The 61512-nt window shown below is 45.4% G+C and overlaps 1 protein-coding gene across 1 annotated transcript; it reads right to left on the reverse strand.

Annotated features, from left to right (window-relative positions):
* Positions 1–1319: 1319 nt before the first annotated feature.
* On the reverse strand, positions 1320–37676 carry LOC120059286 (ephrin type-A receptor 2-like). The gene is made up of 17 exons (XM_039008222.1): positions 37595–37676; positions 36163–36242; positions 33353–34004; positions 12097–12252; positions 11488–11847; positions 10134–10261; positions 9677–9845; positions 9402–9495; positions 8744–8799; positions 8529–8654; positions 6640–6825; positions 6416–6477; positions 6073–6282; positions 5746–5895; positions 4384–4577; positions 3780–3935; positions 1320–2349 (listed from the first exon to the last, which is right to left on the reverse strand). Exons 1-17 carry the CDS (start codon positions 37674–37676, stop codon positions 2241–2243), a joined length of 2970 nt encoding a protein of 989 aa, XP_038864150.1. The 3' UTR covers positions 1320–2240.
* Positions 37677–61512: the final 23836 nt, after the last annotated feature.

Here is a 61512-nt window from a genome sequence, read left to right on the forward strand (position 1 = left end):
GACATTCAGAGACTTGCCCCCGAAGCCACTCCTGCGTTGTCTTGGCTGTGTGCTTAGGGTTGTTGTCCTGGAGCAGGTTTTCATCAAAAGTCTCTGTACTCACTGGGTGACCAGTGAGATATACTTGCTGGAGCGCGTGCTACGGGTGGGTGCTGCTATGGTGACCAGTGAGCTGAGATAAGGCGGCTTTACCTAGCAGAGACTTGTAGATGACCTGGAGCCAGTGGGTTTGGCGACGAGTATGAAGCGAGGGCCAGCCAACGAGAGCATACAGGTCACAGTGGTGTGTAGTATATGGGGCTTTGGTAACAAAACGGATGGCACTGTGATAGACTATCTAATTTGTTGAGTAGAGTATTGGAGACTATTTTGTAAATGACATCGCCGAAGTCGAGGATCGGTAGGATGGTCAGTTTTACGAGGGTATGTTTGGCAGCATGAGTGAAGGATGCTTTTTTGCGAAATAGGAAGCCGATTCTAGATTTTATTTTGGATTGGAGATGTTTAATGTGAGTCTGGAAGGAGAGTTTACAGTCTAAACAGACACCTAGGTATTTGTAGTTGTCCACATATTCTAAGTCAGAACCGTCCAGAGTAGTGATGGGGCGGGCAGGTGCGGGCAGCAAACGGTTGAAGAGCATGCAATTAGTTTTACTTGCATTTAAGAGCAGTTGGAGGCCACGGAAGGAGAGTTGTATGGCATTGAAGCTCATCTGGAGGTTAGTTAACACAGTGTCCAAAGAAGGGCCAGAGGTATACAGAATGGTGTCGTCTGCGTAGAGGTGGATCAGAGAATCACCAGCAGCGAGAGCGACATCATTGATGTATACAGAGAAGAGAGTCGGCCCGAGAATTGAACCCTGTGGCACCCACATAGAGACTGCCCGAGGTCCGGACAACAGGCCCTCCGATTTGACACACTGAACTCTATCGGAGAAGTAGTTGGTGAACCAAGCGAGGCAGTAATTTGAGAAACCAAGGCTGTTGAGTCTGCCAATAAGAATGTTGTGATTGACAGAGTCGAAAGCCTTGGCCAGGTCGATGAATACGGCTGCACAGTAATGTCTCTTATCGATGGCGGTTATGATATCGTTTAGGACCTTGAGCATGGCTGAGGTGCACCCATGACCAGCTCTGAAACCAGATTGCATAGCGGAGAAGGGACGGTGAGATTCGAAATGGTCGGTAATCTGTTAACTTGGCTTTCAAAGACCTTAGAAAGGCAGGGTCTTATGAGACTCAAAATTTAACTCCGGTGCATCCTGTTTCCAAAGGGTTTTCGTTTTGTCATTATGGCGTATTGTGTGTAGATTGTTGTATATTTTTATCAATTTTAGAATAAGGCTGTAAAGTAACAAAATGTGGAAAAAGTCAAAGGGTCTGAATACTTTCCGAAGGCACTGTAAGTGATGTTCTTTGTTACAATCGATCAATACAAGCCTTTACAGCCCGTTAAACTGAACATGATGAGTACCTCATATCTTTTCACACTGTTTTTACATAAACTCAAATTCATATGATAGCTTAACATCTGAATCAAGCCCACATAAGGCATAACAGTAGCCAACAACAGCTCAACCTGGACTTTAAGACAATAACCTCAAGACTGGCATACACCAGTGCCCCATGTTAACCTATGGCCAGACCCTTTCAGGTCCACTCTCTGCTTCGAGTGCATTTTCATTAGTTTAGCAAGAGATTACGCCGACCAGAATGCATTTCACTCAGTGAATTGCAATGGCATCGGCAACACCAGACTCATTCCGAAAAGGACACAGCAGTCCACGTCACACAAAGATTCATATTGGTTGAACTAAGTATAAGTGGTTGTGTCACTTATTTTCATTTTCTCTTCTCAATATTGGGTGCTAGAGATGGAAGCATGCATCCCAAAAATATATAAAACAAAGATTGAGCAATGAACTGTATCTGTACAATGGAGATGGATAATACAAACTATATACAGTATAATATACACAGTCTAATTAATACATCTATTGCTGTATGAATTCAAAAATATTAGCAATCACTTAACAAGTCTGTTACAAATCTCCAAAAATGTACAATATGTCAGTCTCTTTTGGCTGGACCATGTTCCTACGACGTGTTCAGTTTGGTTCTGCCTGTCCAAAGCCGTTCCCGCAGCTCCGCTCCAGTCCAGTCCAACACAGAGTTCAAAATTCAGTCAGAGTGTTGCCCGCTTTAGTGCCGATTCAAATTCATGTACCACTAGTATTGAGTCACACTGCAAATACACTCAGGGTGCTGGTCTGGTCTTTCAAGCCCAGGATGCTATATGCAATTCTCTTCAGGTGGCCGGGCAGTCTTACGCCAATGTTCTTGATATCCCTGTGAAAAAGAAGACGAGAGCGATTGAGAGAGTCATTGGATAGCAACGGGGGAATTCACATCTTGACTTGGTTCAGATTCCTTTCATGTCACGTGTCAAACTCATTCCGCGGAGGGCTTAGTGTCTGCAGGTTTTCGCCTCATCCTTATACTTGATTGATGAATTAAGGTAATTAATTAGTAAGAAACTCCCCTCACTTGGTTGTCTAGGTATTAATTGAAAGGAAAAAACGAAACCCTGCAGACACTAGGCACTAGCAAAGCAAAGATAGCAACGTATTGAGAATAACCTCTAGAGACTAGCTGGGAGGGTGGAAGGACAATTTCACATTTTCAAGAAAGGGCAAACCCCTCACATGTCCACACGTGCCAGAATCTGGCAAAGGTGTCCCACATCTAAGTCACTCATTACCAGGTTTAATGACATTTTTAATTAGTTAATGAGGATTTTCCATCTCACCCATCAATCACTTCTCTGGCGAGCAGAGGGAGTGTCGTAAATAGTTCCTGGTTAGGTCGAGTGCAACCAGATGACAAGAGATCGAGCATGGGACCAAAAATCTCACCAGGGAATATATGACACACACTTCAAAGACGTTTCCCGTTTCCACACAGCGCTCATTTTCATGTGTTATGTCTGAAGACTATCTAACTCCCAGATACTGTAATTATTGAAAGACTGATATGATATTTCGGGACAGTGCCTTCGTCTGAATATCTTTTTGGGGTGTGTGTTGCCCTAAAGTCCTCTCCTCATCCACAACTGTTCTATGCTACATTTGCCTTAATTTCCCTTATCTCCACATTGCCCCTTCTACTCTAGTGGCTGTTCTCTCTTCTTCTCCTTCTCCTTTCCTTTTATGATACATAAGTCACGAGGGCCTTTGCCCTACACAGCCAGGACCAGTGTTCAGGCTGCTGCAGAAGTGCTGCCCTGGGCTGCTGGTGTGGGCAAAGGAGGGATGAGAGAAAGAATTGTAAAAAGGGAGGAAGAGAGGCGAGGGGGCAAACCACAAGCCACCACCAGGCCACCACAAATGAGCCTGGTCTTTCTTTCACTCCATAATTTCTTCCATCTCACTTGTTTTCTCGAGTTGTAGAAATGCCAGAGCTTATATTGTGCGTAAACTGTTCTCTGGCTTTTGAAAGCAACTTTTTCAAGAACAAAAACCCCAAATACTCTTCAGAAGTCACATCCATAACATGTTTTGGAAAACTAAGAAAGGGCCCAGCTTGGGAATCAGTTGTTCTCCATTGTGCAGATACTCTATACATATATATGTACTATTCTATTCCTATACTCTCAACCAATCTTAGATTATTTGCAATCAACAGTTTCTCAGATTAGATATTTTATGATGAATATCTCATCTAGCAACAGACAATGTCCCCCCAAAATAAAATTAAACGCTTAAAAAAACACTACTCACTCGTTCTTCATCTGCAGCACCTGGTCCATGGTGAACACTCCGGCACAGGTGAAGTTCTCGCTGTACTGGCTCATCTTGATGGACTCCAGCCACTCGGACACCGACTTGAAGGGTGAGCCGTCCGAACCACTGGTGCTGGGCAGGCGGATGGATACGCTGGAGTAGGGAAAGTAGAGAAGAGCGAGCAATAATCATCAACAGCCGACCGACAATGAAGACAAAGAAAAGGCTGTAATAACCCTGCGAGGAAACGGTGAGATAAAAAGCGTTTGGTGCAGCTATGGAGAAACTGATTAAGGAAGGAACCTGACAGCTCTTTGTTTTTTGTGGGGCGGCAGGTAGCCTAGCGGTTAAGAGCGTTGGGCCAGTAACTGAAAGGTCGCTGGTTCGAATCCCTGAGGTGAAAAATATGTTGACGTGCCCTTAAGCACGGCATTTAACCCTAATTGCTCCTGTAATTCACTATGACCAACATGTAAATGTGTTTAAAACATGTTCAGACAGCCACACTATCCTACCAAGAATTTAACAAAAATCAGCTTTTTTTTTACGCTCCACTCTGTTTTGCTGTTTAATTCCCTTCTAGAGATTAAAGAACTCTTACCGGGGGTCGAAATCTGCGATTGCCTTCAGGGACTCAGGGCTCCTGAGCAACTTGTCCAGCAGGCTGACAATGTCCGGGAAACGGGGCCTCTTCGAGCGTTCCTGCAGCCAGCACTGCAACATGAGCTGGTAGACGGTTGATGGGCAGTCCATGGGCGCCGGCAGCCTGAACGCCTCGTTGATGGCCTTCATTACCTGAAAATCAGAGGCTAGAGGTCACTTTGAGATCTCAGACTTGAAACGAGGCTCAATGAGATGTTATGGTAATTAGCACCAAAATTATTGTTCATTTGTTTCGTTCTGAACAGAACCACAATTTTTTTTCTTTCAACTGTTCCGTTCAGCAAAATAAATGTTCTGACTCGGTTCGAACCCCCCCCCCCCAAAATACTGGTTTATATCATTTCTTTCTGTTCTTTTTTAACCTGTGAAATCAGTTTTTTACATTTAGCTCATTAAATTACTTCACCAATCATTGCAGATAGAGCAGGCAAGCTAGTTGTTTACATGTGTGATGGACAGTGTAGCCTATGGCGCAGGATGCGACAGAAATTTTGCGGGTGGGATGAGAGCAAGAGGGTTGAGGAGGCTTGAAGCACTGGGCATCTTGTTATGACACGCATTATCTGAATTAGGTCCACAGAATTATACCTAGGAGGAGCGGCTTCTATGGAGGAATGTTGAATGTCCTTTGAGCTAGCTAGCTAACAAGCTTGAGCTAGCTAGCTAGCTGTGTGTGCAGAGCGGCACCAGAACTAAAAACACGTCTTACCCTTTTGTACATTGAAAAAGTTAAATCTCTCTCCCATCTTCTGAATCACGCTTGTAATGTCAGTACAGTAGCCTATGGTAATATCAGTACAGTAGCCTATGGTAACGTCAGTACAGTAGCCTATGGTAATATCAGTACAGTAGCCTATGGTAACGTCAGTACAGTAGCCTATGGTAATATCAGTACAGTAGCCTATGGTAATATCAGTACAGTAGCCTATGGTAATATCAGTACAGTAGCCTATGGTAACGTCAGTACAGTAGCCTATGCTTCAGACGTTGGAGGGCAGGTAGCCTAAACACGCACAAGGATTTTCAGCTTGCAGGCAGATCCTGGAATAAGTTTCTGAGTGACAGAGTGAGGGCTTTGCATAGGCACTTTGTTGCATTTTTTGTGGGACTAGAGCAAAATGCCTGGAACGTTAAAGAACGTTATTAACCGGTTCCCATGCTTTAAAAATAACGGTTCTGTACCGGAACAGTATGGATCACTTTCGTTTCCGTTCCTTGATAATGTTTGTTATTTTCCGGTTTTCGGTTCTGTTCCCTGAACTGGTTCCAACTCCTGGTTAGCATTAGAATTGTAGCATACCTCGCAGTTGCTCATGTCCCAATAGGGCCGCTCGCCAAAGGCCATGACCTCCCACATGACAATGCCGAAGCTCCACACGTCGCTGGCCGAGGTGAACTTCCTGTAGGCAATGGCCTCTGGGGCTGTCCAGCGGATGGGGATCTTACCACCCTGTTGGAGGGGAAACAAGTGGACAACACTCAGGTCAAAGACCAAAAAATACAGTTTTGCTCAATTCAATTAAAGTCCTCTGTGAGCAGTTTACACTGAAATACAGTGTTTACAAGGAAAATGCATAAGCAAGTGGCTAAGTAATGCCAACCATTCTAACGTCCAATGATAACTCACACTGGTGGTGTAGGTGCCCTCAGGGTCGTCCTCCAGCACTCGGGACAGGCCGAAGTCAGACACCTTACACTCCAGGTTGTTGTTGACCAGGATGTTGCGGGCAGCCAGATCACGGTGAACGTAGCTCATGTCAGAAAGATACTTCATGCCTGTGGCGATGCCACGCATCATGCCCACCAGCTGGAAGGAGGGCAACTCACCATCGTGATCCTGAGGAGGAAACACACATGGTTGCACACACATACTGTTAGAGAGATATCATGTGAAGTTTCTGTGGTAACTCAGTGGCAACGCATTGTCCTTCACTTATATAGGTAACTTGCATACGATGTACTGTACTCACCTTTAGGTACTTGTCCAGTGCTCCGTTCTCCATATACTCAGTCACAATCATGGCATGCTTGACTGGAATCAAAAAAGGGAATAAATAAATGTTAACTACTGCCCAAAACAGGCAGGAAATGTATACATATGAAATTAATATATAGACCAGGTAAGTGAATGTTTGACAGGAGTATACTGTTATAGGTACAGGTAGCGCCCAGTAGACTAACAGAGCCTTCTTACATTTGGTGACGACTCCCTCCAGGCGAATAATGTTCTGGTGGGAGAACTGTCCCATGATGCTTGCCTCTGAAAGGAAGTCCTGCCTCTGCTTCTCCGAGTACCCCGGCTTCAGCGTCTTAATGGCCACCGCCACCTCCTTCCGCCCTGGCGCTTTCAAAATACCGCGAAACACCTCTCCAAATTCCCCTAGAGGCGCAGAAGAAAACAGTTTTAAAACCCAAAGACAAGATTGAGCAATATTTCAAGCACTATCCTTTATATGGTTGTGGCTTGTAGTTAGGGCTGGGCGATATCGAAATAATTAAATTCGTTCAAATGTTTTTGTGCAGAATCCCTTTATTTGTTTAGCGTTTATGTCCAATTGTTCTCATGTTGTCTTTTTGGTCTCGTCTCCTTTGCTCTTTCTGTGCACCTTCCCATTTACCCCCCCCCCCCCCCCACACACACACACACACACAACCCCTGCCACTCACAACAACAAAGATGAGATATCACTTCATCCTCTCTGACAAGCGGTTTCAACTCACTATTTGCATTTAAGGTTTGGTCCAACTGAATCAATCACATGGACACAAACACACAGACACATTATTTTACTGTAATAGAGAAGTTAACCTTTCCAACAAAACCCTTTTAAGTCTCAACTCCTCAAATTGCACGCAGAACAGACACTACTAAAACAGGAGCATCAATTAACATTGATTCTGAAAAATTCAGTTTGTTGAGCGTGGCATTGCAGTATCGCATACCGCTAGCAGCATTTTAGCCAAAGACTTATACTAGCTGTCTAGTCTGTTTTATAAATGTGAAATAAGCATTAAACACAATTCTATAAGGAATTGGCAACTCGTTCTCTCGTATCTCATTCTGAGAAATAAGGTAGGCCACCTGATTCCAACATCTGAACAAAGTGAACAGGCTAGCATCCTCTTCAAACAGTTGGAGACGGAATGAATGGTGTGTCCAATACCAATTCAACTGTTCTACCTTGTTAGCTAGCAAATTGTACAACAAAACTTAGAGAAAACATACAAAAAAATGATATCGTGAATCGCCCATAAGTTTGAAAAAAAAAAAATAGATATGATTTTTAGGCCATATCGCCCAGCCCTACCTTTAGTGTCTCTCGAGGGTTATGGAAATTGTGTAAGGAGAAAGTAAACAAGTAAGCATCAGGAGCTGTTTTGCTCCGGGCCTTTCACAGAGGTGTGTTATTGTGGGATTGTGTAAGAAATATGTGTTTCTCTCCATGATTGGGAGTCCCATAGGGCGGCACACAATTGGCCCAGGGTCGTCTGGGTTTGGCTGGGGTAGGCCGTCATTGTAAATAAGAATTTGTTCTTAACTGACTTGCCTAGTTAAACAAAGGCTACATTAAACATTTTAATCTCTCATTGGTGGAGGCTTGTGGCCTGTGTGGGAGCATGGGAATCAGCTGTCACAGACGACAGAGCACGGTTGGGGAGGAGAAGGGGAGGTGGGGGTTGGGGGTTCAAAGGGCAGAATGGCAGATGTTGTCACACTGCAATAAAACTATCATTTGCAGAGTAGGAGTTTGGGCTCAAGGGGTTATAGCCTCTCAAATACTCATTTTTCTGCTTCAGTTACTTTTGTTTATCTTATTATTATTTAATGTGGATTCTGAGATAAAGCACTGGTCCCCGAAGCCAAGCAGAGTTGCCACACTGAATTATGTCTAAACATGCAAGTCGAAGACGCAATCCATCAATACCAATCTGAATGGTCTACCCACTATCACTCAAGAGCTCAAGCTGTAGCATTAACACAACAAAAAAAATTATAAACAGGGACTTAGGGGATGGAAAAACCCTTCAACACCTTCATCCTTAGCCCTTAAGCACATTGTTTTAACTTAGTTCTGAACTCACCAGCTCCAATGACTTTCTGCTTGGTCACGTGGCTGGGATGGATCTCACTGGCAAACTTGAGGATGGCTGTGTTGGGGTCCTCGTACGTGTGCGGATCCACATAAGTCTTCAGCGGCTTCAGTTGCTCTGGAGAAGAATATGAATAGATGGGCATTTGTGAAAGAAAGATAAAAATACGTAGAGAGAGAGAGGGGTACTTATTTTATTTTGTCTACCTGAGCTAGAGAAGTAAGTATCTTCTGGTTCTTGTCTTGTATGGGAGTTCCTTCTCCTGAATAACAGAAAAGAAATATCAGTAATTATCATCATCATCATCATCTCGCTCCAAAATTGAATGGTCCGTTTTTCTTTTTATCCTTCCATTTCCAGCTAGTTTCAAAAGACGCCTAGTCATTGGTGTGTGCTGCCTCGATTCACTGAGGGAAAGCTTTGATAAAGACTGGAGCCTGTCTGTTTTTCCTAAGCCGTGTCAAAGACAGATGGGCGGATCGACAGACAGACAGAGGTGTGCTGCTGTGCTGAAGGATTTGCTATAGTATGCCACAAGAAGAGCCAACCAGCTCTTATTCCAAAACAATGTGCCACTTGGGCCCGCTTCCATTCAAAGCCACTACTTGTTAGAGTATGCTCATTGAGCAATGACAAGCTGCACTCAATGACAATTCTCCCCTAGTGAGTGCTGGAAAACAGACAGAGATAGTAGCAAAAGGAAGGGGAGAGAGAGGTGGCTGAAAGGAATGGAGGAAAGGCCATTTGGAGAATTGGCAAAAGAAAAGAAGAATGAGAAAGGAAACCAGCGAAGGGGTGAGTGTTATGGAGGTGCTTAACAAAAGGGCGAGGGGCAGAGGGGGGGAAAAGGAGGTTGCTGCTAACCGTTTGCGTACGAGCAGGACGACCACCACAATGAACAACATGGCCGCTCCGCCAACTGCCGCTCCGAAGATGACCGCCGTGTTGCTCTGGGGCACTGTGGCACATCAATAACAAACCCTTAGACACAATGGTAACACACTGACACAAAAAAAATAAACACACACTGGTTCTTTCATTTCGAGGCCCTGTAGTATGGGGCTGTGTCCCAATCATCTCAAATAGCATCCTATCATTCTCCCTTCTCCTTATTAGCCTCATATGGCCATCGTCCTTACTATCAGGCAGGGTCTCAAATTCATCCTCCATGGATCCTCCAGGGCTGCCCTCGGGGCTCAGGGCCTTGACCCTGAATAGGTAGGCTGTGGCTGGGGACAATTCACTGATCTGCACAGAGCTCTTCTCCAGAATCAGAACAGTGTACGTGGTCACATCCAGATTGTCATCCTGGAAGAGTTGGAGAGGGGGGAGAGAATTGAAAGATGAGAAGTCATGATTGATTCACTGGGTTTCAGTAAGGACTCATAATAATAATAATGATTTTGTTATGCGATATTGCTCCCCTTATGTGGCGTTTATCTTCCATGAAACCCCGCTCATTTTCTTTCTCTTACTCTTTCTTTCCTTTGTGCACTATCACAACATTACATTTTTAAGTCCTTATGTATCAAAAGAAATACAATAGAACAGTGCAAAAATATGCACCCGCTAGTGGTGGCGTGGGTGGTACTGTACCTTCTTGCGGTAGCTGAGTTCGTAGCGGGTGGGCCGGGGCAGGGGCCTGCGGGGGGCTACAGCCCAGGACAGGGAAAGGCTGGTGGGGCTTCGCTCGACCAGACGCACGGACGTCACCTTGGGGGGGTCTAAAGAGAAGGAAGGAGGGGAGATGTCAACAATACCGAGACGTTGTGCAATATCCTTCATAGGTTCAACCAACCAAGAGCTTTTGAAATGGTTTCACTGCAATATGTGTGAGAGTATTTAGTTATCATGCTTGTATGAGAAGCCATAACTACATTTCAGATCCCATTTGATCATGCATAATTAAAAGGTTTCTACTACTTCTACTACCATTATTCCTAAGTACGGTGGCCAGTGTTGAGGGTAAAGTGTTACAAAAGTAACGTGTTACGTAATCAGATTACTTTATGAGTAACGGCGTAAAGTAACATGTTACTTTTTACAAACTGGGTAATATTATTAGTTATTTTTGTCAAAACCCATGATCCGATCTTGTCTCGTTTCCTCATTTAGTTCTCGAGCGAGCAGAGAAAGGCTATTTTGAGTAAAAGCATGACAGCTGTTGTCCATACAAATTTATAGAGGACGCACCTCTGATCTTTGTCCATAGAGGGCTTTCCCGTCAAGTGGCAAGTGGGCCCTCTATACATCTCTATGGGTCAGTGTATCTATAAATAGAACTGGCGGCTCGAGAGAAATATTTTGAATGAAAAGATTGGAAATCTGTACAAGTGTTTTGCTTAGAGTATACACCGAGGGTACAAAAATTTGAAACACCTTCCTAATATTGAGTTGCACCCCCTTTTGCCCTCAAAACAGACTTCATTCGTCCGGGCATGAACTTTACAAGGTGTCGAAAGGGTTCCACAGAGATGCTGGCCCATGTTGACTCCAATGCTTCTCACAGTTGTGTCAAGTTGGCTGGATGTCCTTTTGGTGGTAGACCATTCTTGATCGACATGGGAAACTCTTGAGTGTGAAAAACACAGCAACATTGCAGTTCTCAAAACGGTGTGCCTGGCACCTACTACCATAAACGATTCAAAAGGCACTTAAATATGTTGTCTTGCCCATTCACCCTCTGAATGGCACACATACACAATCCATGTGTCAATTGTCTTAAAAATCCTTCTTTAACCTGTCTCCTCCCCTTCATCTACACTGATTGAAGTGGGTTTAACAGGTGACAACAATAAGGGATCATAGCTTTCACCTGGATTCATAAAAGTAACGCAAAGTAATAATGCATTACTTTTTACACAAAGTAATACTGTAAAGTAAATGTAACGAGTAATACGTAATGTATTACTTTTTCAAGTAATGAATCCCAACACTGATGGTGACTCACCTGTGTAGTGCAGGGCAGTGGTCAATGTGCTTGTGGACGGGGGCCTGTTGGAGCGCGGTGCCCCCTGGCTGGCGAACAGCGACACTCCGCTGTGGGCCTCCACGGTGAAAGTGTAGTTGAGGTGGGGCTCCAGCTCGCTCACCGCCACCCAGGTGTGCATCAGGCCCAAGCTGGCTGGCTCGAGGCGCACCTTCTCCCCGCATGGCTGGCACGCGGCGCCGTCACAGCATCTGCACTCCACACTGTAGGTGATGTCACTGCGGCCACCCGTGTCCTCCGGCGGGCTCCATGACAGATGCAGCTTGCCCGCGGCCAGCTGGGTGGTCGTGGCGACCAGTTCTTGCGGCGCTGAGGGCAGGCCTAAGGCAACAGGAGCAGGAAAATGGATGCATAGTATGTTAGTTCACGATGTATGATTAATGTCATCATTATGTCAACGACTGTAGCATTCTGTGATTTTCTATTTAGTGTCATTATGTCATTATTTTGGTTAAGAGAGCACTATGAGAGCAATAAAAACTCTCATTAGTTGTCAGTGTGGGATCCACCAATGGTGACAGTGCACATTAAAGTCATTTTTCTAAAATGGCCTCCCTTCCTCCTCCTAACCTGAGCAGGGCCCTGTTGCCAGGTCGTCGGGAGCGCGGTAGAAGCCTTCTGCACATGGGCAGAGCAGCGCCCCAGAGCCCAGCAGCTGGGTGTTAGCAGGACACAGTTTGCACGCGTCGCTGGGCACGAAGGCTTTGAAGAAGCCTGGCTGACACTCTGAAAACACAACACACACAGGGGAGACTTTCATTAGGAACTGAGGGGAACTAGTTAAGAAACGGGAAATTAAAACACGGCAAGGAAAACATGGTGTGTATCCCAAATTGCACTTTACTCCTTATATGTTGTGTACTGCTTTTGACCAGAGCCCTATGACCCCTGGTGAAAAGTAGTGCACTATGAAGGGAATAGGGTGCCATTTGGATGAAAAAACAAAAGTGTTTATGTAGATGATTATTACAGTGTTTTCCTGCATCCAAGTGGGTGTTTGGTGCAGAAACAACAGCCATACTACTACTCTTTAAACCTTTAAACCATCCCCCTTTTCTCTCTCTCTAAACCAATACAACCAGTCTTCCCACATTTCCAGGACAGTAAGTCAGCCATCAATATTCCACGAGAAGAGGAGAGAAAACAGAGGAGTGCAAGCCAGAATCAAGTGGGGAAAGAAATCAGAAAGAGAGAAAATTAATAAGTGAAACCATTATGTGCATACTTGAGCCGTCTTTTAAAAAGACCCCTGTGCAAATATGAAACCGTATCGCTTAGATAAGATGTCTGCTGATTTCACACATGGGAGAATAGAGTGGGAGAGATACAGGTAAGCTCAAGCTGTGCACCAACAGTAGTTGGAATCAGAGTAAGACGGCGTGAAATCTCTGAGGGTCTCATGGAGGAAAGTGAAAATGAGAAGGCTGCTCTTAAATGCTCCAAAAACATTCCAATGGCTTCTGGTCATGTCTGTGCTCTATCCCCTTACATGATTACACACACACAGCGAGCAAATCTGACTTCAGAGGAAGGATTACTGTTCTCTTCACCTGTTTCCCCTGCTCTCTCGCACGCACACACTGTTTGCTTTGGTTCTTCTATTTCCAGGCCCTGCGATATGGGTCTGTATTCCAATTATCTCAAATAGCATCCTTTCTTCAGCCAGCTCTCTTTTCCTAGGTTGACTTCATTGCTTTATCAGACATGGGGGGGGGGGGGGGGGGGGGGCGAGAGAGCGAGAGAAATTGATTACAGGCAATGGAGGAATGACATGAGAAAGAAGGTGAAATATGTAAAGAATCAATGATATATGGTTCCAGTGTCTGCATCCCAAAGGCAACACCAGGGGCAAGTCAAGAAGGAAACCGATGTCTATTCTCAGAGAAATATCAGCTTTGATCAGTTACCGCCTTCGCTGAAGTTTACTTGGAACCCGCAAGTAACCTCACACTCGCCTGAAAGAAAATCGGCCACATTTCATTTATTCAAGTAACTATGAGACGTTCCCCCTTTGCTCCATTCGTCTTTTGCCTCATTGAGGCCTACAAGTTGCAGTTGCCATTTGTCGGCAGTAAAATGACATGGCGAACAAGGACGACAATAGTGCATTCTTAGTTGAGAGCAAATTCTAAGCATGAAAAGATTTTGGATTGTTACTCATTCTTTCACGTCCCCTTTCCTCTCTTTCTCTGCCAGCTGTTTCTATAACATTCATGACTACTCATTAACAAGATCTCGAAGGGCGAAAAGACATGGAGGGATAGAGAAACAGAAGGGCAGCAGAGGGATAGAAAGAAAGAGGGGTATCGAATCCTACTGCGAGTGGGCAAACGAAACAGCTGCCATCTCGAATCCCAATCCATAGGCCTCCGTCTTCCCTGCCTACCCACTGGTAATCAACAAATACCTCTGTCCCGTCCCTTCAAGCCTCACCAAAAGGCTCCCAGCTAACTCATTAGCATATTATTTCACAAGCGACCAGCAGGCAGAAGAATGTCAAGCCATTCAACAAAAAACATAAATAAATAAACACTTGTTGCAAATAGTAGAAATGCCACATGGCAAAAATAGGAGGGGACTAGGCTATTTCTGTGCGGAAGCAATGGTGGGGGAACGAGAACGGCTGCGATGCATCTGGTCATGGCTGCAGGGAGATTACAGCAATGTACACGGAGAGCTAACAATAATATTCATGTAAATCTCTCATGGCTCAAAGTGGAGGAGAGAATGACTTCATCACTACTTGTTTTTCTAAGAAATGTTGACATGCTGAATGCACTGAGCTGTCTGTTTAAACTACTAGCACACAGCTCAGACACCCATACATACCCCACAAGACATGTCACCAAAGGTCTCTTCACAATCCCCAAGTCAAGAGCAGACTATGGGAGGTGTACAGTACTAAATAGAGCCATGGCTGCATGGAACATCAGGTAACTGATGTGAACAGTAAAATCAGATTACATTTTTTTAATACAAATACTCCTTATGGAAAACCGGGGACTGTGAAGAAAGACACAAGCACAGACACACATAAATCAAATCAAAAATCTAATTTTACTAGTCACATGCACCGAATACAACAGGTGTAGACCTTAAAGTGAAATGCTTACTTACAAGCCCCTAACCAACAGTGCAGTTTCAAAAAATATGGATAAGAATAAGAGAAAAGTAACAAGTTATTTAAGCGCAGCAGTAAAAACTAACAATATATACAGGGGGGTGCTGGTACAGAGTCAATGTGCGGGGGCACCGGTTAGTTGAAGAAGTATGTACATGTAGGTAGAGTTCATTAAAGTGACTATGCATAGATGACAACAGAGAGTGGCAGTGGTGTGGAGACAGGAGGGGGAGAGGCAATGCAAATAGTCTGGGTAACCATTTGACAAGATGCTCAGGAGTCTTATGGCTTGGGGGTAGAAGCTGTTTAGAAGCCTCTTGGACCTGGACTTGGCGCTCCGGTACCGCTTGCCGTGTGGTAGCAGAGAGAACAGTCTATGACTAGGGTGGCTGGAGTCTTTGACAATTTTTAGGGCCTTCCTCTGACACCGCCTGGTATAGAGGTCCTGGATGGCAGGAAGCTTGGCCCCAGTGATGTACTGGGCCGTACGCACTACCCTCTGTAGTGCCTTGCGGTCGGATGCCGAGCAGTTGCCATACCAGGCAGTGATGTAACCAGTCCGAATGCTCTCGATGGTGCAGCTGTCGAACCTTTTGAGGATCTGAGGACCCATGCCAAATCTTTTCAGTCTCCTGAGGGGGAATAGATTTTGTCGTGCTCGCTTCACAACTGTCATGGTGTGCTTGGACCATGTTAGTTTGTTGGTGATGTGGACACCAAGGAACTTCAAGCTCTCAACCTGCTCCACTGCAGCCCCGTCAATGAGAATGGGAGAGTGCTCGGTCCTCCTTTTCCTGTAGTCCACAATCATCTCTTTGTTTTGATTACGGGAGAGGGAGTTGTCCTGGCACCACACGGCCAGTTCTCTGACCTCTTCCCTATAGTCTGTCTCATTGTTGTCGGTGATCAGGCCTACCACTGTTGTGTCATCGACAAATTTAATGATGGTGTTGGAGTCGTGCCTGGCCGTGCAGTCATGAGTGAACAGGGAATACAGGAGGGGGCTGAGCACGCACCCCTGAGGGGCCCCTGTGTTGAGGATCAGCGTGGCGGATGTGTTGTTACCTACCCTTACCACCTGGAGCTGCCTGTCAGGAAGTCCAGGATCCAGTTGCAGAGGGAGGTGTTTAGTCCCAGGGTCCTTAGCTTATTGATGAGCTTTAAGGGCACTATGGTGTTGAACGCTGAGCTGTAGTAAATGAATAGCATTCTCACATAGGTATTCCTTTTTGTCCAGGTGGGAAAGGGCAGTGTGGAGTGCAATAGAGACTGCATCATATGTGGATCTGTTGGGGCGGTATGCAAATTGGAGTGGGTCTAGGGTTTCTGGGATGATGGTGTAAGGCAGGCACACAAGGCACGCACTCTACACACACGTACACATGGATTTTGTATTGTAGATATCTGGTAGTAGAGTAGTGGCCTGTGAAAAGTGTTATGAAATGTAACATCATATTTTAAATTGTATATAACTGCCTTAATGTTGCTGTACCCCAGGAAGAGTAGCTGCTGCCTTGGCAACAGCTAATTGGGATCCTTAATAAATACAAATACACTAACACGGAACCCAAACCAGCTGCACGCGTGCGCCATCGTGCATAAATGCATTTTGTCCCCCCACACCAAACGTGATCACGACACGCATGTTAAAATATCAAAACAAACTCTGAACCAATTATATTAATTTGAGGACAGGTCGAAAAGCATTAAACATTTATGGCAATTTAGCTAGCTAGTTTGCACTTGCTAGCTAATTTGTCCTATTTAGCTAGCTTGCTGTTGCTAGATAATTTGTCCTGGGATATAAACATTGAGTTATTTTACCTGAAATGCACAATCTCTACTCCGCCAATTAATCCACACATAAAATGGTCAACCGAATCGTTTCTAGTCATCTCTCCTCCCAGGCTTTTTCTTCTTTTGACTTTAAATTGCGATTGGCAACTTTCAGAAATTAGGTGCATTACCGCCACTGACCTCGTTAGTCTTTCAGTCACCCACGTGGGTATTACCAATGAGGTGATGGCACGTGGGTACCTGCTTCTATAAACCAATGAGATGGGAGAGGCAGGACTTGCAGCGCGATCTGCGTCAGAAATAGAACTGACTTCTATTTTAGCCCTTGGCAACGCAGGCACTTGTTGGCACGCGCGAGCAGTGTGGGTGCAATAATTGAATAACATGTATGTCTAAATTTATTTCGCAACGCTTGCCCATGCGACGTGAGTGGTGTAGTCAGCCTGTAAGAGTCAGAGACTGTAATCCACAGGCATTCCAGAATATACCACCCAACGGGTGGCCTGTGAGCCTAGTGGCCATAGGGTTCAGGCCCATTTCCATTTACTGCCTTTCATCACAGGAAATTAATCTAATAAATGTGATGACCAGGAGTCAGTGACCACCAGTTACTGAGTTTAAGAAGAATAGAAACTGAAGAAGGGTAAAGGAATGTTCCAAAGGGAGCCAGAGAGAGGGGAGGAGGAGGGGGCTTAATCTTTGCTGGACACAACAGGAAGCAGGAAGCATGAGGCTGACGCTGAGCGTCCTTCATCCAGCAGCCAATCAAAGCATGCGAGGGAAGGTGGTCACAGCCACAGATAGAGTCCAGGGAAAGAATATGGGAGAGAGCTACATTGTTGTTTTCAAATAACATAACTGGGAGTAAAAACACAGTGCATTTCTCAACTAAATAAAAGTCTGTTAAGCTCTTTAAGAGCCAGACCGCTGAGAAACGTAAGTGAGAATGTCTCCTTTTTTTGCCCTTCGGGGTCCCCTGGGAGGTAGGCCCTGTTTGTATTTGAGAGGTCCTGTGTCTAAAGAGCCTGGGCGTTTATTTATAGTGAGTGACTGGCGGGACCTGGTGGATTCTGGAAGTGGAGTGGGCTGGTTTGTCAGCCGGAGTTAAGATGGATGGAGATGGAGACCGTGATGAATGCACGGACCGATGGATGATTGAATGGGTACTCAGTGGCTGGACAACAGAAAATCCCCCAAGGACTTGAGTTAAGTGGGCGTGCTCTAGAGAAGAAGAAAAAAAGCTAAATTCAAGTCCTGGGCTCTTTAGCTTTTAAAGCACATGAGGGTCATGTCTGCCTCAGGGTAGTAGTGAGTTAAACTGTCCTTGACTACAGGGAGTCAATAGCCAACTAAAACAAACACAGGAGTGAGCAAAGGAGAGAGAGGGGAAGAAGTGAGAGGGGGGAAATGGCTAAAGGCTACCGCATGCTTTGGGTCGGCTGGTGCCTAACTGAAATCGGCTAGGTGAACAAGCTCGCATACACCCTTAAAAGACCGGCAATAGTACGGTTTGTCCATCTTGAGAACCATAGCAATCACGGACACTCTTACTGACAGTCGCGGCTGCTTCGTGCAGAGGTGGGACAAAGTCATTGTTTTACAAGTCACAAGTAAGTCTCAAGTCTTAGCACTCAAGTCCCAAGTCAAGACAGGCAAGTCCGAGTCAAGTCTCAAGTCAAGTCTCAAGTCCTAAACTTTGAGTTTTGAGTCCAAAACAAGTCATGTGCTCTTCACCAAATGTAATACCATTTCATATTTTTAACAAGAGTAATAGTTAGTATATTACATTTACACAAATCATGAATGCTTTTAAAAATCTATATATTTATTACTTTCCAAATAAACTTTGTAGTGATCAAATCACTGCAGGATTTGAGTCCCTGGCGGCGTAGTGTGTTACTGATGGTAAGCTTTGTTACTTTGGTCCCAGCTCTCTGCAGGTCATTCACTAGGTCCCCCCGTTCTGGGATTTTTGCTCACCGTTCTTGTGATCATTTTGACCCCACGGGGTGAGATCTTGCAAGGAGCCCCAGATCGAGGGAGATTATCAGTGGTCTTGTATGTCTTCCATTTCCTAATAATTGCTCCCACAGTTGATTTCTTCAAACCAAGCTGCTTACCTATTGCAGATTCAGTCTTCCCAGCCTGGTGCAGGTCTACAATTTTGTTTCTGGTGTCCTTTGACAGCTCTTTGGTCTTGGCCATAGTGGAGTTTGGAGTGTGACTGTTTGAGGTTGTGGACAGGTGTCTTTTATACTGATAACAAGTTCAAACAGGTGCCATTAATACAGGTAACGAGTGGAGGACAGAGGAGCCTCTTAAAGAACAGGTCTGTGAGAGCCAGAAATCTTGCTTGTTTGTAGGTGACCAAATACTAATTTTCCACCATAATTTGCAAATAAATTCATTAAAAATCCTACAATGTGATTTTCTTGATTTTTTTTTTTCATTTTGTCTGTCATAGTTGAAGTGTACCTATGATGAAAATTACAGGCCTATCTCATCTTTTTAAGTGGGAGAACTTGCACAATTGGTGGCTGACTAAATACTTTTTTGCCCCACTGTATATGCACGAACTGTTCCGAACTCTTTCAGATGAGAAGCATGCGTGCTTATTGACAAAAATGTATTTTTGGCTCCCATTTTCAGTTGTTTTGCATCTCTGTAATTTCTACGTGTTGCCACTAATGCTGTGTTTGCATGAGCAAGACAACGTCTCATTGGTGTATTAGGGGGGTGGTGGAGGAGTAGTTGAGTAGAACAAAGTGTCTCTCTGATGGGGGAGGTATGGTAGTAACATGAAGCCAGGGGGGGTCACAGAGAGAGGATGGGGGTGGAGAGAGGGGGAGGGTGGGGGTCAAGGTGTGGGGTGTGCGGGTTAAGGTGTGAGGAAATAGTCAAAAGGATTAGCTGACCGATGGAGCAGCTGTAAGGGAATTACATCTGTTTTACAATTCCACTTAGGCTTTCATCTGGTTTTCAACAAACACAATACATTCCCTAATCCCTTTCTCTTCACACTCCTCTTCCCTCAGGCTGCTCACAGAACAGGGAGGAGTGCAAATGAGAGAGAGGTATAAATAGGAAGAAAGCAGCCATCAAATCACATTTTATTGGTTACATACACGTGATTAGCAGATGTTATTGCGGGTGTAGCGAAATGCTTGTAAACTAACAATGCCATTAAAACAACCATCACACAAACCAACAGAGGTCTAACACTAAATAGATGTCCCGTGACCCGTCCTTCAACTACACTGCCCAAACAACAGCCACCACGGTCGTCTAGGACACACTTCCTTTGTCTTTCCTTAAAGTCCAGGCTAGACATTCAGGTGGCAGTACATGCTGGATTCCAACAACATGTCTACTTCCTGTTAAGAGAGGCCAAATGAACCAATAAACAAAATTACTTAAAATCGGTGGGGTGAAAAAGGAGTGACTGCGGGCAACAATGGAAAGCCCTGAGCCAACGGGTTGGAGAGTGGCTGCGGATTAGGTGGCGTCCGGTTTCCGCTGGAGCCCGTCCTGTCCGGGGGGGGGGGGGGGGGGGGGGGCTGAGCTCACACACCAGCAGCACAATACACAAATCTCCATGGCCCCACCACCACCACCACGTTGCACAGGAATGCCATACAGAGGAAATATGCACCCAAAACCTGCCCTGGAAATGGAGCTACGTGGCACCTGGGAGTACTTGTATGGCTGGATACTGGTAGAATAATGGGGCAAATGTCTTTGACTCATACAAATTCAACACTGAGACACAAAATGTTTATTGTTCTTTGTTTAAAGGACAATTCCACCACTTTATAACCAGTTATTATGCTGTTGGTATATATGCACTACTGTAAGATTTGATAGACATTTAAGTTAGCGTTTTTGTCAGTCATACTGCACGATACCTCGTTTGTCTTTATTTTTTTTACTTCTACATTGTCCTCGTCTACAGTATAGTCCAATTCCCAGAGTCCATTTCACCTCCCAGGATGCAATGCTCCACCCAGTCTGCAGTTATCTTATGGCTAGCAAGCCTAGACAAAGCTTATGTCATAACTTATGAGTGCATTTCACATTACTTTTGGGTTGTAATAATATAATGCTTGCATGAATATCTTGCCAAATATATCCAAATGTCATTGTCACCAATCCATTGCATTACACTCAATAATAAATTATAATTTAGATGCTAACGAATGCTAACTATAAGTTAGTCTGATGGTTTGCTAGCACGCTAGTGCTACATCCAAAATAGTGTTTGCAACAATAACAGCACAGTTTAATCTTAGCGACGGTCTTAAACATGTAGTCCTGTTAGAACTCAACATTTATTATGAAATCACTACAAAATCCTAGTCTTTCATGATTGAAGCCCGTATCTTTGGTGCTAACATTAGCAATGCTAGCTAGCTAAGTAGCTAACCCTGCTGCACCTGAAAAATTTAAAAGTGTTAAACAATAACAGCCTTAACAATTGTCCAAGCCACAACACTGTAGGCCTATTGGAACTAATAAAAAGTATAATATTATATAATATAAGTAATTCACTACAAAAATATAGGCTATTTGGAAGGGAGCAATGGCTGCCGGTGCTGCAACTTCGGCGGTGATGGTGGGAGTGGTTTCGAAAAATGGAATCATGGGAGCATGAGTCTTGAACAATAGAAAAAAATTGGAATAAGCCAACTATAAATATCATTCTATAGGTTATTGAACATCCATTTAAAATATATTTTTTACAGATGTTAGAGGAAGACAACCAGAGCACCATATACAGTGCATTCGGAAAGTATTCAGACCCCTCCCCTTTTCCACATTTTCTTACAGCCTTATTCTAAAATGGATTAAATAAAACATTCCTCAGTCTACACACAATACCCCATAACGACAAAGCGAAAACAAGCAAATTTGAGTTTAAAAGAAAAACAGCGCTAAATGATATGAGGTACTCATCATGTTCAGTTTAATGGGCCGCAAAGGCTTGTGTTGATCGATTGGGACCAAGAACATCACTTACAGTGCCTTCGGAAAGTATTCAGACCTCTTTACTTTCCCCCCACATTTTCTTACTTTACAGCCTTAATCTAACATAGCAAAAATAAAAATGTAATCAATCTACACAAAATACCCCATAATGACAAAGTGAAAACAGGTTTTTAGAAATGTTTGCAAATGTATAAAAAAATAAAAAAACAGAAAACCTTATTTACAGAAGCATTCAGACCCTTTGATATGAGACTCAAAATTGAGCTCAGGTGCATCCTGTTTCCATTGATCATCCTTGAGATGTTGCTACAACTTGGAGTCTACCTGTGGTAAATTCAATTGATAGTACATAATTTGGAAAGGCACACCCCTGCCTATATAAAAAGGTCCCACAGTTGGCAGTGCATGTCAAAGCAAAAACCAAGCCATGAGATCGAAGGAATTGTCCGTAGAGCTCCGAGACAGAATTGTGTTGAGGCACAGATCTGGGGAAGGGTAACAAAACAATTCTGCAGTATTGAAGATCCCCAAGAACACAGTGGCTGCCATCATTTTTGAATGGAAGAAGTTTGGAACCACCAAGACTTCCTAGAGCTGTCCGCCCGGCCAAACTGAGCAATCGGGAGAGAAGGGCCTTGTTCAGGGAGATGAACAAGAACCCGATGGTCACTCTGACAGAGCTCCAGAGTTCCTCTGTGGAGTTAGGAGAACCTTCCAGAAGGACAACCATCTCTGCAGCACTCAGAAACAAGATTCTCTGGTCAGATGAAACCAAGATTGAACTCTGGCCTGAATGCCAAGCGTCACGTCTGGAGGAAACCTGGCACCATCCCTACGGTAGAGCACGGTGGTAGAAGCATCATGCTATGGGGATGTTTTTCAGCGGCAGGGACTGGGAGACTAGTCAGGATCGAGGGAAATATGAACAGAGCAAAGTAAACTGAGATCCTTGATGAAAACCTTGTCCAGAGCACTCAGAACCTCAGACTGGGGCAAAGGTTCACCTTCCAACAAGACAACGACCTTAAGCACACAGCCAAAACAACGCAGGAGTGGCTTCGGGACAAGTCTCAATGTCCTTGAGTGGCCCAGCCAGAGCCCAGACTTGAACCCGATCGAACATCTCTGGACGTGACGCTCCCCATCCGACCTGACAAAGCTTGAGAGGATCTGCAGAGAAGAATGGAAGAAATTCCCCAAATACAGGTGTGCCAAGCTTGTAGCGTCATACCAAAGAAGACTTGAGGCTGTAATCGCTGCCAAAGGTGCTTTATTAAAGTACTGAGTAAAGGGTCTGAATACTTATGTAAATTTGATCCGTTTATTTTTTATAAATTTGCCAAAAAAAAAAACGTTTTTGCTTTGTCATTATGGGTTATTGTGTGTAGATTAAAGAGAGAAAAAAATGATTTAATCCATTTTAGAGTAAGGCTGTAAAATATAGAAAAAGTAAAGCGGTCTGAATACTTTCCGAATGCACTGTAGCAGTTCAATATGAACCCGAAAACTACAGACGGGTTATATAGATCGCTGAAATAATGGTCAATATAATCATTTCATTTATTAATCATCTCAGGGATCCTACTTGAAAATGTCAGAAGCAATTTCCGGTTTTGCTCATCACTTAACAGTAATAGACATGAAATCATAAAATTACACTAAAACTGTGTAGGACATCACTAAATACTTCATAATAACAACCCAAATGTTAAGTGGCGGAGCTGCCTTTTAAGTTACTCTACTGTTGTACTGTCAACAATATGAAAAAGTAGACCTATATCAATCTATGGCGAGAAGAGCCATCTTTACTCATTATCATGACTAGCAAATGCTATTATGCCATATTATGTACTGCCTATGAGTTTCTAACACTAACCCTTCTCATTTACTTATGAAAGATATATATTTAAAAAATGGGGCAATCTGCAGTTGCTACATCCATTGTTGGACTTAAAAATTAATGATATGTCCCCATCGAAGACTATAAACGTATAAATGCCTCATGAGCTAAGTTGACATGTTGCCGATGACATGGATGTCGATTAATCAATTTATTCCAAATGGAGCTTCACCATGATAGCGCATGACACTGATGAGGCAATTTACTCAGAGTCCCTCCATTATCTAGCCCACGCTCTGAACCTCAGTTTGAGAGGTCGATATCAACTTGGCACAAGATCACAGAAACACATTCAATGTAATCACAGTCAATCTCCTGAAACCTCCCCATTTCCAAAGGTTAAGAAAGAAAGACTGATATGAGCATCTGCTGAAAGTCCAAAAATAGCCCTTAATGAGGATTTCTTTGACTATTAACACAATGCGATCATAGACCAAGTAAATCCACAGTATCCATAATGCTATGGATCCCATGGAGGGGAAAATAGTATATGTAACACTGTAGGCCTATGCACCCCATCTGATAAAGAACGAAACGTCACAAACCAGTCCCAGAGATGTTTCTTTCTGATTACAATAAACAAGTTGGTTCCAGCACCAGACTACACTGCTGATATAATGTTGCACCAAAATAACAATTGTTCTGCTTTTCATAATGCCTCTCTAGGGAGTAAACTGGGGTCAATCCTCTCTTTTTGTCAAGTATTCACTATCGCCTGTGTCATATCAATGCTGTGATCCCAGTAGACATATTCAGAACATTAAAAAGTGTTTACATTTCAGTTGACATTTTATCTGGACAAAATGTGAACGTTTCTTGTCCAATATGTGAAGAACGGCAACTGTTTTTGCTGCATGTACAGCACAGGAGGTTGGTGGCACCTTAATTGGGGAGAAGGGCCTCGTGTTAATGACTGGAGCGGAATAGTATGAAATGCATGGTGTCCAGGTGTTTGATGCCATTACATTTGCTCTATTCCGGCCATTATTATGAGCCGATTTGAGACGGTGCCAACAGATATGGCAGCTCTGCTTCTAGCTCCTAAGCAGCAGTATTAAATTTTTCTTACATATCTTACATTATTACGCCAGAAAGATTTTTGTGTTATTACATACAACTGGAAATTACTTTTGGATATCACCAGCATTACTACCAAGAATACAACTTTCATGAAGTGCTTTGAGAGGCTAGTTAAGGATCATATCACCTCTACCTTCCTTGATACCTTAGATCCACTTCATTTTGCTTACCGCCTCAATAGATCCACAGATGACGCAATCGCCATCACACTGCACACTGCCCTATTCCATTTGGACAAGAGGAATACGTAAACTAAGCAAAAAAAGAAACAGCCCTTTTTCAGGACACTGTCTATCAAAGATATTTGGATTTTTTTTTTTGGAATTAACTTCATTGTAAAGGGTTTAAACACTGTGTCCCATGCTTGTTCAATGACCCATAAACAATTAATGAACATGCACCTGTGGAACGGTCGTTAAGACACTAACAGCTTACAGACGGCAGGCAATTAAGGTCACACTTATGAAAACTTAGGACACTAAAAAGAGGCCTTTCTACTGACTCTGAAAAACACCAAAAGAAAGATGCCCAGGGTGCCTGCTCATCTGCGTGAACGTGCCTTAGGCATGCTGCTAGGAGGCATGAGGACTGCAGATGTGGCCAGGGCAATAAATTGCAATGTCCGTACTGTGAAACGCCTAAGACAGCGCTACAGGGAGACAGGACGGACAGCTGATGGTCCTCGCAGTGGCAGACCACGTGTAACAACACCAGCACAGGATCGGTACATCCGAACATCACACCTGCGGGACAGGTACAGGATGGCAACAACAACTGCCCGAATTACACCAGGAACGCACAATCCCTCCATCAGTGCTCAGACTGTCCGCAATAGGCTGAGAGAGGCTGGACTGAGGGCTTGTAGGCCTGTTGTAAGGCAGGTCCTCACCAGACATCACTGGCAACAACATCGCCTATGGGCACAAACCCACCGTCGCTGGACCAGACAGGACTGGCAAAAAGTGCTCTTCACCGACGAGTCGCGGTTTTGTCTCACCAGGGGTGATGGTCGGATTCGTGTTTATCGTCAAAGGAATGAGCGTTACACCGAGGCCTGTACTCGGGAGCGGGATCGATTTAGAGGTGGAGGGTCCATCATGGTCTGGGGCGGTGTGTCACAGCATCATTGGACTGAGCTTGTTCATCGGACTGCAGTACTTAATGCAGCTGGTGGCCATACCAGATACTGACTGTTACTTTTGATTTTGACCCCCCCTTTGTTCAGGGACACATTATTCAATTTCTGTTAGTCACATGTCTGTGGAACTTGTTCAGTTTATGTCTCAGTTGTTGAATCTTCTGTTCATACAAATATTTACACATGTTAAGTTTGCTGAAAATAAATGCAGTTGACAGTTTCTTTTTTTGCTAAGTTTATGTAAGAATGCTGTTCATTGACTATAGCTCAGCATTAAACATCATAATACCCTCCAAGCTCATCATTAAGTTCAAGACCCTGGGTCTGAACTAGAGGACGACCGATTATGATTTTTCAACGCCGAAAAAGTGGACAAAGTTGGTGGACAAAAAAAGCCGATGCCGATTAATCAGCCGATTTATTTTAAAAATTATATATATATATATATCAATCATACACACACACACACATTTTTGTAATAATGACAATTGCAACAATACTGAATGAACAATGAACACTTTTATTTTAACTTAATATAATACATAAATACACACACACACACAGCTCTGAAGTGACAATGATACTGAAGAGTCTGCTTAGGAGACAAATACTCTCAACTGTTTGAATAAAAATAGTTTAAGTTACCTGTGATGAATGTTGAAAACAAAAACTGTAATTTCTATATGCAGGAAATCCTATTTTAATAATGGGCATGGTAAGAATTGACGACCAAATTGCGAGTCATAATTCCCATGACACCTTCTAGCAAAATCTGAAAAGCGGTTCCTTCATTTATTCCATAGGATATTTTTAGATTCACTTAAAATAAGGTCTGTGTTTCGTGTAGGCTTACACCACCGTGTAACTGTGTAGATATCCATAGGACAAGGTAACTCTGATCAATATTGGCTAAATATAAGCGAAGATCATTTTTTTGTAGAGTGGATTTATGAAAATATGTTGACAAACGTTACCTTATCCTAGTGAGATTTACACGGGTATCAAAACGTCGAGGCGGTTTAAGCCTGCACGAAACACAGACCTTATTTGAAGTAGATCAAGACATTCTCTATGGAAGACATGAACGGTAAAATAACGAAGGAACCCCTTTCAAGTTCAGCCGCAAGTTATTACAGGAATTATAACGCGTCGACTATTTCTCTCTAAACCATATACCTTTGACTAATCCGGAAACTATCACCTCGAAAACAAAACGTTTATTCCGTTCCGTATTTTATCTAAGGGGTGGCATCCATGAGTCTAAATATTCCTGTTACATTGCACAACCTTCAATCTTATGTCATAATTACGTAAAATTCTGGCAAATTAGTTCGCAAAGAGCCAGGCGGCCCAAACTGTTGCATATACCCTGACTCTGTGTGCAATGAACGCAAGAGAAATGACACAATTTCACCTGGTTAATATTGCCTGCTAACCTGGATTTCTTTTAACTAAATATGCAGGTTTAAAAAATATATACTTGTGTATTGATTTTAAGAAAGGCATTGATGTTTATGGTTAAGTACACATTGGAGCAATGATAGTAATTGATTGATTGTTTTTTATAAGATAAGTTTAATGCTAGCTAGCAATTTACCTTAGCTTACTGCATTCGCGTAACAGGCAGGCTCCTCGTGGAGTGCAATGTAATCAGGTGTTAGAGCATTGGACTAGTTAACTGTAAGGTTGCAAGATTGGATCCCCCGAGCTGACAAGGTTAAAAATCTGTCGTTCTGCCTCTAGGCCGTCATTGAAAATAAGAATGTGTTCTTAACTGACTTGCCTAGTTAAATAAAGATTAAATAAAGGTCTAAAAAAAAAACTAAAAAAAACGGCAAATCGGCGCCCAAAAATACCGATTTCCGATTGTTATGAAAACTTGAAATCGGCCCCGAATAAATCGGTCGACCTCTAGTCTGAACCCCGCCCTGTGAAACTGGGTCCTGGACTTCCTGAAGGGCCTCCCCCAGGTGGTGAAGGTAGGAAACAACACCTCCACTTCGCTGATCCTCAACACAGGCGCCCCACAACGGTGTGTGCTCAGCCCCATCCTGTACTCCCTGTTCCCCCATGACTGCGTGGCCACGCACCCTTCCAACTCAAATCATCAGGTTTGCAGACGACACAACAGTAGTAGGCCTGATTACCAACAATAACGAGGCCCTGGGAGAGTGGAGCCAGGAAAATAACAAAACAAAAAAGGTGCTGATCGTGAACTTCAGGAAACAGCAGAGGGAGCACACCCCTATCCACATTGACGGGACCGCAGTGGAGAAGGTGGAAAGCTTCAAGTTCCCAGGCATACACATCACTGACGATCTGAAATGGTCCACCCACACAGTGTGGTGAAGGAGGAGCAACAGCGCCTCTTCAACCTCAGGAGGTTGAAGAAATTTGGCTTGGCCCCTAAGACCAACAAACTATTACAGATGCACAATTGAGAGCATCCTGTCGGGCTGTATCACTGCCTGGTAAGGCAGACTGCACCGCCCGCAACCGCAGGTCTCTCCAGAGGGTGGTGCAGTCTGCTCAACGCATCACCGGGGGCAAACTACCTGCCCTCCAGGATGCCTACAGCACCCAATGTCACTGGAAGGCCAAAAAGATCATCAAAGACATCAACCACCCGAGCCACGGCCTGTTCACCCCACTATCATCCAGAAGGCGAGGTCAGTACAGGTGCATCAAAGCTGGGACCGAGAGACTGAAAAACAGCTTCCATCTTAGGGCCATCAGACTGTTAAATAGCCATCACTAGCCGGCTTCCACAACCCTGCACCTTAGAGGCTGCTGCCCTATATACATAGACTTGGAATCACTGGCCACTTTAATAATGTTTAAATAATGTTTACACATCTTATATGTATGTACTGTATTTTAGTCAAAGCCACTCCAACATTGCTCAATCTAATATTTATATATTTCTTAATTCTGTTCTTTTACTTTTAGATGTGTGGATTGTTGTGAATCTTTTTCAATACTACTGCACTGTTGGAGCTAGGAACACAAGCATTTCGCTACACCTGCAATAACATCCACTAAATGTGAATGTGACCAATAAAAATGTGATTTGATTCTGCCCTCAGCAGCCTCCTGTGATGTACAGTATGTGTATCCCCACCAAAATTCGGTACACAGATCAGGGATACTTTTCAAATGTAGCGTCTGTTTATTATTTTTGGAGACAGTCGTCAAATAAGCAAAAAATACTTGTTTTATTTACTGGCATACACAGAACAGCACAAAGTCTAAATAGTCACATCTGGGTCGTGTGAAACGGGATGTTGCGATTCAATTGGTGTCACATTCAGGAGATGCACACAGACAAAACCATAATAATATCTTCATCATACAGAGAATAATAGAAAAATGTTGTCTTGTAGCTGGTTACATGTGGGAATAGTCAGTAATAATGTTACTTTTGATGATAAAACTTACAGGATAGTTGTAAAATGGAGATTGGAAAAGGAGGGGGGGGGGGGAGAGACTGGGAGCAATAAAAGAGATTACGAGAGAAAAAAAAGAAAATAGAACGAGCAAAAGAAATGAGGGCAGGAAGACAAAGACGCAGGCAGAACCAGTAGTTACTGCACATAAAGCACACACACACCCAAGTCAATTACTACCCATAAAGTCACTCGCCACACGGCAGGCACAGTCATGCAGCTTCAACTTAGTCACCGACATATCAGTTTAGGGGAGAGGAAAACTAGGCCTAGATTACTGGAAAAGGGAAATCCTCCTATGGGAGAAAATAACCTTACCAGAACTCATTTACTGGTTCCCCCAGGATTTTTCCCACAGACAAAAAAAAGAGCTCAACAACATTCAGACTGTGTGTAAACAAGAGCATTTAGATACTGAGCGTGCGTCTCAAATGGCCCTGGTCAAAAGTAGTGCAGTTCATAGGGAATAGGATGCCATTTGGAACGCAGATCAAGTTGGCCTTAAGACATATTTGCCCAGCTCTGGGATGAGTGTGCATATGTCTTTAATGTGGGTGACAGGGTGTGGGCACGGACAGCTCGACAAAATCCAAGGAGCAGCCAGGTCAAATGTGTGTCTTTGTGTGGTAACACAAGGCTTGCGTTCCTTTCTGCCAGCAAAGATTATGTGTAAAGAAAGGCATTCTTAAAGGGTAGGAAGCATGAGTTTTTACTCAACACAGTGTGGTCAAAGACTTAGTTGTAGTCACGATCTGGTTACCTATAACTACACTGAACAAAAATATAAACGTAACATGTAAAGTGTTGGTCTCATGTTTCATGAGCTGAAATAAAAAGATCCCAGAAATGTTCCAGATGCACAAAAAGCTTATTTCTTAAGTTTGTGCACAAATGTATTTACATCCCTGTTAGTGAGCATTTTTCATCCCCCAAGATAATCCATCCACCTGACTGGTGTGGCATTACAAGAAGCTAATTGAACAGCATTACCATTACACGGGTACACCTTGTGCTGGGGACAATAAAATGTAACTCAAATGTGCAGTTTTGTCACGCAACACAATGCCACAGATTTCTCAAGTTATGAGGGAGTGTGCAATTGGCATGCTGACTGAAGGAATGTCCATCAGAGCTGTTGCCAGATAAATTAACATTAAATTATCTACTATAAGCCGCTGTCATTTTAAAGAATTTGGCAGTATGCCCAACTGGCCTCACAACCACTGACCAGGTTTAACCACGCCAGCCCAGGACCTCCACATCTGGCTTCTTCACCTGTGGGATCATCTGAGACCAGCCACCCGGACAGCTGATGAAACTGTGGGTTTGCACAACCGAAGAATTTCTGCAAAAACTGTCAGAAACCATCTCAGGGAAACTCATCTGCGTGCTCGTCATCCTGACCAGGGTGTTGACCTGACTGCAGTTTATCATCGTAACCGACTTCAGTGGGCAAATGCTCACCTTCGATGGCCAATGGTATGCCGGTCAAGTGTGCTCTTCACGGATGAACCCCAGTATTAACTGTACCGGGCAGATGGCTTTGTGGGGGAAAGTGGTTTGCTGATGTCAACGTTGTAAACAGAGTGCCCCATGGTGGCGGTGGGGTTATGGTATGGACAGGCATAAGCTGCGGACAACAAACACAATTGCATTTTATCGAAGGCCATTTGAATGCACAGAGATACCGTGAAGTGATCCAGAGGCCCATTGTTGTGCCATACATCCGCCGCCATCACATCATGTTTCAGTATGATAATGCACAGCCCCATGTCGCAAAGACCTGTACACAATTCCTGGAAGCAGAAAATGTGGATTAGCTGACTCTCCCTCGGCTGGTGAAACGGCCTCTCCCTCGGCTGGTGAAACGGCGTCTCCCTCTGAAGGCCTCTCATTGGCTCTTCTTTAACTTAGGTAGCTAATTTAGCGTCAATTGGTAAGTCTCCGCTCTCTCTGCTTTATATCTGATGGCAATTTTTGTTGTTGTGTTCTGTGGGTTCCAGCCTGTGCTAGACTAGTTGTTCTCTGGCTTACTACTCAGCTATGTTGAATGTGGTGGTTGGCTAGCTAGGCTAGCTAGCAGGCTAAAATAAACTTTAGCAGGATGGCTTGCTTGCTAGCTAAGATACTGGTAACATTATTTGATAATTGGTTAGATGGCGTTATGCATTTAGAAAACTTTGGTTTACTTTAATATAGCTGTAAGCTATAGCAACTGGCTGACTCACGCAGTGCTAACGTAATGTTAGCAGGCTGGTAGGCCTAACGTTAGTAGGCTAGTTGGCTAGCAACCTTGCAAGCTAATATGTAACAATACATTCATAAAGTAGTAGCTTGCAAATAGGCAGAACATTTAATTGAAAGCAGTAGTCATGAGTGCAAACGATTTGTTTAATTATAAATTATTTCTGTTGGAGTTTACATTATAGGGAATAGTCTGGCTTGCCAGGTTATCCATATTACATCACACCACGCAAATGTTTTTCCAGCATGACTTCAGCATTCTTCGGAATTCTGATCAGTTTTATGTAATAACTCAAAAAATAGAAAAGTGAGGTGTAACTTTGCATTGGGACTTTTGACGCGCATTATAATGCTAATCCATATGTTACATGTGGTTACATTTATGCTACCTACCCTTTAAAGGAAGAAAACTGGCAATGTCAACAGTGAGTCAACTGGAGCACACTGCATGGGGGGAAGAGGGTGTGTGTGTGTGTGTATGTCTTTGCGTGTGCATTTTATGTACTGTTTGCACAGTTTTATCTGTGTATGTTTCCACTCCTAATGCCAAACTCATTCACTTTCACCTTACACTGTAGCTTTCTGTATTCAGCCTCAATCCATTTTTCTGTAAGGTGGGAGCAGGAGTGCGTCCCAAATTGCATCCTATTCCATATGTATAGGGCTGTAGTCAAAAGTAGTGCACTATATAGGGAATAGGGTTCTATTTGGGACACAGCCCAGGAGTTCTCCATCGGGAATTCCTCAGACCTGCAGTAATCTGGGAGTAAATGGAAGAGGAATGCAGTGGAGAATGGGAAGGGGAGGGTGAGAGGAGCCAGTGCCTACAGCTCAACACTGCACCTCATTGTTCTCCTACCTTTACATTCCATTCCTCACTTTTTTTAAATCACACACACACACACACACACACACACACACACACACACACACACACACACACACACACACACACACACACACACACACACACACACACACACACACACACACACACACACACACACACACACACACACACATTACCAGTGGAGGGGAAACAGATTGTGTGTGTGTGTGTGTCTTCCAGAATCAGTGGTGTAGCAACATGCTTAATGTTCCGGTGATGGGAGTTTTGTGGTGGTGCATCACGGAACAGCTACTAACAGGCCTGAGCATGCCAACATGCTCGCTCTCCATCACCCTGCTGCAGTCACACACAAAAACACTCACATGGTGAAACCTAGTCTCTTACAGCAGATATGAGAGAGAGAGAGGGAGAGAAGGAATGCCAATTTCTCTGATGCATGTAACGAAGAAAGCCAGAGAACTGAAATTTCATTGAAATTGAATTGATAACAAGAGGGGCTTTTTCTCCTCCACCTCTCTACCCTCCTCTTACCTTGAAGAAGTCAATACACCACCAGTAGTTTCAGAGTGACTTCTGTCTCTCTAGTCTTTGAGCAACATCTGTCATTTTGGCAGGACTGAGGAGATGTAGACTAGAGGGCCTCTGATGAGGACTTGAATGCAACATGGTGGCAACATGACTACAAAGCCCAGGTAAGACTACGTATGAGTATTTAAGATAAGAGAATGAATGAATGACAATAAATTAGCAGGATACTAGCTTACAAGGGCCAAAGGTCCTGATAAAAATGGCTACTAACAAGAGTGGGCGACCTCAAACACTTCAGTTAAGAGGGGGAAATTTCCACTGAAAATGTATCAAAAATGCATTTACTTGAAGAACAGTGCAGATGCAAAGTTTGGTAACAGAATGACTGTTTGTGCTGTTTGTTCCGTCATTCTGTCACCAAACTTTGCATTTGCACTGTTCTTTAAGTAAATGCTTTTTGTAAAATTCTGTGGAAATTGTAAAAAATTGTTCAAGTGAAAAATCGGAGTCTCAGCATCATTATGTTACTGTGGAATTGCCTTTTTAATATTTGCATTTTTTATCGCCAACACAAATTAAAAAACATAACTCACACCTTCTGTGAAATATCTCTATGCAGACTAATCATGCAAGCTCACACTCACAAGCCCCCACACACATACACAGTATTAGAATCCATGATGCGAGAGGGGAAAGACTCTCAGACCACCAGCCAACAAAGGAACATACACCTTACCTCGGCATGTGCCGTTGACGGCCTCGTAGCCGGGCCTGCATTGGCACTGTCCGACGGGCACCACCCACTCTCCATCCACCGTGCAGTAGATGCGGGGCGTCTCCTCGCTCACCGCATTCTCTACGCAGGCCCCCGCCACCTCCCTCAGGGCCTGGTTCTCCCCCCCCCCTGCCACTGTTTCGGGGAAGGCTGCCAGGCTTTTGACAGTGGCCGGGCAGGTCTTGTAGTAGACCTTGACAGAGAGCAGCGCCACACATGCCCCGATGTCTTGGAAGGCAAGGTAGAAGCCTTTCCTGGTGAGGCTCTCCACCACCCGCGTCTCTGTGTTGATGTGCAGCTCATTGCGGCTGGTGATCTCGTCAGGTGCGATGGTTGCCACCTTCTTGAACTGGCCCTTGCGGAAGTTGGTGCCGATATCAGCGTCCGACTCGGAGGAGAACATGTTGAAGGTCTCCTTGCAGGTAAGCGATGAGCCGTCGAACGAGTTGCAGTCACGCACGATGAACTGCAGCTCCACGAAAACCCGAGAGGCTGACGGGCGGCGCTGGATAAAGGTGGTGCGCAGCCAGTTGTTCTGCTCACGCTCGCCCACGTTACACACCGAGTAGGTATAGAACTGTGAGCCGTTGAGACTCCTCTGGACCACCTCCCACTGAAACAACCACACAGACAGACTATCAGGGATTCAGTCAAACACTTACTCTGGGGGATACATTTTGAGCAAAGTTAAAATGTTCAATGCATATTGTGGGTTCCCTACTGCCCATGTTGACATCTTAAATTCTAATGGGGGTGCCTTGATTTGTTATAGGAGTGACTAGCACCCCTGTAATTTTAACCCTGGAGGCAAAGGGAAAGTGAGTGAGGGAGACCCCAAAGGAACATATCAAGACATAAGAGTGGCGAGAAAAGACCAGAGGTCTTAGCGAAGGAATGAAGCCAGCTGATTTTTACAATACTATTGAAATACCCCTGAGGCCTGTCAACAATGAGGCATCTTAAGTAACAGATGTTGATCCATATATCCAACTCTTGCTGCCACAGCAGTTAGACATTTTAGTGAGAAGTCTTCCAACTAGGGCTGTGGCGATCACGAAATTTCATCAGCCGGTGATTGTCAAGCAAATACCTGTCGGTCTCACGGTAATCTCACGGTAATTGACCATTAATTAACAAACACATTTAGCATCTCCTGGCTTCCACACAAAAAAGTTGAATAAATCCATGTAATATAGCCTACACCTTCACAATAAATCCATTATTTATTTTAGACCGGTCTAAAGAAGCATGATATGAAGAAAATGTAGTTCATTTCAGAAGAAAATAATAGCATACTCTGAGTTGTCTTTATGTTAGGTCCTGATGTGGCTATGGCAAATGGCTGTGGGCTACACTAGTTCATTTAGCAGACAAGATTTGTTTATAATTTCATGGCATTATTTTATAGTATGAAAGATACAATTGAACAAAACTGAGAAAAAAAAAAAAATTTAAATCTCAAAGCGATTTGAGGGAGTGCGCACATGCGCATCCGCCCTATTCTGTGTTGAGCGGTTAACAAAGAAATAGGTACTCCTATATGCTTAATTTAGAGAAGCGTAATTACCATGACTAAACGGTCATGTGGAATTTGACTGCCTTTATGACTCGTGACCGCCGGTGAGGCGGTAATACGGTCACCTCAACAGCCCTACTTCCAACATGCTTCAGCGTAATAGTGGCTACTCAAATACATTTGGCCCCACGGGGGCTGAGCCTGTGGTTTGTCCTCTGCATGTTACCACTATGCTATTTATTAAAGGAATGTGCTTTGTTGGCTGACTGTGTGGCATCACATATAAACGGAGGCATGCAACACGAGAGCAAGCGGCTCCATAAAACTATTGCAAAATGTTTTAATGGGTGATTCGAACGTGGTAGAAACATTTTGAATTATAATACATGATATCATAATTATCATGATACGTGTCAATTTTGTCAACAATTAAGTGCTATAAAAACATAAAATATTGTAATATAACAACTGTTCAGGCTTTCAATTAACTTTATCTTCCTGGTCTATACAGTAGTTGAACTTCAGCAAGATTGTGCCAGGTGAAATTCAACATAACTGTTAGTACACAATTGAAGAGACTATTTTGAGACATTTTAAGATAGGATTATGTATGTTCAGCATGCCCAAACTTGCCTTTGAGTCATCAACCCATCAAATAGACCAACTTGTAATTATTTGCATGCAACTGAATGACCACTCAAATGTTAATGACACAAAATTGGGCCCAAGCACGCATGACACAAAAGCAAACGATAAGAAAAAAAAAAACAATCTGTTGTGTTTTACTGTGATGAAAGACAACCCATTTTCTACTTATGGGAAACGACAGATAATTTGATGTAGCGAGTTAAGTTTTCCCCAAAAGGTACCATATGCTCTAAACTTAAGTTAATTGCACCCTTACATACAATTCTGAAGCGAGGGACTTAAAACCACAAGTATTCTCTACCACGCTTGCTATAACTGCCATTCTCTCCCGTCTGTCTCTCCCTTGGAGAGTCCAGACATGATACGCACTAAAACCCAACCCCCATTAGAATAATATGACCCTTTCACATATTTAACTTGACATTACAATGACTAACATTTGTACTTGAGCACCAAGTTGTAAAGGCAGATACTGGCAAATAAGAGTTGTGAAAGTAGTGTGAAGGTGAGACATTCAGACATGGCATATTATGTGCTACTCTAGCCATACTTCCCCAAAGAGAAGAGTATAGGAACAGGGCATAGGAAAGAGTGGATGGATACTTACCCCTTGCTTTTCTCCTTGTTCATATGGCCCGGTCAGCCAGCCTAGCTCACTCCCTGATGCCCTCATATCCAACAGCACCTCTGCACAAGGGAAAAAGTCCAAATTAAGTCTAATTCAACCACTTTACTTAGTGAAGCGCAGCAATGCGCACATGGTAGTAGGCTATAAACGCAAATGTTCCATTAGCAGAAAACACCATTATCAAAAGTGACCACAAATGCAATTATGCATGTAAGACTTTTATTATAAAAAGGTGCATTTTTATGGTATCTTCCCCAAACTTGAAACTCGTGCGCTGCTAATATATGCCAGTTAGGCTCTACACCCCATGTAAAGCAGATTAATGTGCTTCATTTTAAGAAGGTATTTTGCCACTTTAGTTGTGATACAAACCTTATTAAAACATATGGGCTAGGCTACATGAGGTGTGCGACTATGATTCGAAAAGGTCGCAAAAGGCATTGTTTCTTATGCTGAAAATCATACACAAGTGATAATATATCATTCACAAGTGATAAACTAATATTGTCACCCATCAGACTATTCTTGATGTAATCTTGTCTTAATGTGATTGCTGTAACAGAGCTGGGACAAGTACATTTAGAAGTTTATTTGCTTCTTGGTATTATAATTTCCACTCTAATATTTTACTCCATTTAACTTCGTATTCCCTTACACTTCCTAAATTGAGACTTAAACGGGCCTATGTCAGTGACTTAAAATTAAAAAGGAAGCTTAGGGTGTAATCATTAACTTGATGAAATAGAATATACTAACTTTATCATATATCATTCAACGTGCACTAAGTAGTAACAGACATGAATGTTCAGCCCAGCCATGCAGATAATTATCCATGTCTCCCATATGTAGTTGTTAGGCTACCTTGCACTGACAAGTGTGAAATCGTTTTTTAATTCCTTTTGAAAAAATATCGAAAGAAATCTCCACTTATTACTTTTTTTCGAAAAAGTATCTGATCATTTTATTTCAGTGTAGGACAACTATGGAAAAGTAGTATAGTCTTCTGTTTTGTCTAAGAGTCTGTGTTATATTGAATATGTTCATACAATGGTCATACTGCAACCGTATTGATCTAGAGACAATCTGTAAATTCAAAATTCCAACAGCCCTCTATAATGTAGATTGCTCTCAGCACACCCTCATGTTGATAAAGAGATCAGGGATAGACAGCTGATAATCGAATGTGGTCGACATTTTATGAAAATTGATAAGGAATTGAATTTAAAAAAAAATTGTGGACAAAATGCAACAACAAAAACCTAAAACTTCTACAAGTTGCGTTATTGTATCAGTATGTTGTTGCGCTGCGCTTTATACGTTCAACTTCCTCGTGGTCCCACAACCTGGGCATAGGAGGATAGACTTGTTGCAAAAGGAGAAATTATATTTGTAAAAGTAGTACTTCGCTTACCTTCTTTAGTTTGCAGTGTAATAAATATAAAGCTAATAAATACATAAGAAAACACCAAGAGCTTAATTCCACGGGGATCCATTTGGGAAAGTGTTCTTCTTATTTCTAGGCTCGGTGGGATACTTCAACACTCACATTAGTTGCTCAACTGAACGCTGAGCTCGCGGAAGCCTCATTCACAAATGAGGAGGTCATCAACCCCCGCCTGATGGAATGTCATCAACTCCTTATAGGGAGGGGGTGTGGCAAACAGGGAAGTGCATTGGCATTACGCTTTGATGGCCTCAATAATTTGCCTGAGCCACAAGCAAACCAGATACAAAAAAGAAAGTGGCCTATTTACCTTTTTATGTTTCTTTCTCTGTGTACAAAATAAGAAGAATACTGCGTGAAACTCATGATAAAAGTAAATAAACAAGATTGTTTTCCTGTTCATATTCTAGAATCTGAAGCAGTGTGACATGCAAACACAATTACTCCATAAAGTCAAGAGAAATGACAAATCATTTTACATATGGTCTTTAGAATTTGAAATAGCATCCCCTTGATCAAAATGAGTGAAGTAGAACAGAATCTGTATTCTCAGGTGGAGAGATAGAGAGGTTGGAGTACGGAGTATGGGGTGTGGGAGGGTGTGCTGGTATGAGTATGAATATAGAGGATTAAAGAATCCATCACCTAGCAACTCCTTTGCAAAGGAATTTGGGAGTCAAGCTCTGTCTACTTTCATTATTTATTGTACAGTGTAACTATGGTTATGTGTGTGATATGTGTGAGAATACTATGCATTTAACATGGATTTTTACCTGTATCTTGTAGTTTTTTAAACCATGGTTTCACTAAAAAACTCCTGAATACTTTGTCAACCTGTTAGATTTTCTGGGTAGATATTTACCTTTGAATACTGTCTTCACAATAGATGATTACAATACAGTGTGTCATTGATTTTGCAAGAGTCACACCTGTCTAGGAACATTAAGATTTTATTGACTTTATGTTCCTAGACACCTGTGGGCCCAACTCTGCGGGAAAAGATTGGGCTTCTCCCTCTCTCCCAGCCATGTGCGAATCCTCCCTCCCCACGCCGCCTCCCCGTAACCTGAGGCTCTGGTTTCACAAAGCCCCTCACACCAGGGAGAATGCATTGAGCCTTATGAAATACCACATTAGTGAGCTCTTGAACCTAAAATCCCTCCACTCGCTCTCCCTCTTTAGATATACATTTAAGACAGAGAGAAAGAGAGAGAGAGAGAGAGAGAGAGAGAGAGAGAGAGAGAGAGAGAGAGAGAGAGAGAGAGAGAGAGAAGAGAGGGGGAGGGGGTAAGCAAGGGGTAGAGAGAGATTAAGGGAGGAGAGGGGGAGAGGGGCGAATGAGAGTCACAGTGTATCCCTCTTAGACGATTGCATTTCTCCATTACAGTTTTTCCCAGTCACGTACAAGCAACTTTTGGATCTGTGTTGAAACGTATCTATAGCAGAACAGCAATTATCAAATCCTCACATACATTTACAAAACTTCTAATGTTTTGCAAAAGGTGGTCTAAGTGTCAGTACAGCAAAGCGTCAATACAGGATTAAGGTTGAATCCTACTACACCGGCTCTGATGCTCGTCGGATGTGGCAGGGCTTTAAAACTATTACAGACTACAAAGGAAAACCCAGCCGCGAGCTTCCCAGTGACACGAGCCTACCAGACGAGCTAAATGCCTTTTACGAGCTAAATGCCTTTTTATGCTTCGAGGCAAGCAACACTGAAGCATGCATGAGAGCACCAGAGGTTCTGGACGACTGTGTGATAACGCTCTAGGTAGCCGATGTGAGCAAGACCTTTAAACAGGTCAACATTCACAAAGCCGCTGGGCCAGATGGATTACCAGGACGTGTACCCAAAGCATGCGTGGACCAACTGGCAAGAGTCTTCACTGACATTTTCAACCTCTCCCTGACTGAGTCTGTAATACCTACATTTTTCAAGCAGACCACCATAGTCCCTGTGCCCAAGGAAGTGAAGGTAACCTGCCTAAATGATTACCGCCCCGTAGCACTCACGCCGTAAGCCATGAAGTGCTTTGAAAGGCTGGTCATGGCTCATATCAACAGCATCCTCCCCGATACCGTAGACCAATTCTAATTCGCATACCACCCCAGCAGATCCACAGATGACGTAATCTCAATCGCACTCCACACTGCCCTTTCCCACCTGGAAAAAAGGAACACCTATGTGAGAACGCTGTTCATTGACTACAGCTCAGCGTTCAACACCATAGTGCCCAGAAAGCTCATCACTAAGCTAAGGACCCTGGGACTAAATACCTCCCTCTGCAACTAGATCCTGGACTTCCTGACGGGCCGCCCCCAGGTGGCAAGGGTAGGCAACAACACATCTGCTACACTGATCCTCAACACTGGGAACCCTCCGTTTTTGCTTTGTCATTTAGGGTATTGTGTGTAGATTGATGTGGGGGAAAAGCAATTTAATCAGTTTTAGAATAAGGCTGTAACGTAACAAAATGTGCAAAAAGTAAAGGGGTCTAAAAACGTACAATGTAATACATTTTAGAATAACGGGGCTATGCGATACCTGTTTTTGGCTCTGTATATGACATTGTTCCCCATTGCCTGTCAGACTTACAGCTATTCAGTTCCTAAGTAGACAAGTATTCTTTTAATACAATGAGACCAAAGTGAAACATGTTGAGCAAACTGTCTGTGGGGTATCTAAAGGCTGTCAGGGTGAGTAAGGGTTGAACAATATCCTCTCAGTGATATACTATACTACAGTGTTTCCAAACCCTGGTCCTCCAGTACCCCCAACAGTACACATTTTATTGTAACCCTGGAGAAGCATACCTGATTCATACCTGAGAAGCATACCTGATTCAACTTGTCAACTAATCATCAAGCCCTCAATAATTTGAATGAGGTGTGTTTGTCAATGGCTACATGTGGCTAACTGTGTACTATTGGGGGTAGTCGAGGACCAGAGTTGGGAAATGTTATGTTTGTTCCTTGTATAATGACAAACCGGGGCGTAGGTTTAACTACTTTTAATGAACATATACTTCAGCTAGAAAACTCCTTGTTTAGCCATGCAAGGCATTCTTCAACCACCTAACCCCCCCCCCCCCCGCATAGCCTGCTGGGTAACGTAGTCTAAATGTTATTAACACATAACAACACATCTTCCTTCCTTTAAAAGAAAACTACTTTTCCCTGTAACTACATGTCACATCACATTTGTTTACTCAACCTGCATAACATGCAATTTTCAATAACACACATTTCTTTTTTTCTTTAAATTGCTCTCATCACTTAAGAGGCAATAAACATATTCTGATGTATTCAGTCCAGGTGCACCTTTTTTTTCTTTCTTAAAAAATAAATAAATTCTCTATAAGGCTTTCAGGGGCTCTGACAGTCCTTTTTGGTAATTCTGCTGAAGTGCTTCCTGAAACAGTTGGACAGCGTTCATTGTCAGCCAGGGTGTTCTGACTGAATTGTCCATTGATAAAGGCATTTGACGCTTCAGCAGTATCCTCCTGATGATCCTCAGTCCCTTGAGTGAATGGCTGAAGCCTTATATCCACTCTGTTTCGACTCAGTTGTGATCCATGCTCCATTTGGATCTCATAGGATCGTGGTGCAACTTCTCTTTGCAGACACCCTTGCTGCATCCAGATTCCCGTAGTGATGTCTCGGAGTGGTACATAATCCTGCACTTTTGTCGTGTCGCTGTTTTTGTTTTTCTTTCTGTTTTTCCTCCTCGAGTTTGACTTTGTGAGCACCTCTGGGTGTTAGCAAGTCCTCATGGATGGGTAGGTTCGTTCTGATGCGACGTCCCATCAACATTTGTGCAGGTGAAAGTCCGTTCTGCAGAGGTGCAGACCTTTGACAATTTTGACTGAACTCTCTGCTAAGCCGTTGGACCTTGGGCAGTTGGGGCTGGAGGTGTTGTGTCAGAATCCCCAGTCGTTAGCGGACGATCGGAATTTGGAACTTGAGAACTGTGGGCCATTGTCCGAGTACACTTCAGATGCAACCCCATGTCTTGCAAAGACTGATTTCAGGTAGGTGATTACAGCTTTGCTGGAGGTAGTTGGCAGTGTTGCTACTTCAGGGTAGTTTGAGTAGTAGTCGGTAACAACAATGTGACCTTTGCCATTGCAGTCAAAAAGGTCAACTCCAACTTTGTAGTACGGTCTGTTGGGTACTGGATGAGGCATTAGCAGGTCTGCTTGCTGCTTTGGCCTGTAGGTCAAACACAGTTCACATGAAGCAGTGTTCTGGCTGATTTCCTGGTTCATTCTTGGCCAGTACATTACTTCTCGTGCTCGTCGTTTGCATTTTTCCTCACCCAAGTGGCCCTCGTGTATTTTCTGTAGCATTTCTTTGCATAGTGTCATGGGAATGACAATCTTGTTGCCTTTGAACACAATGTCATCCACAACGGTGAGCTCTGCTCTGGACATCCAGTAATCCTGTATTCTCATTTGACAGTTGTTTTTCTGTGCGGGCCATCCTATTCTAGTGTTGTTTCTTTCAACTCTATCATTGTTTGGTCAGCTGCGGTCTCTCTTTTGATCTGCTCCATTCTCTCAGAAGACACCGGAAGTGATGCTACGATCATGTCGACGTAGGCCTGAATCTCAGTGTTTTTCTGTGTGTCAAAACTCTCTTTCTTGTCGACTGCCCAAGAAAGAGTGTCGGCGGCGAACATTAACTTTCTCGGGTTATAGATCATCTTCACATCATACTTTTGCAGTCTGATCAACATTCTCTGGATTCTCATTGGACAATTATTCAGTGGCTTAGACATGATTGACACCAATGGTTGGTGGTCGTTCTTGTGGACTTCGAAGTCTTGTCCGTAGACCTGTTGGTGAAACCTTTCGCACGCGTATGTGCTCGCCAGTAGTTCTTTCTCTATTTGTGCATACCTTGTCTCTGCACCTGTCAAGGCTCTGGACGCATAAGCGATGGGACGCTTATGCGTCAAGACGCGTCTGCAGAAATCCTTGTGCTTTTCTCTGTCTCGTCATAGCGACTACCAATCTGACACCATGTTATGTTTGTTCCTTGTATAATAATAAACCGGGGCATAGGTTTAACTACTTTTAATGAACATATACTTCAGCTAGAAGGCATTCTTCAACCACCCCCTCCCCCGCATAGCCTGCTGGGTAACGTAGTCTAAATGTTATTAACACATAACAACACAGGGAACACTGATGTACTATACACTATACAGAAACATGTCAGAATGTACCGATAGCTGCCATGAAAAGTTTGGAGACGGAATAGAGCATTTGGACAAGGTCAGCCATCAGTTAAAGGTTAGCCATTTTGGTCAGAGAGTTTGTCAACCATTGTCTGCCAGTGCTGTGATAAGATATTATGAAAAATCATGAATTTCAAGAATTTATCTGTTTGTTAGCTAGCTAGCCAGCCAGTTTTAGGGGAATGATTCCATAATTTGTTTTAATTAACTATCAATATGCCAACCTTCCATTCAAACAATGCCCTCAATCCACAGCCATACTGTCACGCCCTGACCATAGAGAGCTGTTAATTCTCTATGTTGGTTAGGTCGGGGTGTGATTAAGGGTGGGTTATCTAGGGGAATTGTATGTCTATGTTGGCCTGGTGTGGTACCCAATCAGAGGCAGCTGTTTATCGTTGTCTCTGATTGGGGATCATATTTAGGTAGCCATTTCCCCATTGGGCTTTGTGGGATCTTGACTATGTATAGTTGCCTGTTAGCACTATTTTGAGCTTCACGGTTCATTTTGTTCGCTTTATTGTTTTTGTTCTTTGAGTTTTCTCTTCCTAATAAAAGGGATGGAAACATACCACGCTGCATCTTGGTCCAATCATTATGATGATCGTGACACATACACTGGCTGAAATCAGTAGATGATAGGACTTAGACAAGTTGTAAATGCAACAAGTACTGATATTGTATCATATAATAGCTTGACAATAATTATTTTACACAATTTCTGATATATCACATGCCTTTGTTTTATTTTCCTGCATAAGTAAAATTAGGATTATGATTATTGCCATTCATTCCAAATAGACTGTTTTGGATTTCTCCCTGAACAATATGTCTGCCATTTTCACCACATTTGGGAACTTTGAGGGTTTATGACATAGCCCCTCTAGTAATTTAATATGGAAAAAATAATAATTGAATAGCAGGAAATTAGCTTAAAAATGCAAAATTCTCTCAGCCTCAATGCAAAATGTGAAGAATAGCATGAGATTAGCTATAAAACTGCACATTTTGGATGACACTACTGGGGTCAGAGGACATTCTAGACAATGCCTTGAAGGAAGTGCACTTGAGAAAGCACATCCAGAATGTGTGAGATGGACTTCGGAGGGCTTAGGGTGGATGTGAGCCCGGAGGGCATGAATGGTGTTCATTGATAGCAACCTGTGGATTCCGTTCCAAATTACCTTTTTTGTGTGTGTGTGTGTGTGTGTGTGTGTGTGTCACGTCCTGACCATAGAAAGCTTATTTTTATGGTAGAGTAGGTCAGGGCGTGACTGGGGGGTTGTTCTAGTTTATATTTTCTATGTGGGGTTCTAGGTTTATTTTCTATGTGGGTGATTTCTATGATTCCCAATTACAGGCAGCTGGTTATCGTTGTCTCTAATTGGGGATCATACTTAAGTAGCATTTTTTCCACCTGTGGGTGATGGGATATTGTTTATGTTTAGTTGCCTGTTAGCACTGCATTGTCGTCACAGTTAGTTTATTCTTTATTGTTTTGTTTTTTGCTTAAGTTTCACTTTATTCATTAAAATTATGTGGAACTCAACGTACGCTGCGCCTTGGTCCGACATTCATTATTACGAACAACATGACAGTGTGTGGGTGGGTGGGTGCGAGTGTGCGTGCGCGTTCGTTTGTGTGTCTGTGTGAGAGAAAGAGAGAGCGAGACAGAGGGAGAGCGAGACAGGGAAAGAAGAAGAGAATGACCAAAAGAGAGAGAGACATAAAGAAATAACTAAAATTAAGATGTATTAGTTTTTACACTGCCAGGTTCTTTAGGGTTGTTTCTAGGCTGAATGGTTGATGATGCTGAGCAGTGATGTCATGATGGTAGGCAACACCTGTCCTTGTAGTTGCCCCTGTAGGCCTATAGTGGTCTGCAGTTTGCTGAAGTAGGCATGTGAGGCATGACTGACCCTTCTCCATATGCTACCGGCCCCCACTTCCTGGCAAAGAAGGGGTGTTGTGTCAATAATGTGTTCGGATGGCTATGTGTGCGTGTGCGTGTGCGTGTGTGTGTGCATACATGTAAGACCGTTACTGAAAGTAAGAATGACACAAAATTGTAGTGTTGATAGTTGTTGTAGTCAGTTGTGGGAAAAGTACCCAATTTTCATAAAGTAAAGATGCCTTAAAAGAAAATGACTCCAGGAAAAGTAAAAGTCACCTAGTAAAATACTACTTGAGTAAAAGTCTCAAAGTATTTGGTTTTAAATGTACTTAAGTATCAAAAGTAAAAGTATAAATCACTTAAAATGTCATATATTAAGCAAATAAGATGACACGATTTTCTTGTTTTTTAAATTTACGGATAGCCAAGGGCACAGTTCAATACTCAGACATAATTTACAAACTTGTAACGGTTTTCCTCCTCCTCTTCGTCCGAAGAGGAGGAGTAGGGATTTGACCAAAACGCAGCGTTGTGATACGACATGACTTTTATTTAAACAAGACGAAAACTAAACAAACTTAAGAATTTACAAAATAACAAAACGAACGTAGACAGACCTGAACATGGAACTTACATAACTAACACGAAGAACTCACGAACAGGAACAGACTACATCAAACGAACGAACAAACCGAAACAGTCCCGTGAGGTGCACAGATACAGACACGGAAGACAATCACCCACAAACAAACAGTGTGAACAGCCAACCTATATATGGTTCTCAATCAGAGGAAAACGTCAAACACCTGTCCCTGATTGAGAACCATATAAGGCTAATTACAAGTGACCTAAACATAGAAACACAAAACATAGAATGCCCACCCCAACTCACGCCCTGACCAACTAAACACATACAAAAATAACATAAAACAGGTCAGGAACGTGACAGAACCCCCCCCTCAAGGTGCGAACTCCGGACGCACCACCAAAAGTCTAGGGGAGGGTCTGGGTGGGCATCTGTCCACGGTGGCGGCTCAGGCTCTGGGCGTGGTTCCCATCCCACCATAATAAATCCCCGCTTCTTTATCCCCCTCACAATGACCACCCTCCAAATAACCCCACCTAAATTAAGGGGCATCACCAGGATAAGGAGCAGCACCGGAATGAGGGGCAACACCGGAATGAGGGGCAACACCAGAATGAGGGGCAACACCAGAATGAGGGGCAACACCAGAATGACTGGCGGATCCTGGCTGGCTGGCTCTGGCGGATCCTGGCTGGCTGGCTCTGGCGGATCCTGGCTGGCTGGCTCTGGCAGATCCTGGCTGGCTGGCTCTGGCGGATCCTGGCTGGATGATGGCTTAATGCTGGATGACGGCTCTGGTTGGTCATGGCTGGATGACGGCTCTGGCTGGTCATGGCTCGCTGACGGCTCTGGCTGGTCATGGCTCGCTGACGGCTCTGGCTGGTCATGGCTCGCTGACGGCTCTGGCTGGTCATGGCTCGCTGACGGCTCTGGCTGGTCATGGCTCGCTGACGGCTCTGGCTGGTCCTGGCTCGCTGACGGCTCTGGCTGGTCATGGCTCGCTGACGGCTCTGGCTGGTCATGGCTCGCTGACGGCTCTGGCTGGTCATGGCTCGCTGACGGCTCTGGCTGGTCATGGCTCGCTGACGGCTCTGGCTGGTCATGGCTCGCTGACGGCTCTGGCTGGTCATGGCTCGCTGACGGCTCTGGCTGGTCATGGCTCGCTGACGGCTCTGGCTGGTCATGGCTCGCTGACGGCTCTGGCTGATCCTGTCTGGCAGAAGGCTCTGGCTGATCCTGTCTGGCAGAAGGCTCTGGCTGATCCTGTCTGGCAGAAGGCTCTGGCTGATCCTGTCTGGCGGAAGGCTCTGGCTGATCCTGTCTGGCGGAAGGCTCTAGCGGCTCCTGTCTGGCGGACGGCTCTAGCGGCTCCTGTCTGGCGGACGGCTCTAGCGGCTCCTGTCTGGCGGACGGCTCTAGCGGCTCCTGTCTGGCGGACGGCTCTAGCGGCTCCTGTCTGGCGGTACCGGGCTAAGGACACGCACCTTCAGGCTAGTGCGGGGAACAACAGGGCACACTGGACTCTCGATGCGCACTATAGGCCTGGTGCGTGGTACCGGAACTGGAGGTACCGGGCTGAGGGCACGCACCTCAGGGCGAGTGCGGGGAGCAGGAACAGTGCGTACAGGACTCTGGAGACGCACAGGAGGCTTGGTGCGTGTTGCCGGGACTGGAGGCACTGGGCTGGAGACACGCACCATAGGGCTAGTGCGTGGAGGAGGAACAGGGCTCTGGATACGCACTGGAAGCCTGGTGCGTGGTGTAGGCACTGGTGGTACTGGGCTGGAGCGGGGAGGTGGCGCCGGAAATACCGGACCGTGCAGGCATACTGGCTCCCTAGAGCACTGAGCCTGCCCAACCTTACCTGGTTGTATGCTCCCCGTCGCCCGACCAGTGCGGGGAGGTGGAATAACCCGCACCGGGCTATGTAGGCGAACCGGGGACACCATGCGTAAGGCTGGTGCCATGTAAGCCGGCCCGAGGAGACGCACTGGTGGCCAGATATGTAGAGCCGGCTTCATGACATCCGGCTCAACGCTCAATCTAGCCCGGCCGATACGTGGAGCTGGAATGTACCGAACCGGGCTATGCACACGTACAGGAGACACCATGCGCTCTACTGCGTAACACGGTGTCTGCCCGTACTCTCGCTCTCCACGGTAAGTACAGGGAGTGGGCGCAGGTCTCCTACCTGACTTCGCCACTCTCCCTTTAAGCCCCCCCCCCCCCAAGAAATTTTTGGGGTTTACTCACAGGCTTCCTACCGCTTCGTCGTGCTGCCTCCATTCGCCGGTATCCCTCCTCGCACTGCGCCAGAGAATCCCAGGCGGGCTCCGGCACTCGCCCTGGGTCGATCGCCCACCTGTCGATCTCCTCCCACGTAGTGTAGCCCAGATCCTTCTCCTGCTTCCGAGCTAGCTCCTCGTAACGCCGCCTCTCTGCTTTCGCTGCCTCCAGCTCAGCTTTGGGGCGGCGATATTCTCCTGGTTGAGCCCAGGGTCCCTTTCCGTCCAATATTTCCTCCCATGTCCACGAGTCCTGGTTTCGCAGTTGCGCTCTCCCACGCCGCTTGGTCCTAGGGAGGTGGGTGATTCTGTAACGGTTTTCCTCCTCCTCTTCGTCCGAAGAGGAGGAGTAGGGATTTGACCAAAACGCAGCGTTGTGATACGACATGACTTTTATTTAAACAAGACGAAAACTAAACAAACTTAAGAATTTACAAAATAACAAAACGAACGTAGACAGACCTGAACATGGAACTTACATAACTAACACGAAGAACTCACGAACAGGAACAGACTACATCAAACGAACGAACAAACCGAAACAGTCCCGTGAGGTGCACAGATACAGACACGGAAGACAATCACCCACAAACAAACAGTGTGAACAGCCAACCTATATATGGTTCTCAATCAGAGGAAAACGTCAAACACCTGTCCCTGATTGAGAACCATATAAGGCTAATTACAAGTGACCTAAACATAGAAACACAAAACATAGAATGCCCACCCCAACTCACGCCCTGACCAACTGAACACATACAAAAATAACATAAAACAGGTCAGGAACGTGACAAAACTAAGCATTTGTGTTTAGTGAGTCTGCCATATCAGAGGCAGTAGGGATGACTAGGGATGCTCTCTTGATAAGTGTGTGAATTAGACCATTTTCCTGTCCTGCTAAGCATTCAAAATGTAACGAGTACTTATGGGTGTCAGGGAAAATGTAAGGAGTAAAAAGTACATTATTTTCTTAGGGAATGTACTGTAGTAAAAGTAAAAGTTGTCAAAAATATAAATAATAAAGTAAAGTACAGATGCCCAAAAAAACTATTAAGTATTTTTACTTAAGTACTTTACACCACTGGTTGTAGTGTTGTAGAGTGGTACTTTTGCTCACCAGCAATTTGTCTTATGTACAGAGCTTATGTAGATGAGGAGAAACAGGGTTGGTGAACATTTTTGCTTACATCATTACTTGGAAAGACTATTAAACATGAGACAATGCTCAGAGGGAAAATATTTCAGAGCCTTTTTGATTGAGCTAAGTGATGCGCTTATACAATATGTCTTTCAACCATGTCATCTTCTCATCATAACAAGGCTTGTGTACTGTATTGTATATAACATAGTGCCAAATAAGGCTAGGGTTACAAAGGAGGACATGGTAAGTGTGTGTGGCTAAAACCTGCAGATGAGGAGGTATCAATTCACACACACACACACACACACACACACACACACACACACACACACACACACACACACACACGCATTCAATTTCTCATGCTGCTCTGCGAGTGAAAACAGAGAGTACTTTTCAACTATTAGGTGACCAAAAACAGGGGCGTGAGCATACAAACAGGTGTCGCCCAGCCATGTGGGTGCTAAGCTAATTAAGGGTCAATGGGATTTAGGTAGTTAGACAGTGCTGGGGGAAGAAAGTAGTGTGTATGACAGCTGTCTTTGGAATGGCAGCTCATATCAAAGCTTGTCACTCCTCTAGCCCGTCTCAGAAAGCTTGTTCCTGCTTGTCTGCTCTCTTTCAACAGCTCCCAGTTCCAAACCGCAGAGAAACCTGTATGTCTTTCTCAAAGACAAGACATAATGATGAAATTCTGTGAAAAGGTTGGCATGTGAAGTGTATGGGTTTGAGACGGCATTGATTCAGTGAAACCCACGAGAAGAGTCACAGTTAAGTAACACATCATTTCAAATGGATATTTTGGTATTGCTGTGTCAAGACCAGACAAGTTGCCTCCCAGGAGACATGGCCAGTGGTGTTGTGGATGTTGGATTAAGCTGTTATGGAGTCCAAAGATCTTAGTCGGGACACTGTGTCCCAGTGAGTCTGTAACGATTGTGGTTTTACAAGGTGTAAATCACATTTTTATGTAAAAAACAGACAATAATACCAGACAATAAACCAGTCCATGTTAATTAACTGCCTAAACCATGGTCAATCCACAGTGTACTGTAAATCAGAATGGAAGCAGTTTGAGAGGTAGAGTTGGTTTTATGAAATAACATCAATAAAGTTTTTTTGTATCCTCCCCAATGTCAATTCACTAAATACCTGACTTTCTACAGTAAATTCCTAGCATCTTGCGACGGTGATATCAAAACACTGTCACGACTTCCACCGAAGGTGGCTCCTCTCCCTGGTCGGGCGGCACTCGGCGCTCGGAGGTCTATTAGCTGCCACCGATTCCTTTTTCTTTTCTGTTAGTTTTGTCTTGATTCTTTACACCGGTTACTTATTTGTTGTTAATTATGGCCTATTTAAACTTCCAGGGCCCAATTTTGGACGGCAAGGGACCTTGGGCACAGCCGGGAGAGTATCGCCGTCCTAAAGAGGAGCTGGGGGCAGCCAAAGCGGAGCGGCGACGCTACGAGGAGTTAGCTCGAGGAGAGGTGCACGAGAGGCAGCCCCAGAATTTTTTTGTGGGGGGCACTCGGGGAGATTGGCGGAGTCAGGTAGGAGACCTGAGCCAACTCCCCGTGCTTACCGGGTGGAGCGTCGTACTGGTCAGGCACTGTGTTATGCGGTGGAGCGCACGGTGTCTCCAGTACATGTTCATAGCCCGGTGCTCTACATCGCAGCTCCTCGCATCGGCCGGGCTAGAGTGGGCATCGAGCCAGGACGGGTTGTGCAGGCTCGTTGCTCGAGACCTCCAGTGCGCCTCCACGGCCCAGTGCATCCGGTGCCTCGGCCAAGGACAAGGCCTCCTGCATGTCTCCCCAGCATGGTGAGTCCTGTGCCTGTGCTAAGCCCTAACCCTCCTGCATGTCTCCCCAGCCTGGTGAGTCCTGTGCCTGCTCCCAGAGCGAGGCCTCCTGTGTCTCTCTCCACTCCAGTGATGATCCATGGCACGAAGCCTCCAGTGATGATCCATGACACGAAGCCTCCAGTGATGATCCATGGCAAGAAGCCTCCAGTGATGATCCATGGCACGAAGCCTCCAGTGGTGATCCATGGCACGAAGCCTCCAGTGATGATCCATGGCACGAAGCCTCCAGTGATGATCCATGGCACGAAGCCTCCAGTGATGATCCATGGCACGAAGCCTCCAGTGATGATCCATGGCACGAAGCCTCCAGTGAGTAGTTATGGCACGAGGCCTCCAACGAAGGCCGTCAGTCCGGAGCCTCCAGCGACGCCCTCTAGTCCGGAGCCTCCAGCGACGCCCTTCAGTCCGGAACCTCCAGCGACGCCCTCTAGTCCGGAGCCTCCAGCGTTGCCCTCTAGTCCGGAGCCTCCAGCGACGCCCTTCAGTCCGGAGCCTCCAGCGACGCCCTCTAGTCTGGAGCCTCCAGCGTCGCCCTCTAGTCCGAGCCTCCAGCGACGCCCTCTAGTCTGGAGCCTCCAGCGACGCCCTCTAGTCCGGAGCCTCCAGCGACGCCCTCTAGTCCGGAGCCTCCAGCGACGCCCTCTATTCCGGAGCCTCCAGCGACTCCCTTCTGTCCGGAGCAGCCAGAGTCTCCCTCCTGTCCGGAGCAGCCAGAGTCTCCCTCCTGTCCGGAGCAGCCAGTCTCCCTCCTGTCCGGAGCTGCCAGAGTCTCCCTCCTGTCCGGAGCTTCCAGAGTCTCCCTCCTGTCCGGAGCTGCCAGAGTCTCCCTCCTGTCCGGAGCTGCCAGAGTCTCCCTCCTGTCCGGAGCTGCCAGAGTCTCCCTCCTGTCCGGAGCTGCCAGAGTCGCCCTCCTGTCCGGGGCCTGCTGCGAGGGTCCCCAGTCCGGGGTCGGCGGTGAGGGTCCCCGCTCTAGAGGCGCCACCTAAGTGGGCCAAGCCAGAGGTGGAGCGGGGTCTACGTCCCGCACCAGAGCCGCCACCGCGGTGAAATTCCCACCCAGACCCTCCCCTATAGGTTCAGGTTTTGCGGCCGGAGTCCGCACCTTTGGGGCGCCCTGACCTTAGTTCCTTTTTTATGTCTCTATTTTGGTTTGGTCAGGGCGTGAGTTGGGGTGGGCATTCTATGTCTGGTGTTCTATGTTGTCTATTTCTTTGTGTTTGGCCGTGTGTGGTTCTCAATCAGAGGCAGCTGTCTATTGTTGTCTCTGATTGAGAACCATACTTAGGTAGCCTGTTCCCACCTGTGTTTGTGGGTAGTTGTTTCCTGTTTTGTGTTTTTTCACCTTACAGGACTGTTTCATGTCGTTCACTCTCTTTGTTGTTTTTTGTCATTCAGTGTTCAGTTTATTTGATTAAATTTACTATGAACACTTACGACGCTGCGTGTTGGTCCGATGATTCCTATTCCTCATCATCAGACGAAGAGGAGGAGCGTTACAGTATTGGTCATTTTGCCTGTTTGTTGGCTAGACCCAGCTTAATAAACGTATGCATTGGAAGCATTGCTCTCTGCGCCTGACTCCACACCCACCACTCCTAGCTATCCGTGACAGAAGCCCGCACCAGAAGCCATGGAGTCAGCAGGAGCAGCTGCGCCCCCTCTCCCATCCATGGAAGAGTGTGTCCTCCATCACACAGCCATCCTACACAGGATCGGGACGGCGATGGATCAGATGATGGAGAGAATGGACAGATGGGAGAGGAGCGGCCTCCCTACTTCGTCTCCAGCTCCTCTTCAGCCTGCGCTACCAACTTCTCCGGTGGCGTCCGGACCCAACGCTCTTCGGCTCGCCGAGTGCAAGGAGTACGATGGAACGGCTGCCGGGTGCAAGGGATTCTTGCTCCAGCTAGAGCTTTACCTGGCTGCCGTTCGCCCGACTCCCTCTGGAGAGGAGAGTGTGAGCGTCCTCGTCTCCTGCCTGACGGGCAGAGCCCTGGAGTGGGCCAACGCAGTCTGGGAGGGTCCAGACTCAGCGAGGGACCACTACCCTGAGTTCACCCGCCGATTCCGGGCTGTGTTCGACCACCCACCGGAGGGTCGAGCGGCGGGTGATCGGCTGTTCCACCTTAGGCAGGAGACGAGGAGCGCGCAGGACTTCGCGCTGGAGTTTCGGACCCTGGCCGCTGGAGCGGGGTGGAACGACAGGGCCCTGATGGACCACTACCGGTGTAGCCTCCGGGAGGACGTCCGCAGGGAGCTAGCTTGTCGGGACGCCACCCTCACCCTAGATGAACTCATCAACATGTCAATCCGACTGGACAACCTGCTAGCTGCTCGCGGGCGTCCAGAGTGGGTCCTGTTTGTTCCACCCCCCAGCACTTCCGCTCCAACACCCATGGAGTTAGGGGGTGCTGCATCTAGGGGAACTGGAGGAGGAGTCTCCTCCTGCACCAGTTGTGGTCGGAGAGGGCACACTGCCGATCGGTGCTGGAGGAGCTCGTCTGGGAGTCGAGAGGGCAGGCAGAGCACTGCTCAAACACCCCAGGTGAGTCAGCACCAGACTCACCCAGAGCTCCCTGTTGGTCATATGTTTGTACTAATCTCTTTTCCTGAGTTTTCCCCCTCTTCCCAGCATAAGGCGCTAGTCGATTTAGGTGCAGCTGAGAGTTTTATGGGCCACGGGTTCGCTCATAGGTTAGGGATTCCGTTGGTGCAGTTAGGCCAACCCTTCCCCGTGCACTCCCTAGATAGTTGACCGTTAGGGTCAGGGCTGGTCAGGGAGGCCACGGTTCCACTGGACATGGTAACGCAGGGGGGTCATAAGGAGCGGATTAGTCTCTTCCTCATTGAATCTCCTGCGTTTCCAGTGGTGCTGGGGGTTCCCTGGTTGGCTATTCACAATCCTAAGATTTCATGGAAACAGGGGGCTCTAAAGGGGTGGTCAGAGGAGTGTTCAGGTAGGTGTATAGGAGTTTCCATCGGTGCAACAACGGTGGAGAGTACAGACCAGGTTTCCACTGTGCGCATTCCCTCAGAATATGCCGATTTGGTTATCGCTTTCTGTAAAAAGAGGGCGACCCAATTACCACCTCATCAACGAGGGGATTGTGCGATAAACCTCCAGGTAAACGCAGCACTTCCCAGGAGTCACGTGTACCCGCTGTCACAGGAGGAGACAGTGGCTATGGAGACATATGTCATTGAATCTCTGGGACAGAGGTACATTCGGCCCTCCACGTCACCCGTCTCCTCGAGTTTCTTTTTTGTGAAGAAGAAGGAGGGAGGTCTGCGTCCGTGCATTGATTATAGAGGTGCATTGATTATAAATTCCCTCACAGTGGGGTTCAGCTACCCGCTACCTCTCATCGCTACGGCGGTGGAATCATTTCACGGAGCACGCTTCTTCACAAAACTGGATCTCAGGAGCGCGTATAACTTGGTGCGTATCCGGGAGGGAGATGAGTGGAAGACCGCGTTTAGTACCACATCTGGCCATTATGAGAACCTCATCATGCCGTATGGGTTGAAGAATGCTCCAGCCGTCTTTCAATCCTTCGTAGACGAGATTCTCAGGGACCTGCACGGGCAGGGTGTGGTGGTTTATATCAATGACATTCTGATTTATTCCACCACACGCGCCGCGCATGTGTCGCTGGTGCGCAGGGTACTTGGGCGACTGTTGGAGCATGACCTGTACGTCAAGGCTGAGAAATGTGTGTTCTCCAAACAAGCCGTCTCTTTCCTGGGGTATCGCATTTCCACATCTGGGGTGGTGATGGAGTGTGACCATCCGTGCAGCCGTGCGTAATTGGCCGACTCCGACCACGGTAAAGCAGGTGCAGCGGTTCTTAGGGTTTGCCAATTACTACCGTAGGTTTATCCGGGGTTTTGGCCAGGTGGCTGCTCCTTTACCTCACTGCTGAAGAGGGGGGGCGGTGCGTTTGCGGTGGTCAGTGGAGGCGGGCAGAGCGTTTAGTTGTCTGAAGGCGCTGTTTACCGATGCTCCCGTATTGGCGCATCCGGACCACTCTTTGGCATTCATGGTGGAGGTGGACGCGTCCGAGGCTGGGGTTGGAGCCGTGCTATCACAGCGCTCGGGCATGCCACCGAAGCTTTGCCCCTGCGCTTTGTTTCCGATGAAGCTCAGTCCGGCGGAGCGAAACTATGAAGTGGGGGACCGGGAGTTGCTGGCTGTGGTAAAAGCTCTGAAGGTGTGGAGACATTGGCTTGAGGGGGCTAAACACCCTTTACTCTGGACTGACCACCATAATCTGGAGTACATCCGGGCAGCGAGGAGACTGAATCCTCGCCAGGCAAGGTGGGCCATGTTTTTCACCAGATTTCGGTTCACCATCTCTTATAGACCAGGTTCCCTTAACACTAAGGCCGACGCGCTGTCCCGTCTCTATGATACCGAGGAGCGGTCCACCGATCCTACTCCCATACTTCCGGCCTCATGTCTGGTGGATCGGTGGTATGGGAGGTGGACATCGAGCGGGCGTCACGGTTAGAACCCACGCCACCACAGTGTCCAGCGGGCCGGAAGTACGTGCCGCTTGGTGTTCAGGACAAATTGATCCGGTGGGCCCACACGCTACCCTCCCCGGGTCATCCGGGAATTGAGAGGATGGTGCGGGGTTTAGGGGGAAGTACTGGTGGCCCACTTTAGGGAAGGACTTGAGGTTTTATGTCTCCTCCTGTTCGGTGTGCGCTCAGAGTAAGGCTCCTAGACACCTGCCTAGAGGGAAGTTACAGCCCCTCCCCGTTCCACAACCGCCTTGGTCACATCTGTCGGTGGACTTCCTCACCGACCTTCCCCCCTCTCAGGGGAACACCACAATCCTGGTCGTTGTGGATCGGTTTTCGAAGTCCTGCCGTCTCCTCCCGTTGCCCGGTCTCCCTACGGCCCTGCAGACTGCGGAGGCCCTGTTTACCCACGTCTTCTGGCACTACGGGGTGCCTGAGGACATAGTTTCTGATCGGGGTCCCCAGTTCACGTCCCGGGTTTGGAGGGCAATCATGGAGCGTCTGGGGGTCTCGATCAGCCTGACCTCGGGTTTTCACCCCGAGAGCAATGGGCAGGTGGAGAGAGTGAACCAAGATGTGGGTAGGTTTCTGCGGTCGTATTGCCAGGACCTGCCAGGAGAATGGGCGAGGTACGTCCCATGGGCGGAGGTGGCCCAAAACACACTCCACCACTCCTCCACGAACCTGTCGCCTTTCCAGTGCGTGTTGGGCTACCAGCCGGTCCTGGCACCGTGGCATCAGAGCCAGACCGAGGCTCCTGCGGTGGAGGAGTGGGTGCAGCGCTCAAAGGAGACCTGGAGAGCCGTCCAGGAATCGCTAAAACGGGCTGGTGGGCGGCAGAAGGTGAGCGCTGACCGCCACCGCAGTGAGGCTCCCGTGTTCGCACCGGGGGACCGGGTCTGGCTCTCGACCCGAAACCTGCCCCTCCGCCTGCCCTGCCGGAAGCTGGGGCCGTGGTGTGTGGGGCCATTTAAAGTCCCGAGGAGGATAAACGAGGTGTGTTATAGGTTACAGCTCCCTCCTTACTATCGCATTAACCCCTCGTTTCATGTGTCTCTCCTCAGGCCAGTGGTAGCTGGTCCCCTGCAGGAAGGTGAGGTACCGGAGGTCCCTCCGCCCCCTCTGGACATCGAGGGGCCCCCGGCGTACACGGTACGTTCCATCCTGGACTCTAGACGCCGGGTGAGGGGCCTGCAGTACCTCGTGGATTGGGAGGGGTACGGTCCGGAGGAGAGGTGCTGGGTACCGGTGGAGGACATCTTGGATCCATCACTGCTGAGTGATTTCCACCGCCTCCATCCTGCCTCGCCCTCTGGGTCGCCTGCTTTTGTGCGGGCTTATTCTCATTGTCAGTGGTGAAATTGTTTTGCTTATACGTATTTTGCCGTCTGTTATTTTTCCCTGGTTTTGGGGACATACTGGTCATTTTGCCTGTTTGTTGGCTAGACCCAGCTTAATAAACGTATGCATTGGAAGCATTGCTCTCTGCGCCTGACTCCACACCCACCACTCCTAGCTATCCGTGACCAACACACTTTGGCTGTCTTGCAATGTGAGAAGAAAATTAAACTTGCAATTGTGCTTGATGCCACAGTGATCACCACAAATTGTGACGTAACCAGCAACAAACAACATGGTTGCAACAATCCAGTAAATGTTGGTGACCCTTCCTAATGTTGTTGTCCTCTGTGCATTTTCTGTGAATTCCTGATAAGCTTCTGGTATTTATGTTGATACTGATATTTACCAATGTTGGGAATATTTACCAATCTTGGTGGTATTCACCAATCTTGGATCTATTTTCTCCTTTTATTATTTGCAATAATCAGTTAATGAATGGTATTTACGGCTATTGCGTTTAATTTGTAATGGGCAATTGAATGCAAAATGTTATGGAGAGTAACACAGACTGGAGCCTTTCTGTAAACTCCTTAATCTAAGAACCTTGATATGAACACAGACAACGTGGAGAGAGACAGATGACAGGCTGCTTGTAGTAGCAGAATAATAGTAGAAGCAGGAAGTACAAGGGAGCAAAGGTCATGTGTATGGATATACACACAGTTTATGCAGTAATGTAAAACATCACACAGCCTAATACCACTAATACTGCATTTGGTCTCTGACTCACTCTTTCAACATCTGGCTTTTGGCCCATTTTCCTCAGGAGAACATGGCTATGCCTCCATACACTCCTATATGTACAGTTTAGTACCTCCCAGTCCTCTTTTGTCCCTATTACCTGGTCATAAGAGAAAGGTGTCAACCCACGGTACATACTGCATGTATGACACATCCCACACGCTTTCCTTTAAGTGAGTTCACATCTGGAGGCCTTTTTGTCAAAAAGGTCAATGTTATCATCTAAACATGATAGGACCAGAGAAAGGAATAGGATGAGGTGATAGTTCCACTTTCTCCAGTCAATACCCCAATACAATGCCACAGGAGGAATTGCGAGCTCTAAAGGGTCATGGTACACGTTGTAGAGTAGACTCTTAGGTTGGGACAGGAAGGGAGAGCTCCAGGTATGGGTCTTTACCAGGTGACTCAGAGTCACCATAAATACATAAAAACTTGTTATCATCCGGTTTCATCAGCTCCTTTCCTCCCAGGCTGAAATCTGACCTGGGGCCATATGTATCAAGCATCTCAGAGTAGAATAGATCATTTATTGTCCATCGGTTAGGCATCTTTACTTTATGAAAATTGGGTACCTTTTCCACAACTAACTACAACAACTATCAACACTACAACTTTGTGTCATTCTTACTTTCGGTAACGGTCTTACGTGTATGTGCACACACACACACACGCGCGCGCGCGCGCATGCATGCACAGACAGGCAGACAGGCAGGCAGGCAGACAGACAGACAGACAGACAGACAGACAGACAGACAGACAGACAGACAGACAGACAGACAGACAGACAGACAGACAGACAGACAGACAGACAGACAGACAGACAGGACAGACGGACACACAGGGTCAGACGCAGTGCAGCGCCCCTGGATGGAGAGCTATTGGAGGGGAGTAGGAGTCCATGGAATCTTATTCTTTGTGATCTAAAAGGCTGAACTGATCCTAGATCAGCATTCCTATTCTGAGACACTTTATGAATAAGGCCCCTGAAACACAAGTATCAAGCAGATATGTATTACATGATTTCTCATCACCTCTCTTAAGTTCTTGTTTTCTTCTACTGTTTCGTCACAGTGGGTTTTGGATGGTCATGAAATGGAATGTGGCTCTGGAGGAACTTGTGGAAGTGATGTCGATTGGCTCGTTTCACTTTCAGGGTTTAAATAAAATAGTGTTTTTGTGGTTTTTCAATTCTGTGGATACAGTACAGCCCCCTTCTATTTTGGCTATAACCGTTCCAGATTTGAAATCCAATATGGCAGTGACAATGAATGAGTGTGAGAGATTGTATCTGTTGGGTTCTTACTGTAGGTAGATGGTGAAGCAGGATTAAAGTAACCTCAGGTTATTTTTAATTTTGTAATTCCCCAAGAGGGGTTTTGTGCAGGGCTCATCAGAAAAAGGGTGGGGTGGGATGGTAGTGAAGGGGTTAGCCTCTACAGGATCAGTGTCCCCCCGCTGGACAGTTGAGTTAATGTAGGCTAATGTGATTAGCATGAGGTTGTAAGAAACAAAACAAAATCCCAGGACATACACATATCTGATATGGGCAGAAAGCTTAAATTCTTGTTAATCTAACTGCACTGTCCAATTTAGGGTAGCTATTACAGTGAAAGAATACCATGCCATTGTTTGAGGAGAGGGCACAATTATGAACTTGAAAATTTATGAATAAACCCATTAGGCACATTTGGGCAGTCTTGATACAACATTTTGAACAGATATGCAATGGCTCATTGGATCAGTCTAAAACGTTGCACATACACTGTTGCCATCTAGTGGCCAAAGTCTAAATTGTGCCTGGGCTGCATTTCAAAGATCATGGTACAAAATACATTTTTAAAAATGCATTGTTTTTTCTTTGTATTATCTTTTACCAGATCTAATGTGTTATGTTTTCCTACATTAATTTCACATTTCCACAAACTTCAAAGGGTTTCCTTTCAAATGGTATCAAGAATATGCATATCCTTGCTTCAGGTCCTGAGCAACAGGCAGTTAGATATGGGTATGTCATTTTAGGTGAAAATTGAAAAAGGGGGCAGATCCTTAAGAGGTCTTGACTTAGAACTTAAGATATTAACCTCGAGTCCCACTTTCACGCCTGAGTGATTTAGTGCTTCTAACCCCTTTTAAACATTATGTGATTCTCCTGTCTTATCTGGTGTCCTGTGTGAATTTATGTATGCTCCCTCTAATTCTCTCTCCCTCCTCTCCCGGAGGACCTGAGCCCTAGGACCATGCCTCAGGACTAACTAGCCTGATGATTTTGCATTGGATTTGTCCATTTCTTCTGCATCCACCGATACCAGCCATTAACCTGTGCAATTGAAGGGTGCTGAACTAGAGCAGTGTTTGTGAGACAAGGGTAGATCCTGAAAACGGTTCTTCTCACAACAACAACTGTAAAGTCTGAACGGTTTGAGCTGCAAACTATACTGAACAAAACTATAAACACAACATGCAAACATTTAAAAGATTTTACTGAGTTACAGTTCATATAAGGAAATCAGTCAACTGAAATAAATAAGTCCAAAATCTATGGATTTCACATGACTGGCCAGGGCACAGCCATGGATGGGCCTGGGAGGGCAAAGGCCCACCCACTGAGGAGCCAGGTCCAGCCAACCAGAATGGGGTTTTCCCCACAAAAGGGACATACTGCCAAATTCTGTAAAATGACATTGGAGGCAGCTTATGGTAGAGAAATTAACATTTAATTACTGGCAACAGCTCTGGTGGACATTCCTGCAGTCAGCATGCCAATTGCACACTACCGCAAAACTTGATCCCACTGTGGCATTGGGTTGTGTGACAAAGCTGCACATTATAAAGTGTCATTTTGTTGTCCCCAGCACAAGGTGCAACTGTGTAATGATCATGCTGTTTAATCAGCTTCTTGATATGCCACATCTGTCAGGTGCATGTATTATCTTGGCAAAAGGAAAATGTTCACTAACAGGGACGTGAACAAGTTTGTGCACAAAATTTGAGAGAAATAAGCCTTTTGGAACATTTCTGGGATTTTATATTTTAGCTCATAAAACATCTACACACAATATACCATAATGACAAAACAAAAAACAGGTTTACAAATTTATAAAAATAAAAAACTGAAATATCACATTTACATAAGTACTCAGACCCTTTACTCAGTACTTTGTTGACGCACCTTTGGCGGCGATTACAGCCTCAAGTCTTCTTGGGTATGATGCTACAAGCTTGGCACACCTGTATTTGGGGAGTTTCTCCCATTCTTCTCTGCAGATCGTCTCAAGCTCGGTCAGGTTGGATGGGACAGAGTTAGTGCACAGCTATTTTCAGGTCTCTCCAGAGATGTTCAATCGGGTTCAAGTCCGGTTTCTGGCTGGGCCACTCAAAGACTTCACTCCTGCATTGTCTTGGCTGTGTGCTTAGGGTCGTTGTCCTGTTGGAAGGTGAACCTTTGCCCCAGTCTGAGGTCCTGAGCACTCTGGAGCAGGTTTTCATCAAGGATCTGTTTACTTTGCTCCGTTCATCTTTGCCTCAATCCTGACTAGTCTCTCAGTCCCTGCCACTGAAAAACATCTGGAGTGCTGGTTGTCCTTCTGGAAGGTTCTCCCATCTCCACAGAGGAACTATAGATCTCTGTCAGAGTGACCATTGGGTTCTTGGTCCCTGACCTAAGCACTTCTCCCCCGATTGCTCAGTTTGGCCGGGCGGCCAGCTCTAGGAAGTCTTGGTGGATCCAAACTTCTTCCATTTAAGAATGATGGAGGCCACTGTGTTCTTGGGGACCTTCAATGCTGCAGAAATGCTTTGGTACCCTTCCCCAGATCTGTGGCTCGACACAATCCTGTCTCGGAGCGCTACAGACAACAATTCCTTCGACCTCATGGCTTGGCTTTTGCTCTGACATGCATTGTCAACTGTGGGACCTTATATAGACAGGTGTGTGCCTTTCCAAACCATGTCCAATCAATTTAATTTACCACAGGTGGACTCCAATCAAGTTGTAGAAACATCTCAAGGATGATCAATGGAAACAGGATGCACCTGAGCTCAATTTCACGTCTCATAGGAACGTGTCTGAATACTCATGTAAATAATGTATTTCTGTTTTTATTTGTAATACATTTGCAAATATAAAAAAAAAACATTTTTCGCTTTGTCATTATGGGGTATTATGTGTATATTTCTGAGGATTTGTTTTATTTAA

The sequence above is a fragment of the Salvelinus namaycush genome, chromosome 14, assembly GCF_016432855.1.
Source record: "Salvelinus namaycush isolate Seneca chromosome 14, SaNama_1.0, whole genome shotgun sequence".
Lineage (NCBI taxonomy): Eukaryota > Metazoa > Chordata > Actinopteri > Salmoniformes > Salmonidae > Salvelinus > Salvelinus namaycush.

What these genes read in the sequence shown, in the direction of transcription:
- LOC120059286 (XM_039008222.1), bottom strand. Translation starts at nt 37,676, where the DNA reads ATGGATCCCCGTGGAATTAAGCTCTTGGTGTTTTCTTATGTATTTATT. An exon ending in CACTGGACAAGTACCTAAAG is followed by an intron (nt 6,283 to 6,415) that starts GTGAGTACAGTA and finishes TTTCCTCCTCAG; the next exon opens with GATCACGATGGTGAGTTGCC. An exon ending in ATCGCAGATTTCGACCCCCG is followed by an intron (nt 3,936 to 4,383) that starts GTAAGAGTTCTT and finishes TCCCTACTCCAG; the next exon opens with CGTATCCATCCGCCTGCCCA.